Source organism: Ziziphus jujuba, chromosome 2 (assembly GCF_031755915.1).
Source record: "Ziziphus jujuba cultivar Dongzao chromosome 2, ASM3175591v1".
NCBI lineage: Eukaryota > Viridiplantae > Streptophyta > Magnoliopsida > Rosales > Rhamnaceae > Ziziphus > Ziziphus jujuba.
The window spans coordinates 16,753,529-16,825,617 of record NC_083380.1 but is presented as its reverse complement, the minus strand read 5'-3'; the positions used below and the strand labels follow the sequence as shown (position 1 = coordinate 16,825,617).

The 72,089-nt window shown below is 30.3% G+C and overlaps 3 protein-coding genes across 9 annotated transcripts; 2 read left to right on the top strand and 1 right to left on the bottom strand.

The window, feature by feature from the left end:
- The first annotated feature begins 37,888 nt into the window (after nucleotides 1–37,888).
- On the top strand, nucleotides 37,889–40,358 carry LOC107418844 (ethylene-responsive transcription factor CRF1). Its single transcript, XM_016027528.3, has 3 exons — nucleotides 37,889–38,079; nucleotides 38,278–38,494; nucleotides 38,718–40,358. The coding sequence occupies exon 3, from the start codon at nucleotides 38,938–38,940 to the stop codon at nucleotides 40,021–40,023; it is 1,086 nt and encodes a 361-aa protein (XP_015883014.1). The 5' UTR covers nucleotides 37,889–38,079; nucleotides 38,278–38,494; nucleotides 38,718–38,937; the 3' UTR covers nucleotides 40,024–40,358.
- Nucleotides 40,359–42,033: 1,675 nt separating this feature from the next.
- On the bottom strand, nucleotides 42,034–49,400 carry LOC107418847 (carbon catabolite repressor protein 4 homolog 5). 7 transcript variants are annotated; one of them, XM_025074039.3, is made up of 15 exons: nucleotides 48,845–49,400; nucleotides 48,246–48,409; nucleotides 47,624–47,689; nucleotides 47,465–47,517; nucleotides 47,199–47,280; nucleotides 46,556–46,602; nucleotides 45,675–45,762; nucleotides 45,311–45,403; nucleotides 45,166–45,198; nucleotides 44,959–45,056; nucleotides 44,404–44,536; nucleotides 44,068–44,153; nucleotides 43,901–43,985; nucleotides 43,374–43,479; nucleotides 42,034–42,845 (listed from the first exon to the last, which is right to left on the bottom strand). In XM_025074039.3, exons 1-14 carry the CDS (start codon nucleotides 49,167–49,169, stop codon nucleotides 43,411–43,413), a joined length of 1,422 nt encoding a protein of 473 aa, XP_024929807.2. In that variant the 5' UTR covers nucleotides 49,170–49,400; the 3' UTR covers nucleotides 42,034–42,845; nucleotides 43,374–43,410. The 7 variants fall into 7 exon arrangements, with proteins under 7 accessions (XP_024929807.2, XP_015883018.2, XP_060670706.1 ...); XM_016027532.4 differs by lacking the exon at nucleotides 42,034–42,845 and adding an exon at nucleotides 43,096–43,273; XM_060814723.1 differs by lacking the exon at nucleotides 42,034–42,845 and having other exon boundaries at nucleotides 43,096–43,479; nucleotides 48,845–49,399.
- Nucleotides 49,401–51,492: 2,092 nt separating this feature from the next.
- On the top strand, nucleotides 51,493–59,698 carry LOC107418845 (lysM domain-containing GPI-anchored protein 1). Its single transcript, XM_016027530.4, has 5 exons — nucleotides 51,493–52,459; nucleotides 56,491–56,608; nucleotides 57,536–57,700; nucleotides 58,269–58,303; nucleotides 59,338–59,698. Exons 1-5 carry the CDS (start codon nucleotides 51,811–51,813, stop codon nucleotides 59,589–59,591), a joined length of 1,221 nt encoding a protein of 406 aa, XP_015883016.2. The 5' UTR covers nucleotides 51,493–51,810; the 3' UTR covers nucleotides 59,592–59,698.
- The last annotated feature ends 12,391 nt before the right edge of the window (nucleotides 59,699–72,089 follow it).

Sequence of the window (72,089 nt, the reverse complement as noted above, 5' to 3'; positions counted from 1 at the left end):
CCTATTTCTTTATTTTATCAATTTTTTTTGGTTTTCTATATGGGGGAACAAAACAACTTTTTTTATTTTTCAAATTTTGAAAAGAAGGTTGCAATCTTTTAAAAAATTAATTCTTTAAAATAAAGAGAATCATACATTTAAAAAGTTCATTTGAATGCTTTTAGCCCGTGCTTGTTCATGAGTTTTAAATTGTTGCCCTTGGTATTTAAAATTTTAAAGCAATATTAGAAAGAATTTGAATTTTTTTATTTTTGAAATAAATTTCATAAAAGATTAATTCAGCAAAATGCAACTTGTTGGAAAGCTATTCCCAAAAAAGAGAAAATTTCATCTATACCTCCAAGATTTGATAGAAACTTTAATGATATCCTTGAGGTTAGAAAACTCATTAGTTACCCTCTAAGGTTTAAATAATTATAAGTTATTACTATGGAGTTGATTTTCAATAAAATTGATTTATAAAAATCTATTTCATGTATCATAATAAATATTGGGTTAATTTCATCCACCTTTCATAAAATCTGACTTAAATACAATTTGATGTCTTTAGTTTCGAAAATATCATCAATCTTCCCTTATGTTTCCAATAATTATTTTTTCATTTTTATTATTTCTTTTATACCCCTCAAAGTAATATTATTCACACTTCTTGTAAAAGTGTTATTTGTAATTTTTTAAAACTTAAGATTAAATTGAAATTAGTGCAAATGCCAAAAGGTTCGAATGGAATATTTCAATAAATATTACATTATAATCTATCATATATTTACTTTATAGTAATGTATATTAAAAAAATCATTTAGTATAAATTTTTATTTCTATAATAATAATTAGTATAATTAAAAGTGATAAATATATTACAATTTTTAATATATACTGTAGTATATAAAAATATTATAAAATAAAGTTTACATATTTATTTTAAAATTAAGGGTAAAATATAGTTTCCATAAATTAGTTTACTCGAAAATAAATTTTAAAGGTGATAAATGATGATTATTCTAAATTTTAAAGACGTAAGTGATGATTTTTTCAAACTATTGAGTTATTAAAGAATTTTCATCAAAACTTGGTGGTGTAAATTAAAGGCAAAAATAAATAATTCCAACATTTAAACCAGTAACTGGTCAAATGTGTAAATTAAGGAGTCAAAGTTCTTTATTAACTTTTTCTAGAATATAATCGTATAAATATATTTTAAATATTAGGTATCACTATTTGATTTGCTCTTATAAACAAAGTGAACAACAAACTAATTCTTTTTATATATCGGGGGCACACTAAAATCTTTCAAGGATTTCTTTCTCTTTTTTCTTTGGTTTTTCATGTTTGTCAAAGTATATATGGAAGATTTGTTTTTCTTTTTTCTTTTTTCTTTTGGATACTGTCAAAAGAGCTGAATGTATAGCAATTTGGCCAATATTGACCAGCCAATTACTTGGGTCAAATATGAAGAATCTTAAAGTAAGTATACTTTGAGTCTTTATATAGTATATACATTAATTTTATTTTCTTTTGCTGTTAAAAATTGTAAAGTCCCAGCTTTTACCTGAGATGAAACAACATAGGAAAAGAAAAAAAGGTGACGTATCAATTGAATTAATGTTTTTCATTTTGCTTTGTCCTTTTTTTTTTTTTTTTTTTTTAACACTTCTAGGTATTTCATAGTGAAAACCATGTATTTTATTTTATTGGGAATATTTCATTTTCGTTCTTTGAAGTTTAAAATAAATACAAAAACATCTGTTAGATTTTTAACAATATTATTTATATCTTTCAAAGGAGTTTAAATTATCTTTATATCATTATTAATGTTAAATTACTTTCAAAATTATTTTTATTTTTTTTTGTAATAATTTTTTTTGAAGAATTAAAAGCATTTTTTTATATAATTCTTATTTAAACTATGTGATAATTTTGCATTTTGAAAAAAAAAAAATGTATGGTAATTTTAATCAGATAATTTTTCTTAACTAAGTGATAATTTATCAAATTTATTTACTAAATGCATTAACATACATTATAATTTGTCAAATATATTCAACTAAATATATTATATTTTTTCAAGTATATTTAAGTATATGTATTTATCAAATATACAACTAATTTAAAAAGCTCATGTAATTAAAATTATCATATAGTTTTAAAAATTATTATATAGTTTAAACAGAAAATAATTAAAATATACAAAAAAAATCTGAAATTTTCAAATTAATTATTGCCAAAAAAAAAAGGAATTTTGAAACTAATTTAACTTTAACAAAAGTATAAAGGTAATTTAAACTTCTCCAGATGATGTAGATGATATGCCTAAAATTTTTTTTGGATATTATCCCGTACTTTAGAGATGTAAATGAAATATTTCCTTATTTTATATACATAAGCTGCTTTTCACCTTAAAGATCTTTTGTCATATTGAGAATAACACCAAATAATAATAATAATAATAATAATAATAATAATTTGAAAAGAAATCAGATAAATAGGAAACAAAATAAAATACAAATTTACATATAATGAATTGCACATTTTGGAGGATTAATTATATGTGTGTATATATATATATATGTGTATACACAGAATATTGGGATTTAGGGGGTCTGAATACAAATCATTGCCAGGAATGTGCAAGAGAAACTTAATCCAGTTCATATGGTTGAATAGAACATGATTTGTGTTTCTTTGGAACGCGGAGTAGTAATTATGCTTTCAGCTTGTGCTCGAATTTGGGAAGGAAAGTGCCTTCGAATTGGAAAATTAGGTAAACAGTTTCTTTGATAAAGATTGGGTAAACCAAAGGCTCAATTGTAAAATTGCTAGAGTACATCTCCAAATCCATGATTCATATATCAACCCAATCCCCCTCCCCAAAATTATAAGGAAAAAAAAAAGAAAAAAAAAAGCTAGTAATGATGTTGATGGTTTTTTTTTTTTTTTAAATTGTTTTTTATATTGGAATATATAGGGATTCAAATTGGGATCATTACACAAAGTTTTTTACATTCTCTTAAAACTTCATAAATTGCTAACTTCTTATTTAAATTCAATTTTGGCCAAATAGCAACCGTATCATAATGTATTTCTTATGCCAGAGTTATAAATAACTAATGCAAGCATTGTTAGAAATATATAAATATTGTATTGAAAGTGACATAATCAATTACTCACTTATAAACTCATTTGTGTCATTAATAAGACTGATTTATTTATTAAATCATGTAATAGAGCTCTTGGGTACATACTTTTTGTAATATTCTAGTTGACCAATTGGACTGAAGGATTAGCTCTCTCTATAAACTCATTTGGCTTATCCATATTTTTATTATTATTATATTTATTATTAAATTATTATTTTCATGTGAGTTAAAATAATGGGTAAGTCATTTTACTTGCACGTGACTTCAATTTTTAAAATGTTGAGGTTTTATTGATAGAGTAAGGAAGAGAAGATACACACCTTATTTTCATTGGAGTTTTGAAAGATCACTCAGATCAATAAAAAAGAGGTTAGAGAGCAGTATGTCTATTATAGAAACTGCTATTACGTGTTTCTGTTTTGCAAGATTGCACATTAATTTTCAATGTTTGCATTTAAAGGTTAGTAATTTTACAATTAATTATTAATCTTAAATGAAATTTATTATATGTGTTTTCAATCTGTATTTATTTACTTCAACAATTGGTATTGGAGCCGTATACATAATAAATTCGAATTCCATGATCTGTTATTATGTTGACTATGTGTATATATGCATCGGCTATTGATATGTGTATATATATGTTTTTATTTTTATTTTTCCTTCTCTGAAATTATATATATTATATTGAAAATTATGCTAGATTGTGTATCTGGTGAAATTATATATATATATATATATATATATTTGTGTAATAATTCATTTTATGATTTCTATTAAAATTTATTTTTGATAAAATCATGATCTATGTATTGTTAAATGACAGTTTTTGGTGCAGAATGGAATACCTTTTTAAGCCTGAAACAAAGTAAAATTGTGAAACCCATCAAAAAACATGTGGTATATTCAGGTTGATTGTTCATTGTTTTTAGTTGAAATTGATCCAAATTGGACCTGAATTTCTCTTGCCCATCACCGGATGAATGGACACCACCAAAATGGCCAGAAATGGTAGTCGGAAAGGCATTTTCCAGTTTGGTTGAAATACAGTCGCGAGACCCGTTTTCCAATAATCGGGTCAACCCGCTGACCCAGTTGGGTTTGGAAGATAGAATAAACAACATGTCATTTCTGCCTCACTGATGTCATCATGCTAATCTTAACATGATATCAGATGACATGTGGAAGGTGCTGATGTTAGCATGGCACTATGATGTGTCCTGTTGACATTAGCATGTCGTCAGATGACACGTTGCAGGCATTTGTTGATGTTAGTCTAATGATTTCAGCTTAGTGTGTGTGACCCCTTTGATGATTTATTTGCAACCCTATTTAAAAAAATTATTTATTGTTAATTATTTATTTACTTATTGATTTATCAAAAAAAAAATTCATTTCAAATTTTGATTTAAAATACCTATAGTCAGAATTAAATATTGTTGGCTTTCTCAAATGATGTTTTGTACTTAGTTAGTATAGTAGTATAAGATTTTAGGTACTCACCTGTCGTGAGACTTATTTTGCCTACATTATTCATACCAGTATAATATGTGTTGACATAGTAAATGGAATTTTAGTCTCTTACCTATCGTAAGACCTAATTTTATGCAGCTAATGGGTGTTAATACAATATTGGTATAATGGATAGGATGTTTTAGTATTTACCTATTTTATAAAATTGCTAATGTATTAATTATCTCCCACTAGTTAACCAAGGTCTATACGGGTAATTAGGCTATTCTATTGGTGGTTTTAATTTTTCTGTAAGATGCTTGGAATGGCAGGTTCTGAGTTTTCCTGTTAGTGATCAGTTTATTGCATTAGATTGTGGTGATTTGATTGACTATTTTTGGTTCGTGTAAGGGTATCATAAGTGCTGCAAAGAACCTAGCGATATTTATATTTGTGTTTTATGTTGAGGGGCTGAAAAATAGTAATTGCATTATTTTATGTTTTGAATGTTTTGTTATATTTGCTGTTCACAACTAGAAGCACCCCAAATGTTCTGCCAATAACTGTTATGATAAAGTTGGATGGGGCAAACTAACAAAAGTGGAAGAAAACTATAGTTATAGATTTAATATTTATGAAGTTGGATATGCCTTTAGAGACGGATCCACTAAAGATGCCAACCAATGAGATTAATGCTGTAGCTAAGAAACTGTATGAGGATTGGTAGCATTCTAACAAACATTGTATGATGATGATGGAGAGTTATATTGATGAATCCATGTATGCAAGTATTCCAAAGATGGATACTGCAAAGAAACTTCTTGAGGAAATAGGAAAGAAGTTTATTAAGTTTGATATGAATGAGAAATATAATTACTTAGATCTTTTGAACAATACCAAGTATGATATACTTAGAGCAGTGAGGGAGCACATTTGTTACTGTCTTCTTATTATAACAAGTTTAAAGACTTTAAGATGGACATTAGAGAGGAGTTCTTAACTTATTCTATAATGAGGAGCCTTCCATCTCAATTTGTAGTATAAGGTCAAGTCTAAATACTAAGAAGAACGGATGTAACTGGGAAGAGTTGACTGCCATTCTTGTAAAGGACGAGGATGATACCAAGTTAAACAAGTCGAGGTTCATCGCTATAGTATTGGATCAAGTGGACATGCCTTTTTCTAGAAGAAAGGACAAGGATTTAAGCCTAACAAGAAGGAGTTTTCTGGTATGAAGTTCAAAGGACATAAGGATGGTGCTTATCTCTTAGGAGAGAAGAAAGAATACTTTAGTGGTAAGTGTAACTACTACAACAAGATTGGACACAAGAAGGCAAACTGTTGGAAACTGAAAGGATTATAAAAGAAGAAAGGTAACATCTTGATGATTGAGACCAATAATATTGATGTGCCTATGAATACTTGGTGGTTGGATACTAAAGCAACAATTTATGTTATTAATTTATGGCAGGGGATGATAAGTCAAAGGGGACTAACCATTCTTGAGCAGCATGTTTACATGGGAAATAGCTTAAGAGTGAAGGTAGATATCACAGGAACAATCAAGTTGAAGCTTGCGACAAGATATGTTTTAGAGTTACAAGAAATTTATTATATACCTTCCATAATAAGAAATTTGTTATCAGTTTCTCTTTTGGATAGTTAGGATTATAGTTTTTTGTTTGGTAATAACAGAACTGAACTGTATAATGATGATAAACTTAGGGTTTTTTTGAAAAGTAGCCACTGTACAACTTAAAACTTGAAAAATAGCAAAAAAAAATTTCTTTTTTTTTAAACTAACCAATATTTTACGCATTCGGACAAAGTACCCTTATTTATGTTTTTTTTTTTTTTTAATAGTTCTTTTCTCTATCAAAACACCTTTTGTCTTTTTTTTCTTTTCTTGTTTTTGCTTTTCATTTTCTCTACTTTCCCTTTTGAAAATGCAGCTAGGGCTTTTCGAAAAAGACCATCTCAGTCGCCATTTTCATTGAAATTCTCCTCCCATTCACCAGCATCTTCCTCGCCCATCGTTGTCTCGGCAAAAGTCACTCGATTGAGAGCCACCTAGAGACAAAGGAAAGACACGAAAGGCAAAGCCTTCTCATATTGTTCGCCGCTATCCTCGTCATCCTCACACCACCGTCGTCGTCCTCCCACCAGGAGCTAGTCGTCGCCACAGTTACAGGGTAAAATAGCTAGCCCAATGGTCATGATAGCAGTCCTTTGGGCATTTTCATTTTATTTTATTTTTTAAATCCTACTTCTTTGTACCTTTGGGCATTCAACTTAATTTTAGCTTTTAATTACAGAGAAGAAGTGAGAAGAAATGGCAGGCTAAACTTATTGTATAGTCGAGAAAGCTCTCTTTGAACGCACCGATGCGGTCTCTTCCTCCTCCTTCTCTCATGATCAGTAAAATTATAATATTTTTTTTTTGTTTGTTTGTTATATGATTTGGGGCTTCTTGAAAATATGGGATTCATTTGGAATGGGATTTGATATTATAATGGAAAATGCTGGAGTGGGTGTTAATATGATGCTTAACCACATTCGCAGATAGATTATAGTATGAGCAGGTCTTAATCTCCTATTGGCGTTACTTATGCATTTGAAGCAAACATTTTGGCGGTCATTCACACCATTGAAATTGCTAGGTTTTTCAATTAGAATAATCTTTGGTTTGAATGTGACTCTGTGTATGTAATCAATTCAATCTTTGATAGATGTTTGGTTGTCCCCTATTCTACGGTTGGATGGTCTAATTACATGCATTCACAGATGTAATTATACATGGGCTAAGGTGTGCTCAAGCCCATACCCCAAAGTGTAAAAATTTTTGTGGTCTCTATATATATATATATAAATTATAACAATATAGGTTTGGGAAAAGCTTGTTCTGCAGCGCCGTTGCATTATTTGTCTTTTATAAACTTCAAAGTTTCTCATATCTTCCTGGAAGGAAATGATTGTTGCAGATTTTCTTTCTAAGGCCGCTATCTAAGTTAATTATTTTAGTTGGTTGCCTCATTTTGCTTTGTGTTGTGCTAGATGACATTAGTTGGATATTCTAGAATGGTTTCACCATCGTTTTTGTTAGTGATTGTCTTTTGCTCGTGTTGGTTTTTTCCCTCCTTTGTGTACTCTTTTAATTTGTTCTCTTAATAATATTTTGTTTTTTCTTATGTGGTTTGCTTGTTTAGGTGCCGACCTAGTTGTGATTCTTCAAGGTTAGTATTCTAAAATCACTTGTTTACATTTCCTTTAAAGCAAATACGCATTCTCAATTCAATTTATTGTTTTTTTTTTCTATTGAAATGTTTCTTTTGCATATTTAATTAAATGGGTTTAATATCTTTAATTTATTTACTTTTTTTTGTGGCTAATCTCTACATAGAGTTAGCATTTTTTATAATCAAATTAGCATAGTAATAATAATCTGCATATATAATTTGAGCTAGTATTGTCTTTTATGCAGTATCTTATTATTATTATTACCCATATGAATTTTGGCTTATTTTATCTTGTCATTAACTTTTTGTATCATCCAATAAAAATTGCTTCCATGTTTTCAGTATGGATATACATCAGTTCCAATGGAAATCCAATGGATTTAGACAATATTCATGCTAATCTAATATAATTTGGTTTTGAATTGTTTAATCTAATTGAATCCAAATGTAAGAAAAAATTTTAATCCACCCTTGATCAATCTGGATTAATTATTTGTATTGATTTAGAATAGATCCAAACTGTACTTGATCCAATTTTCAATGTCTAAATTTGAACAAATTTTATGCCAAAACTTGATTAGCTAAAATATGTATTCTAATATATATATAAATCATTAAACCAAAAAAATTATTAAGTAATTAATGTCAATGATAACACGCACATTGATTAAAAAAAATGATAATATGCATAAAAAAATATTACATAACTTTTTGACTAATTGTATCAACAGCAAACACATACTACAATACCGAAGCTAAATTACTTGTAAGTAATTGATTTCATATAACATAAACTAATGTTGTCATTAAACAAGAAAACCACCTGAGGATCAATCAAAAAAATAGGCCATGAATGAGGAAGTAGTGGGCCTTTCACCCTTTTTCTAGTGACTTGGGGTGCTGATCTGACAAATGCACTTCAAAGGGAAGGAAGCTCGGTTTCCTATGTTTGAATTAAGTATTTATTGTCATTTTGAAATGGGGAATGAATTCCTCCTATTTGCTCCCTATTTGTCCATTATATTATTGGTGTAACTTTTTTTAGGCTTATAAGTACACTGATTATTATGGGACTCTTTTTGTTAAATGATTTGAATGCGGTATGATGGTTATAATACTGTTTTTTTTGTTAGCATAAACTATGCTACTCTAACTGGATTTATTTGGTTTATTTATTATTATTATTATTATCATTTTTTTTTCTATTCATTCTTTGTTCATTTTGGAAACCTGAGTGATTTTGTACTATTATTTAAGCATTTTGTGCTTTTTATTCTTTCCTAGAAGCTAGAATCTATAAATTTTTGGGGCATGTATCAACTAACGTTATAATTTCATTAATAAAAATTGTCGAAGTTGTATGGTGATATTATAGTGGGGATTAATAAATGTTTTATTGTAAAATTTATTTCAGTTTAGTTGACTCTTCTTAGTTAAACTAAGAAATATATAAATAATTAAGTTTCGTTACTAATATTGATTTTCTATTTCTTTCGGCATTGGAGAAGCAAGTGATGGATCAAGCAGAAATTTGAAGCACAAAACTTGCGATCATAGAGTTACAAGTGCGTGTTGAGAAAATTGCACACACACACACATAGAAAGAGAGAGAGAGAGAGAGAGAGAGAGAGAGAGAGAGAGAGAGAGAGAAGCATTGGTGGCGATTTGTCCCCATTAATGTAAGTTGCTTCTTTGAACAAAATAGAAAATATCATGCAAACCTATTTTGCGTTAATGTAATGAAATTATCGTTGAACCTTTGTTTTCAGTATGGATTATTTTAGAGATGAAATTGATCAATTTTGAACCTTTGTCGTTATGATATTGTGATATTGTGTTATTCGATGTGACGACAATGTTTATGTTGCATGGTTAGAATGTGAAATTTATATGAAGTTGTGTTTTTGTTGAATTTAATGGGATATTTGAATGTAAAACCATAATGTTTGAGATTTGTTGTAACCATAATATGTGGTTGGTCTGTTGCCTAATGTATAATGGACAATAATTTATAAAAGTGATTGTAGCTTTTACATGCTAGATTATCATTGAGTTTCACACAAGAAGACATATTGTCCTTCAGGAGGAAGTATGCTCATGAGACTTACAACAACGAACTAAACATATAAGTTTGGGAAGTAAACTAAAGATGCATCGCTTTTCCTATATTAGCATTTAAATGTAAATATAATGATGAATTATTTTGATATTTATTTATCGAAGATAATGATGGATTTTGATGTAAAGATAACTAATTTACTGTCTACAAAATGTGGCATATTTATTAGAATTCTATTTTACACAAACCCTTTATATGCAGCTCAATTCAAGCTTCTGGATAATTTTCCGCCAATCCAAATTATTTTCCTCCAAGCGGAAATCATTTTCCTCATGTCAGAAAACATTTCCTCCTGTTGGAAAATGTCAGAAAATATTTACTCCTGTCAGAAACTAATTTCCTCCACTTGGAAAATCAATTTTTAATAGATGAATAAATTAATATTGGGGTAAAAATAGATGAACCCTAACACCATCAACTCCTTCATTGTTCATTTTAGGATGCATATCATTATTATTATCCGGCAACTCATGTTCAAAATCTACATCATTATGATCAACATCATCCGATTGTATACTAACATCATCCCTTGCTATATTGTAATTCTCGTAATGATCAATATTATGCAATTGCTCATACTCCTCATTGTTAGGAAACCGTTCAGCATAGTCACCTTCAACATAAACTTTTTTGTGGATGTTAAATGATGTCTAGGCTCCACGAACATCAACTCAATCTCTAAACTAAGTTTCATGAACCATAATTTCCTGAGATGTAGCCTGAATAGATTCAGTATCGGAAACTTGTGGTAGACGAACGCCAATTGGAGGACAAGCATAAGAATGAAGATTACTCCCACTATCCGAAGCAAAAGTTGTTTGATGAACATTTCTAGATATATGTTCAACTTTCGAAATCACCTTAACATACAATGAAGGCCGTATCATTGTCATCCCTCCATTCCTCACTTCATTTCACATCCTTATCACTGCATATTTCTGTAGGATCCAACTTTTCTGCACATCATCCATATATCCATTTTAACTTTAGCAAATATTTATTTCAATATACCTCAATAGAATTGAAAATCTCGTCCTCTAACTCTGATTTTGCGCATATTTTTCCGATGAAAACCATTATATTTTTACCATTTCGATACTCCTAATTACCACCATTATTTTGTACCAATGTTCCATTGTATAAAACCGCAATTACAATATCATCATCTTCCATTTTGCTACAAAGTTAAATGAATAATGTTAAACTAAATCAATAAATATATAAAAATATGAATAATACTAAACAAACATATTAAATGTCTTAAAAAATTCGATTCTGTTTTTTTTTCCTCCAAATATAGCGTTTTCCTACTGGTGGAAAATTAGCGAAAAACTAGTGGAAAATTAGCAGAAAACTTACGAAAACTAACAAACTGGAGGAAAATGGCAGAAGTTAATCTTTTTCCCCTATTTCCACGCTATTATCACCTAAGTATCTTTAAACTCAAGTATAACAGCTCATAAACTAATTTATTACATACCCATGTTAAAAAAAAACTTAAAAATTACAAAAGTGAGAAAATATGGGAATAAGAGAAAAAGAGAAAAAAATTTACCTGGCTTTAGCTTCAAAGGTGAGAAAATACTAGAAAAAGAGAGTAAGAGCAGATGAAATGCCAAGGAGAACAAGCTCACGAGTAGATGAGATGCACGGATGAGAGCAGATGAAATGCACGGATTATTTGAGAAAGGAGGAAAAAAGAAAGGGTAAGAGAAAAGGAATTTTGTAATTTTCAATTTAGCCAAGGGTATTTTTGTCCATAGTTGGCTAGTTTTTTTTAAAAAAAATTGTTATTTTTCAAGAATGGATTTACGGGATGACTATTTTTCTAAAAAACCCATAAACTTATTGGTTTTGGAACTTTATGTGGTAATTTATATCAACTTGATTTATTTAGTAATAATCTCAATTCTTTTGTTAATTCTGCTGTTACTTTTGTTGTTGCTTCCAAACATCCAAGAGTTAATGATAATTCTTCGATGTTATGGTATAAGTGTTTGAGACATATTTTTAGGCATAAAATAAAAATGTTGGTGAAGGATGGAATACTTTCTATTCTGAACTTTTTCGACCTGTTAACTTGTGTAGAATGTGTGAAAGGGAAACTAACTTTCAAAGTTACGAATGATAAGATAGCTCGGTGTGGAGATGTTTTGGAGTTAATTCATACTGATATATGTAGACCTCTCACAACAACTACTTTGGGTAGTAAAAAGTATTTTATTATCTTCATTGATGACTTTTCTCGTTATATACATTTTGAGCTTATTCGTGAGAGTTGGATACCTTGATTGCCTTTAAGGAGTTTAAGATAAAGATGGAGCTTCAAAAGAATAAAAAGCTAAGGGATGTAAAGTCTGATTGAGATGGTGAATTTTACGACAGATATGTCCAGACTGGATAGAACTTAGGACCATTCGCAATTTATTTGTGCGAGTGCAATATTGATGCGCAGTATATAATGCCTGGTACTCCTCAGCAAAATGACATAACTGAGAGGAGAAAACGCACCTTGTTGGATATGATATGATGCATGTAGGCAAATTCTAGTTTGCCAGATTACTTGTGGATAGAATTTTTGAGGACAACTACTTATATTCTGAATCAAGTGCCGAGCAAATTTGTTCCTAAAACCCCTTTTGAGTTGTGGTCAGGAAGAAAGCCTAACCTGTACCATTTTCGAGTATAGGGTTGTAAAATTGAAATTCGAGTTTATAATTCCCAAATTAAAAAGTTGGATCATAAAACCATCAGTGATTATTTGTTGGCTATTGTATAGGATTTAGAGATTCTAGATTCTTTGCTCTTCTCATACCACCAAAATCGTTGAGTTAAACATGCCTATTTACTTTAAAGATGATTTTGGATTTGATGATAGCAAGGATCCAAGAGAGCTCCAATATAGAGAAGAAAGTGTTTTCATTCCTAGCGTTGTTGTTTCTGACAAACATATTATTGATCTAGTCATTGATGAAGTAATAGTCGATCAGGGTGAACTTGTTATTGAATAGTAAGATATTTCAGCTACTACTGATGTTGATGTGCTTTTAAGAAGGTCATAAAGGACTAAGAGATCGGCTATTCCTGATGGCGGTGAGGTTTATCTACAGGAGCATGAGTTTGACTTAGGTGATGAGTCAAATTCAGTTATTTATGAGGAGGCCATAAGCAGTTCCACTCAAATTTTTGGTTGGATGCAATGGAAGATGAAATGAAATTCATGATCGAATGGTGTATGGGACTTGGTTGAGTTATCGGAGAGCAGCAAACCTATTAAATGCAAAATGGATCTTTAAGATTAAAAGAGACTCAAATGATCAAGTGGAGAGGTATAAGGCTAAACTTGTTGCCAAAAAATTAAGTTAGAAGGAAGGAATTGATTACACAGAGACATTTTTCCCTGTATCCATAAAGGATTCTTTTAGAATTATTATGACAATTGTGGCTCATTATGACCTAGAATTGCATTAGATGATTGTCAGAACTGTTTTTCTAAATGGTGATTTATATGAGGATGTGTATATGGTTCAACCAGTTGGCTTCCAATAAACAAGGAATGATAATTTAGGTTGCAAGCTTAAGAAGTTTATTTATGGTCTTAAATATGCTTTAAGGCAGTAGTATCTCAAGTTTGATGAAATTGTCACCAAAAATGATTTTAAGGAGAATGTTGTTGATAGGTACATATATATGAAGGTTAGTGAGAGCAGCTTTATATTCCTGGTATTGTATTTTGATAACATACTCTTGGGTACCAATGATGCTGACTTATTGTTTAAAATAAAGTAAATTTCGTGCAACCATTTTGATATGAAAGATCTTGGTGAGGTTTTTTTTTTTGTTTTGGGCATCAAGATTGTTCGAGATAGAATAAATATATGATGTTATTGTCTTAGAGAGCTTATATTGATAGGATCTTTAAAAGGATTGATAGCACACTTGTTCTCCTAGAGGTAAACTGGCCATAAGGGTGAAATGCTTTCTAAGAACCAGTATCCCAAAAATGATAAAGAAACGATGGTAATGAAAAATGTTCATTGTGCCTCTGTAGTTGGTAAATTGATGTATGCTCAAGTTTGTATACAGCCTGACATAGCTTTTGCTGTGGGTATATTTGGTAGATTTATGAGCAATCTTAGTATTAATTATTCCCAGGCAATTAAGAACGTTTTATTGTATTTTTAAAGTACTAAGGAACATATGTTGACATATCACCAACTCTCTTGATTTAGTTAGCTATAATGATGCAAATTATAAAGGTTGTGTAGATGATAAGTATCTTGGTAGAGTGCTAAGTAATTTATGGTAGCATTCTTGACTATGGAGGCAGAGTATGTGGTGTGTTATGAGATGACTCGTCATGCAGTTTGGTTAAAAATTTTATTTGTGATTTGGGAATAATTGACTTCATTGAGAGGCCTATTATGATGTACTATGATAATACTGCAACAGTTTCTTTTTCTAATAATTTTTAACGTACTTCTAATGCAAGGTACATCGATGTAAAGTATTTTATAGTAAAGGAGAAAGTTGAAGAGGGCGTCATTACTGTTATTCACATGTTGAGTTACAATATGGTGGTAGATTCAGTGACCAAGGCTTTACCAGTAGGCATATTTGAGGAGCATCTATCCGTATGGGATTGTTGGGCAGTTAATACCACTATGGGACAGTGGGAGTTTATTATGTATTCTACAATAATGTTCATGCTGTGTATTGTTTATTTTCTTTGAGTGTTGTATTAATATATTGATATATGTAAATCATTATTTATTTATGAGATATTTATTATACATAGTGTTGCTCCTTATATTCAGAAGTTTGTTTAAGATTTTTAATCTATATATATGTGTATAATGATTCACAGGTGCCATGGTGACTCTTTACTACCTAGCTTGGGTATATTATTGTATCCTATTGGTACACAATGTGCTTATATGAAATAGTATCATGTGTTGGAGGATTGTACATGGTAAGGTAAATTTCTACTAGCTAGACTAAATTTATGGCGTGCAAAGTACTCAGTTGAAATGATATTTAGTTTTGGGAGATTTTCTAAGAGAATCTACTATCTTGTCTAGTACATTGTTGTTCCCTGTCAGCATGTTATTTTGTTTTAGGAGATTCTGTAGTAAATGAGTTTAAACGATATATATGTGATGATGAATATGAAGTTCAAGTAGAAGAATGTTATGTATATATATATATATATATAAATTTTGTGTGCACTTGACATAATCAATAACTTATTTACAGGGTTCATTTATGTTATTAAAAGGACTGATTTATTTACTGAATCATGTAGTAGAGCCCTTAAACACACATTTTCTGTAATACTCCAATTGGTCCATTGAACTGGAGGACCAGTTCTTTATAGAGTCCTATTTGTTTTATCCACATTTTTATTATTAAATTATTATTTTGATGTGAGTTAAAATAATGGATAAGTCATTTTATTTGCATGTGACTTCAATCCTTGAAAGACTGATGTTTTATTGATAGGTCAAAGCAGAGAAGATACACATTATATTTTTATTAGGGTTTTGAGAGATCACTCAGATCAATAAAAGAGAGCTTATAGGGTAGTATGTCCATTATAGACACTACTATTACGTGTTTTTGTTTTGCAACATTGCAGATTAAATTTATCAATGACTATGTTTGAAGGTTAGTAATTTTACAATTAATTGGTAATATTAAATGGAATTGATTATATGTGTTTTCAATCCATAATTATTTACTCCAACAAGCGTAATATTGCCCCAAAAAAAAAAAAACAAAAAGAGAGAGAGAAAGAAACTAATGCAAGTATAACTAAAGACCACATTGCTTGTCAATATATGAAATTAGATTGTTACAATTAGGATTAAACAATAATGTGTAAAAACAAAGTTTAAAGTGATTTTAATTAGCCCATTAACATATGAAAGTACACATGTTTAAGATGAGGATGCTAAATCTGACTGCGTGGAAGATGGTGGTGTAATAAATGTTGAGGTTGGTTAAAGCCTTGTTAACTTCTTAGAAACCTCCAAAAGTGCCCTAAGCCATAACATATGAAAAATCAAAATTGTCAAACAAGTAAATGAAGTAGTAAAAAAAATAGAAATGTAAAAAGACTATATTTTATCTTTGTAGCCTTTTTTATCTTCTTGTTTCCAAAAATATGTGGGCATGACCTTCTATTATGACCAAAAGCCTTGCATAAACCACATTTTAAAGTAAATGACCTCTTTAAGTGGCTCAGTAAGTTCCCTCCTTCTTAGAACCTTTGGTTTTCTTGGTTTCCTTCCATTATTTAATGGCATCATAATATACACATCAATTTTTTGCCATGTTTTTTCATCATATATACGATGAATCATGACTGTGTATGTCTGTGTATAGGCCACCTTGGTCAAGCTTTGATCTACATATGAAGTGGGATCATATATCATGGTCATGATGCATACCATGGCATGTTTATAAGGTATATGCAAATCCACACTCAAAACAACCAGTGTTTAACTTCACAATAACACCTTTTCCTTCCTCCATCATCTCAAATTCATTCCCACCAGCCCATATCACTTTTATATGTCTTCCTTTTCCTTTAAGCTTTATCAACTTCGGATTGCACTCCTGGTGAACAAAAGTGGACCAAGTAAGATCCTTTGCTATCTTTTTTGAAAAGCCTTCATAACCTTCTTTTTAGTCCTATCAAGTAAAGTCAAAATAGGTTTTGAACTATGCAAATCAATTTGATTGTTAAAAGACTCAGTCATATTTTTTTGTGACATGGCTAACCTTAGCATTTTGATTAAATTCGTGCCTATTCTAATGACAATATGGAATTGCAGCCAACCATTCATATGCTTCCAAACCAACACTTTTAATCTCATTTATCAATATATTAAACTCAATGGTATTGGAGGCTCTAGCTATTGCCTAAAACAAGTTTTTAAGTTTTGCTTCAAGAAATTTAGTTTCAAGGTTTGCAAAAATGTGTCTTGCACAAATATATTTTTATCAATTGGAAATATATCACATATAGCTCTTAGAACTTTTTTCTATGTCAGTAATAAAATTAATAGTCCTCCTTTCTTCAATACTAATATACTCATGCAAAAAACTTAAGAACCAACTCCAACTATCAAGATTTTAACTCTCACATAGGCTCACTACAATCAAGAATAAACTACTATTTGCATCCGAAGCAACAACACTCAATAGAACACTATCAAATTGTCCTCTTAGATGACATCCATCTAGACCAATGAAAGATCTACATCCATTTAAATATCCTAATTTTTGAGCAAGGAAGCACATAAATAACCTCTTAAATGTTGGATTTTTAGATAAAGCAGTCTTCTAGCACTTGATTTGGACCATTGTACCAAGGTTCCTTTGCTTCAAAACTTGACCATATTTGTGTAGTTTCCTATAAGATTGAGAATGGTCACCATCTAATCTTTCCATTGCTTTCTTATTAGCCTTGTCCAACTTCTGCTTATCAACCTTCACTCCATATTTCTTTCTCAACTCAGCAGCCATCTCACCTATCTCTGTGTTTGGATTTGACCTAATCCAATCCTCTAACTTATATGAAATCCAGTTAGTAGACACCAAAGGACTTTTCCTTTCCTTTTACAGTTATATTTCTCCTGGTAGGTCTTAATTTTAAATTTCTTTCCATCAGGAAGAAGAGATGAATGAATCCACCATTTATATCATTCAATACTACACTCGGTCGTCACTTTTACCTTCTCATTTCTTATAAATTGGTAAGAAAATCCTTCGCTCACTGCATAATCATTAAGAAATGTCCTAAATCGATTAATTGAAGCAAATATAAGTCCATAAAACAACAAATTTCCCCATTAGCACTAAGCTTATCACAATACCTTTCATATGTCTAGCCATCTTAGCAACTGGATCCTCAACCACAGATTCACCTAAAGGTCCATTATCGTCAATACATTGGTATCTTTTAAAATCAGTTTCATTTTCATCTCCAATGTCAGTCTCATCAATTTCATCCACCATAATTTTGTTAGCAACTTCCTCTTCATTGTCAGCGTCACTCCATTCAAAATGTTCACTTTGGTCAAATTCCTCATCTATATTCTCATTGTCATTTTGAGGTATGAATTAGGATGGAATTGGTTCATGTGAACTTTCAAGTTGTGTGGGGTTTAGGTGAAAGTTGGATTAAGTTGTGATTGAGTTTGGGAGGGCATCAATTTACTTCTAGTTTGGGTTAAAATTAGATAACTTTAAGCTTTAGGTTGGGAAGAGAAAGTTTCAGATTAAGGTCGGGGTTGAAGGATAATTAGTTCATTTTGGGATTGAAATTGATAATCTTTAAAGTCAACGGCTGACTGTAGTTAAGGAATCTGTTCAGAATACTCAATAGCTTATGGTATCAATTCTAAATTGAAATGAATTCTCCCTACACCTTTTTCTTTAAACAACTTGAACAAATTTGTCATTTCAATGTCAGTTTCTAAATTGAATGCTTCTCCAACACTCCATGGCAACCTAGCTCTAACTGACATTCTCTTCCCTTAGCCCCTTACCAAATGCTACTATCTTAGAATCATGTAATAAATATATCAATCTATACTCTTCCTCATCCACCCAAGAAGGCTTATGTTGTTTCTGCATAAATGGACAATAATTTCAAACAACATGCTAAAATAATAAACAAAATCAAATACACAATTATACAAATCTAATATGTACATTAAACCAAATAATTATATAAAGGGTCCTTCTAGAATAAGGACCGACCGCATGCTTTATTTGAGGACAAAAAACGTGATGAAATAGGAAGCCATTGGATTATCATACCTGGCATGAACGGCCCTGATTGAATAGAAACTCACGTGTGGAATTTTGCCCAAATCCCTCCTTCCCATTCGCACATTTCTCTTCATTTCTCCTTTTCTCCTTTGATTCCAATCTTCCAGAAGCTGCTTTCTCACCTACCTTCAAATTCAACTTGTAGAAACCCTTATTTTCTTCTTCATCTCCATTGGAACTAGAAACCCATCTCGATACATTTTCCAAACACTAATTACTATTACATCTCCATCAACGAAGGAACACTACTCCAATCCTAAAAACCAATGTGCAAGAAATCGAAGTGGGTAGTGATCTTTTGAACAATCTCACTGGTGGGGTTGGAAATTTTAAATCAAAAGGAAGAGATTGTCTGAATAGAAAGTTAAACAGGATTAATATTTGGAATTGGGTAGTGGGAGAGGAGGGGATCTTGGGGGTTTAGAAGAGGCAGAAAGGTGGTAAAAAATTGAAGGTATCTCTAAGAGAGACAGAAAGAGAGAAAGAGATATGCATGGTTGAGTAATTTGGTTTTAGTGGGGCACTAGATTCGTAGAAATCATCCCAATTTTGATAAATGATGGCTTATTTTCTAATTGATCTGGTTCACATGAGTTTCTTCTTTTGGGTTTTTTGTTCATGTTATGAAGTTATTCATCGTTTAAAAATCCAAACCCATTTGCCAAAAATATGAAAAAATGAGAGGAAAAAAAACCATAAAGATTTTTTTTTAAAATCTTTATATGAATCCCAATAACAGCAAGGATCGGAAAAATGGGATTTGTGTTCGGGAAGAATCTGAAGGGTGACAATGGTGGTGCTGGTGTGATTGGGGAATTTTTGTAACACCCCGTCCCGAAGTACACCGGAAATTTTCCAACTTTGACGGAGGTTGATTGTTGATCGTTGACTTTGACCGTTGACCGAAGGGGTCAAAACTTGACTTTTTGTTTCGGTTGGAATTCTAGGTTGACTGAGGTACCATTACGAAGCACACGTTGGCACGAGTTCGTAGACTAGTAGCACGTTGAAAACGGAGCTACTGTTTGAAAGTTATGAGCAAAACAAGTTGAGCTCCAAACTGTCCAAAAGGTGCTGGGAGTTGACTTTTTATCGTTGTATAATTTTTCTTTGACTTTTGTATGGTTGTAAAGTACTCGTCGATACGAGTTCATAGACTAGCGGCACGCTTAAATCGGATATCTGGTTAAAAAGTTATAGACGTATGAAGTTTACTGGATACCGTAATATTTTATTATATCTGGCTTAAGTGCACAGTAATGCCACGTGTCGACACCTGATTGGTCCATGTGAATGAACAGTGTCACCCACAGTGGCTTTTATTTGGCAAAAACGACGGGGAAGAGAGAGAAAGAGAGAGAGGGAGAGAGAGAAACGACCGGCCACCGGAATTGACAAATTTTTCTGCCGACCCTTGATACACGCGCTGGCCAGACGGGAGCGCCTCCCCATTTCCAGCCAAACCCCAAAATTTCACTGCCACGGGACCTCCGACGCGCCGGGATCAGAGCATTTTCAATCGAGGCGCCGAAAACCTTCAAATCCCAATTTCTTCGCCGTCCGGCCTCCATTTGCCTCACCGCCGGTCCCGTTGGAACCCTCTCCCCTTGAACTACAAAACCCTCAAAAATCTCAGCCATCGGCCACCGCACGCGCCGCCGCCGGCGACGGTTGCCGATGACCGCGGCTGCTCGCCGGAAATCACTGTTCCGGCGAGTACCCAGTTGCACCGCCGGTCCCTCTCCACTGATTCCGACCCCCTGAATCCAAATCCGGGGTCCTTTTCCGCCAATTCGCGACGGATTGAGAGAATCGAAGAGTTGAATCCCGAAAGCTTTCCGGCGAGATTCCGACCACCACCGGTCCGATCTCTGGGAAGTAAGACCGGATTTGTAATTCTCGTCTCTCAAGCTTCGATTCGGTATATTACTTGTCAATTTTAGTTAACGTTTGTGTTTTACCCCCCGAGTACCGGGTATTATTTACCTGAATAAAATATTAATTTATTTGACTGTATGTGTGAACTGTGTTCTAGGAGCACGGGTGAATCGTGGAATTGATCCCATGGTGGATCATGGTTTAATTGCGTGCTCCAGGTGAGTGACCCACCTTCAAATTAATTGCGGGAATTAAATTTGTGAATATTTTGTGTGAATTGAATATGTGAAATTTATATTCTATGTGTCAAATATTTAGTGGATTTATATGTGGAAATTTTGATGCCCATATTTGAGAAAATTAAATCATATTTTGATTTTTGACAAATTAGGGAAATTTGGATTTTTATGGAAATTTGATATATACAGGCATTGTGATTTTGATATTAATTGATTTATTGTGGAAATTATTGGTGGATTTATTTTGATTAAAGAAAATATGCATTATATAAATTTATGCAATGTGGAAATTATTTTATGGCATTGAAGATTGTGGAATTCAATTATATATGAAATTCTTGTGGTTTTAATATTATTTATTTTGGGCATAATTTGATTTTTAAATATTTCAAGGAAAATATTTATTTAAGTTGGTGGTTTTAATTTTTATAATTATGCCCATGAAATATTATGTGATTTAATTTATTATATTTCAGAAATATTTATGCCATTGGAAAAAATTGAATATTTAAATTGGTGGAATTGAAAGCTGGTGAATTTGAAAATTACGGTATTTATGCGATGAATTTATGACAATGATTAAAATGGAATTGTGGAAAATTTACGGGTTTAATTGGATGGGATAAACCCGGTATATTTATGGAAAATTTGAAATTTTGAGATGTATTGATCTATGATTTTTTTAGATACACCATACACGTACTGGTGTTCTGTTTATATGTGATATGGTTAGTGTGCACACGGATGTGATTAGCGCGTGGGTGGGTGTGAGTAGCGCGCAGGTGATTTTTTAGGGTTGTCCTGTGTTTGCCATCGGATGAGGGTAGGCCGCCCCTCCATGGCCGGGACACCTGTTTGCAGCGGCGCGTACAGCTAGCCCAATTGTCCTGTGTTTGCCATCGGATGAGGGTAGGACGCCACGCGACCGTATGCCGGTTTCTCTCTATAACCTCCTGTCTGGCGGTACCTTGGGACACTGCGTACTGTTGGCGCCACTGGTATATAGTGGGTGCATCAAGTGATTTTCAGAACTGAGATTTTAAAATAAATATTTTGAAATTGTATTGGAATTAAGAATATAATTAATGCTGTTTTTATTATTTGTTTGAATGGGGATTTTAAATTGATTTAATTTTTCCTTTACTTAATTATTCAATAAATTAAATTCTTTTAATTATAAATTTTGGATGCTTGACTTATTATATTTTATTTGATATTTATTTGAATGAATTGATGTCTTGGTTTTCGGGGAATACGAGTAAAGGCTTTTGTGAAAATGTTTTAAAAGGGGAACTTTTCCAACCGAGAGAATTGTAAGGGTTTTGAGAGAAAATATTATTTCTAATTAATTATTATTTATCGACTTAATTATCATGGTATTATAATTGTGTAGTAGATAGGGTCACTCACTGAGATGATTAGCATCTCATATTTTTAAATTTGGTTCCTCTAGGTACCAGGTTTTGTCGGTATTCATCCGGAGCGAACTTGATCTTCATCACTGCCGTAAATTGAGAAGTCCTCCTCGTCTCCATTTATTTTATTGTAATATTCCTTTCATCCTTGTTGTGTAATTTCTATACTTATTATTATTTCATGAAGCTCTGTATACTGTCTCAGACATAAATGTATTAATTATGCACAGAGTTACTGTTATTTATTTTGAAGTGCTGAAATTTGTGGAATTACATTGTAGTAATGTGGGAGGAATAAGGGGATGAATATAGAAGTGTGTTTTCGGTGCAAAAAATTTTTGGTTAGTCCTATCCTTAAGGGAGATGCTGCCGGATTTTCCGTTGGAAGGTTCGGTGGTATTTCTCTGGGATCAGGGCTTATCTAGGGTTCCGGTGAGGAATTTTGGACGGGTCCTGACAATTTTGGCAAAGGTGGTTCGAGCTGGAATGGTAGATTTGGGCAAAATTTCACACGTGAGAAGCTATTCAATCTTGGCCGTTCATGCCAGATATGATAATCCAATGGCTTCCCATTTCATCACGTTTTTGGTCCACAAATGAAGCATGCGGTCGGTCCTTATTGTAGAACTTTAAAGAAGCATAACTTAAGGAATGCTAAGATTGCATTTACAAGTTTACAACTGAAGATTGAAGATTCTATCCACAAAATAAATATATAAACTACATGTAAAATATTGAAGCTTCTAAATAATAAAAAAATAAACATCTAAAAATCTTGAAGTTATCAAAACCCAAAATAGAAGTTATAGCATGATCATAATGTTGGCAAAGAATATATGTTTGAATGTATATAGGATATTTTTCTGTTTTTGATATTAGCATGATCAATACCAAAGAGAAAATCATAATTAATCATGCAACTTCACACACACACGTTAATAATCTCATATATATATATATATGGTTCTAAATATATATGCCAAATAATTAATTTTCCAACAGCACCAAACTAAGGATGAGTACTTATAGTTTTAATTATTGTTTGTTAAAGTATTTTCCAATTCTTCTCTCTGGTTTATAATAACGAAAAGACGAATACTAGAATTGACAAACATAAAGAAGAAGAAAACTAAAAATAAATAAAAAAAAGGTGGGAAGAAAATGAAAAAAAACAAAAACAAAAACAAAATCAAACAAGCACATAGCAAACTGAGGTTCAAGCTTATGACACCAACACTAAAATCCAGCACCAAGAAAACTGAAATAAAGGAAAATCAACACTAAAATCCAATTTATTTTAACCTGGACAATTCAAAATTATGTCCTAGTTCAGTAAACCAACCACACAACTCCTTATTAAAAAATCAAATCTAAGAGCCATTGTTTCTAAATCTAAATTGTGAAAAACCTTCGATTAATTTTACAAAACAAAACCTTATATGCATGTTTCCCCTAAGATCTAATATTTCTAAATTAAAAAAAAAAAAAACCCTAAAAAACCCAAATCAACAAAATCTAGTTTCAATAATGCATGTTTTAGATGACACAAACCCAAATTTCTTTTACCCAACAAATGAAACCCTAAAATAAAACCCAAAAATTGTGCAAATTAGGTCATTTTATACTGTGAGCTAACGTGGACTTTATAGTATCTCTCATGTATAGCGTATTCAACAAATGTTCTTCTTCAACTAGCTTTCTTTCTTGTGATCTCACGTTGAAAACCCCTTTGATCGCCTTAGATAGCTTCACACACAGCCATTTGGTTGCCCATGATTTATCTGTCTCTACCTTGTTCTATTACTATGTGACAGATCTTGCAGTGGAGGGAAACAGGGGCCAAAATCATGGTAATATACGATGGATTTAGGAATTTATGTTGTTACATGAGGGATTTAGAGGTATGCATACTATGGAAAAGGTGGGAAATATGTGTGAAATTGGTTTGCACACTGTCCAAAGCAATATTCATTCTTTTCTCAATTAAAAGCCGCTCCAAGAACATCCATTTGCTAATATACCACTCTTTTGTTAAATATAACAAGAAAATGTTAACGGTAGGGGGTATTTGACTTTGATGAAACCTGAAGGACCTGCTTGATATATTATCTAACCTCAGGGGCATATATGATGGTAACCCTTTTTATTTTTTTTTTAAGAAAAGAATCTTAAGAAAAATCTATTAAAAAAACAAAACTTTGTTTCGAAACTACTCATGGGCCTACGTACCATTAACGACAATCAACTTGGGGAAGACGCATAATATGAGCCCAATTATATTGGGCCTCAACTTGCTTGATGCGACTATGAGGCCTGCCTTGTGGGAGTTTTATTTATTTTTTTTCCCAATTATTATTTATTTTTTATTTTATATATATATAAATATTATTTTCAAGAAATCCTAGTTACATTTTTTATCGTTACTAAACGAATTATTAGTTTCATTTTTTTTTTCTTAGTTCTGTTACTGCTGTATTATTATAAGTTTATTTAAATTTAGAATATCGTTATAAATTCTTTATAAACTTACATATCCTACCTCCCCACTTCCAATATTATTATTATTATAATTCAATCTTTGGTCAAATAACTGTTTTTTTTTTTTATAAATTCAAAAATATTATTAACTTAAGAAGTTAAAAAAAAAAAAAAGATAATAAAAATACAAAATTTCTTATTATAAAAGGTTAATTATGCAATGCCCACATTGAAATAAAACTACAATTAAGGAACTCAATTAAAAAAACTGAAAATGGAGTACCTATGCTAAAACACAACTAAAATTAAGGTATCAATTGAAAAAAAATTAAAACTGAGAATCCAAATTGAAATTTAGGACAAACTAGAGTGCACAACAGTATAGTTAATCCAAAAAAAAAATTGTAATAATAAAAATCTTGGGTTACCAAACAACTTTTTTTTCCCCCACTTTAGCTCAAAGGTTACCAAACAAACTTATGGTAACAAACTTATCAATAAGATGTGGAGAACATTTACCTCGCAAAAAAGATGTAGAAATCATTTGATTCTTAAAGCATCACAGAAGCAGGTAGAAAACATTTGATTCTTAAAGGCTTAAAGCATCATGGAAATAGGTCAAGTTGGGCCTAAACTTTTTCATGAGCAATGAACACTAACCGAGTTCAACTTTAAAGTGGATTAAAGAGCAACTAAACCTCACTTCAACCTAACCCAAATAAATAAAGATCAACGAAATAGATACAAGGTGGGTGGGTTGCGCAACATTTACCCAAAAAAAAAAAAAAGTTGGGTTGTGGGATCCTGGGTGGCTATTAAAAAGTTTCATTAATTATCAGAAAAATAGAAAAAGCGTTTTCAAGTTAGTAGAATATGCACATTTGGGAGGGAAAAGAACAAAAAGAAACAAAAAAAAAAAAAAGATAAAGTAAAAACAATATATGCTCATTTTATACTTTCAAATAAGGTTAGCCTGATTGTATAGTTCTAAACTACCATTGAGGAGAAAAAAATACATTGCAATTCGAATACGTGCCCACCTTTCTAATAAAGGGGTGGAGCGTCCAGGGGTACTGAAAATATTTCCCTCCTCATGGGGCCTTTGCCAAATGATTAAAACTGACATTGATAGTTATTACCTAATAGGTAGTATTATTATAGTAATATTTTAAAATTTTCTTATTACTATATATGATATGATTAATTAAATTTTTTATTTAACACAATAATAGTTTGTTCACAACAACTATATTCAATTAGAAAAAATATCCTTATGCTGCTTCTAAAAATAAGGTTCTAGAAAACCTCTTTCTTGGAGAATTAGAATTTTTTATTTTTTAATTTTATCAAATACATAAGCTAGTAACAATCAATAAAAGCTTTGTTGAAATAACAACAATTTTTTATCAGTCTGCTAAATATTTGATAAATTATTATTTTAAAATTGTTAAAAATTATACAATTAAAATTCAAATGTTTGATAAATAACCTGTTTACTTGTTGTCAATGTGTGTAATGATCGAAATAGATATGAATTATTAATCAATTTAGCTATAATAATATTACTAATAATATAGGATAATGTTATAAATATATGTTATATTTTTTTATAATATAATTAAAATTAATCTAGCATATGTTCATTTTTTATCTTCACACCAACTATATCAACATAAAGGAAGTATGAAAATATTTTATTTGGAGGTTATATTAGTAATTTTATTTTCTTATTCTCGAATCACAATTATGCTAAAAGTTGCAGAGTCAAGAAGCTATTTTTGATAGCTTTTCAAATTTCAGCTTTTGCGCAAGGTGATTATTGGAGAATTTGAATTTTATTGTTTACCAAACTCTAAAGCTTATAAAAAAAACAAAAATTCTCCGATAATCCATTTTCGAGGGTCTAAAAGCAACCTCAAAAATAATCTTTGATTGTTTTATAATCGATTTTGGGACTCTACGAGGAATCCCGAATGGGGGCCTTAATTTTGGTAAAGTTGGATATACTACATCAAAGGCATATTTGGTACATAGAATTACTATTTCTGAAAAAATAGGAATAATTATTTGTGGAATAAAAAAAAAAAGTGTAATTATTCCTGTTTTTATGTTTAGTAAAAATATTAAATTAGAATCAAAGTTTAGTTTTTAGAAATATATATATATATATATATATTCAAATTTGGTAAAATTTAATTACATGTTAAATTGTAATTATTCCTGTTTTTATGTTTAGTAAAAATATTAAATTAGAATCAAAGTTTAGTTTTTAGAAAAATATATATATATATATTCAAATTTGGTAAAATTTAATTACATGTTAAATTTTATATTTATTTATATATTTTTATTATATGATAATCAATCTAAATATAAATTTATCAAAATATGATAAGAATATTTTAAAATTTATTTAGATTAAAATATAGGATTATGAATTTTAAGATTTTAAAAATGAATTGTTATTCTTTTAAATAGAAACATAGATGCGTTCACGGTCGAGTTAAATAAGTTTAATAAGCCTACCCAAACCAACATTGGTTTTGAAATTTTCAGAACTTGTGGCCAACCAAACCTATAAAATAGAAACAAACTCACCAAATAAAAGTTGAGTGGTTTAGCCAGATAGTCAGTTTCAATTCCTGTGAACATAAGATTCAAATCCAAAAGCAAAAAGAAAAATAAAAAAAGGAAACAGTCGCATATGCCTACTATGTTAGGTATTTTATTTGGATTAGTTATAATCATATAACTCACTTACAAGATTTGTTTATGCCAATAATGTGACTGCTTTATTTACTAACTATTGTAGTAGAGCCTTTCGACACATATTCTTTATAATATTTCAGTTGATTCATTGAACCGAAAAATATGTTCTCTCTAAAAGCCCAATTGGCTTATTCCCAATTTTATTATTATTATATTATTATCATTATTATTATTTATTTAATTATTTTTGTATATATATATATTAGAGAATAAGTCATCAATAAAATTTAACATGATATATAATATAAATTAGGACTTGAGGTATCTATGTGTGTCTATTTGGTGAAAACTTAAGGGTGGAATGTTAGAAATGAGTGTGTTCATTAGGCACTACTTTTTGAGTTTTATTTTATTTATTTCAGTTTTATAGGATTAATATTCATAAAAAATTCAATGGCAGTGAGTAAGATTAGTGAACCTCATTTATTATATATTAAAATATAGTTTATATATGTATGTAGATCTTTAGTTCATTGTACTTTAAATTATCTTTCTGTTAATTTATTTATTGTTTTAGCACTAATAATTTGTATCAGAGCCACACACAAATTCATTATAATGTATTTTATGCATTTTATGTTATGGATGTATTCAAATTCTATTACTGCATATATCGATAGTGATTTGATCTAAATTAAATTTTGAGTTTTATGAATCGATTTCTTTTCAATCTTTTTTTTTTTTTGGAGCCCCTTAATTGTATAAATATATACATATTATATTTTATGAGTGTAGAATTAGGTTCCAATTATACAGTATATCTTATTTTTAGAAAATTTTGAAAAAATTGTTTTTTGCACGAATTGAGACCTAGGCATTGTGGATAATTGATTTTCATTTTGAATGGAGAGTTTTTGCACCTCTAATTTGGTCTGAAACCATGTAAAATTCGGTGAACCATGGAACCCATGTCGAACACTCTCAAGCTTGGATGTTTGTTTTTCAAGCATGATTTAGAAAAATTAATCAGATTGCTTTTCATTTTGAATGGAGAGTTTTTACACTTAATTTGGTCTAAAAACATGTAAAATTCGGCCAATCACAAAACCCATGACTGAACACTCTTGGGCTTATATGTTTGTTTTTCAAGCATAATTTAGGAAAATTGATTAGATGGATCAATTGCCCAAGTTGAGATGAAGAGAATGCCGATGTACACCGGAAATGGAGGTCAGAATGATGAATTTTAACTGGGTTAAAGTCTGGATCGTGTGAACTGCTTACAGTGAAATCAAGTCAAACCCAACATCATTGGCAAAGGAAGGCAGGCAAAATGACCTATCGTTTGAGGCATTGCGTTGTGTCGTATGCTGATGTCATTATGCTGACTCAATATGACATTGTTGTATGCTAACACCAATGACAGCTTTTTCCCCAAAAAATTTAAAATTTATTTATTTTATATATAAGGTTTTATTTTATTTAAAAAACTTTTTTTATTATTAATTTTATATATGGTTATATATGTTATTAAAAACAAATTATCTCCATTTCCAATTTATTTAATTAAAAAGGTCCAAGATTCAAGTTGAATATTTTTGGTTAAATTTCCATTGAAAGACTTTATACTATGTTTGATATAGTAGTGAGGATTGCCTAATTACTTGCCTATTGTAAGACTTGGTATGTCCAAACCATGAATTATCATGAGGCCTAGTGGCTAGTTAATATAATGGTGTGGTATTTTAAGTACTTACCTATCGTGAAACTTAATTTGTCCATATCATAAAATTGTCAATGTAATAACAGTTGACATAGTAAATGGAATTTTATGTACTTATCTATTGTGAAATTTAATTTATGCAATATATGAGTGTTAACTTGGAGTTAGTATACTGGATAAAATGCTAAGTATTTACTTGTCGTAAAAGCTTGCCTACTTCATGAAATTGTCAATGTAACATATTCTCTGCCATTTATGAGCCAAGGTCTATACAGATTATTAGGTTACCCAGTCGGTGGTATAATTACTTAGTAGGATGCTTGAAATGGTAGTGAAAGTTGATTGAATACCATAAATCGCAGCTTCAATATTACCCTATCGATGAATTAGTACAATGCATTTGATTGTGACGATTTGGTTGATTATCGCTAACCCATGTATGGGTATCCTTTATGTTACGAGGACCCTAACAATATTATATTTTTCATATGCATAGAGGGGGTTAGGAAGATAGTATTTGCATAGTCTTGTGATGTAATGTATTACTGTTTTTTGTTATTTCCACAACTAGAAGCATCGCTAATAATCTGTCTATGAATGCCATGATAAAATTGAATAGACTAATTATCAGAAGCAACCAAAGATTCTGAAAAAAAAAAAAAAATGTTTGACTTTCACAAAGCTAGATTTAGCTTTAAAAATTGATCCATTGGAGATATCAAATAATTATAACACTATCAAAGCTAAATATTGTGTAAGGACTTGAAGCACTTGTATAAATGTTGTATGATGGTCATGCAAAGTCATATGCATGACTTTGAATTTTTCAAGTATTCTAAATATGGACATTGTGAACAGGCTCATGAGTTGGTTAGTTAAAAATTATCAATTTTGATAAAATTGGAAAATACCACTATTTGAATTTATTTAATTCTATTATGTATGATGGAGTTAGTGATGTAAATGGGCTTATTTTGAAAATTTTCTTTTATTATGTCAAGCTTATTGACCTTGATAAGGACAATGGTGAGGAGTATTTTTCACTATAATGAAGAGCCTTCTGCCTCTTTTACCAATATTACTTCAAGTTTCAACACATTAGGAATTTGCACACACTTTGCAGGACTTAACTGTTATTCTCTTCAAAAAGGAGGATAACATCAAACTAAATAGGTCTAAGTCTTTTGCTATGGTGACCACCAAGAGAACAAATTCAAGTAAATTTTTTCAAAGAATGACAAAGTTCAAAGCATACTAGAAAAGAAAAAAAAGGACTGTAATGCCAAGTTTTATTGGCACAAAAGGTGATGTGTCTTCAACAAGTCGAAAGAAATGATTAAAGGATTCTTTTTATGAATAGTGATATTTTTGCAACAATTTTTTCAACTTTTGAAAGTTGATGAATGACTTAACAGGAGATGACAATGAATTTTAAGCCAATTGAGACTAGCTATTGTGAGACTTTAGGTGGCGTTTTGTGGTAATTTGGTTTATATGTTGTTGCTTATATTAATTCTTTATATTGTTATTGTTACTTCTATAGTTGCATAAGTATGTACCATAATTCATAATATTTCTTTATATTATGGCATTATATCTATGTTTTTTTCTTTCCTTTTTTTTCCGTACACCACCTGCTTTGAAAGGCTATAGGTATTTTATTACCCATATTGATTACTTATCTTATTATGGATATGTTGAAATTATCAATGAGAAGTTATACTGCTTAGTTGCCTTTGAAGAATTCGAGATGAAGATGAAGCTTCAGAAGATTAAGAAGTTGAAGGCTGTAAAGTCTGATAGGATGATAAATATTATGCTATATATGATGAGATTGGACAGAATTCAGTGTCGTTTGTAACTTATTTGTTTGAATGTGGAAATGATGCGCAGTTTGCAATACTTGGCCTTGCTTAGTAAATGGCATTGTCAAGAGGAAGGAGTTGCACACTGTGAATATAGTGCGACTTGTGGTGGTAAGGTTTAATTTACCAATTTTCTTGTGGGTGACAAGTTATACCTAATTTACATTTTTTGTTATGTATGAGGATGTTTTGGCATTGGTGAAGTAAGATTCCGAAAGAAGCTTGAATTCAGAGACAAAACCATGTTCATTCCCACTATTGATGTTCCTACCAAAGATATTATTGATCCAATAGTTGTGGAACCAATAGTCAATTTGAAATGAACCCATTGAGATAGAATGAAATGTTCTAGTTGTAGCCATTGCTGATGTGGCTTTTAAGAAGGTATCAAAGGGGTTTGAAGTTTTATTATGCATGAAGACTATGTAGTTTATTTGCAAGAACTTAAGTTGGATATAAGTGATAGTTGGATTCAGTCACTTATGAAGAAGTCATAATTAGTTTAGTGGCTAACTTTTGGTCGGATGCAATAGAAAATGATATGACATCCATGATATCAAATGATATGTAGGTTTTGGTTGAGTTTTCTAAAAGTAGTGAACTTTTTGGGTCCAAATGGATCTTTAAAAACAAAAGACTCTAGTAATCAAATAAACAAGTATAAAACTAGATTTTATTATCTAAAGGTGTAGTCAGAAGGAGGAAATAGACAATAAAGAGACATTCTCTCATATATCTACAAAAGATTCTTTTATCATCACTGTTACAATTGTGGTTCACCTTGACTTGGAGTTGCGTAAGATGTATGTCACAATTGCATCTCTGAATTAAGATTTGTATTCGAATGTGTGTGTGTATATATATATATATGTATATGGCCCAACCATTTGACTTCCAAACAGTAGGGAATGAGAATTCATTTCATAAACTTAAGAAGTCTATTTATGATTTTAAGTAAGCCCTATACAGTAATATCTCAATTTTTGATGAAGTTATCACCTGCAATGGTTTTAAGGAGAATGTTATTTATTTGTACATATGTTTGAAGGTCAATCGGAGCAATTTAATATTTATAGTATTTTATGTTGAAGACATACTACTGACTTCCATTGATATTGACCTATTGACTAAGAAAAAAAAAAAACTATTATTGTGTATCCATTTTGATATGAAGGATCTTAAAGAGGTTTTATTTGTACTTGAAATATAAATTCTTTAAGATAAGGCCAATTGTATATTGTAATTGTCTTAGTTAAAGTCTATGTTGATAGGATTGTGAAAAGTTATAATACGTACAATATTCTCCTAATATGGTATTAATGGTAAAGGTGATAAGCTCTCTAGTGATCTATGTCCCAAAAATAAAAAAATGATAAAAAAGGACAACTAAGAATAGTCTAGAATTCTTTTGCATTTAGCAATTTGATACTCACTCAAGATTGCACACAATCGAATATTATTTATGTTGTGAATATATCAAGTAAATACTTAAGTTGTCTCAGTGATGTGTAATATGAAACAGCTTTGGTTATTTTAAGATCAACGCTGAATTGATTATAGTGGCTATATGGCCATGTTTATTTTAAGATCAACACATCATTACTCTAATGTGAAGGTTTTGTGAGTTGATTATAATGGTTGTATTGATGATTAAAAGTTTAACACTTAGAATGCTATTTATCATAGCAGTAGAAGCTGTTTTATGAATTAGCGTTGGACAAGTACTTACTACTTCATTGATTTTAAAGCCAGAGTATGTGGTGTGTTTTGAGACTATGACACGTGCTTTTAGGTGTACTTTTGTTATATACCCAATATTGTTATTTTGTGGTAATTTCATAGCTATATTATTTTGTTGATAGTCTCATTTTGTTATGTAATTGCATATTAGAACATAATGGCAGATGTACTAACAAAAGCTTGCCTATAGACTTGCTTGGGAGCATGTATTCCTGTAAAGGATTGGGAAGCAGTTTAGACTGTTATAACTCAGTGACAATTTTGTAATCTACAATATGTCCATGTTGTATGTTGTGAGTATTACATTGTGAGAAATACATGTATATATTTAGATCATTATTTATATATATGAAATCCCTATTGCACGTTGTGCTTGCAGGCCTTTTTGAAACTTTAATATCTTTTATATGTGTATATTGATTCACAAATACTATGGTGAGTCTCTACTATTTAGTTTGAGTATATTTTTGTATCTTATCGGTATGCAATGTGCTTAAATGAAATGGTATCATGTGTTGAAGGATTGCTTGTGGTAAGATAAACCTTTATTACCTAAACTAGCTTATTGCTTATAAAATCTCGATTGAAATGGTGTTTAGTTTTAAGAGATTTATTGGAAGAATCTTTACTATCTAATCTAGTATATTGTTGTGTCTTGCCGGCATACTATATACTTAGATGAAATGGTACTTTAATTTAGGAGATTATATAGTAAATAAGTTTGTTATTGTTTGTGATGATTATGCAATTTAAGTGAAAGATTGTTATATATTTTGTATGAACTAACTATAATCATGTGACTCATTTACAGGATTTGTTTGTGCCGATAATGGAACTGTCTTGTTTAGTAATTTTGCAGTAGAGCATTTGGACACACATTCTCTATAATAGTTTAATATTTTTATTATTATTATATTAATTTTATATTATTATCATTATTATTATTTACTTAATTATTTTTTGTGTATATATATATATATATATTAGAGAATACGTAATCAATAAAATTTAACATAGAGAAATTTAAGCATGAGGTATCTATGGGTGTCTTTTTAGTAAAAATCTAAAAGAAAAAAAAACTAAAGATAAGTGTATCCATTACGCACAATTCATAGATTCTTAATTTTTGTTATGCAAGAGTAATATTTATAAAAAAAATTCAATGATTGTGAGTAAGATTAGTAAATCTGATTTATTATATTTTGAAATATAATATATGTATGCTTGTAGATCTTAAATTTACAATGCTTTAAATTATCATTCTGAAAATAATTTATTGTTTTAGCACTAACATGCTATTCTTCTTCTTAATCATCATCTCCTCCATTGAATTATATTGAACTTTTAAGAAGCAATTACAAATATACACGAAAGCGAGAGACATGCCGATGCAGAAGGATGTGATGCCAACAGATCTGGAAAAAAAAAAAAAAAAAAAAAAAAAAAGAAAATAAGATGCATATTAATTTTTATAGAATAATTATTTTCAAATTAAAAAAATAAATCAAACAAAGTTAAATATATATATATATATATATATATATATATATATATGAAATAGCTTCTTTTTTTCTTTTTTCTTTTTTCTTTTTTGATAAATGATCTGTCAATAGTCAACTATATAAATGAATATATGTTTATGATGAGCACAACACACACTAAGCTACCAAATATACCCATTTACAAAATTTGTTTATTTATATATATATATATTATATTCTTTTTTTATTCAAATAATATTACATATATTCTTACAACTTATACTTTGTAAACGAATGGGTAGGTAAAGAAATTGGTTGACCGAAAAATATCATTGTATTTACTATTATGATTATTATTATTATCATTGCCAGATGATTTATACATAAAGGACCCCTGTTAAAAGATAAAAGTTTTAACGGGGGGAAAAAAAAAAAGAAAAGAAAAAGGGAAAAAAGGGTCCCATTTTCTCCATAAGGTTCTGGTTCTGGTTCTGGTTCTTGTTTGGAAAGAATCAGATAATCTGAAGGAATCCGCTCCTTCCAAAGGTACTAAAGTCTTTTCGGCAGTATGACAATGGAAAGTCACTACCTAATCTCGAGTGTTTTTTTTTTTTTTATGGCTGTGCAATGCCATTTCCATGCAAGTTATAGATCATCTAAGCAGCTTAATTTATTTCTTATTTATTTATTTTTTAAAAAGAACAAAGAAGAAATATGTGGAAGAAGAATAATTCATGATGTAGTAGATATATTGACTTATGGAAAGCCTTTTTGAGAGCTTTCAACAGCTGAAAAAAAAAAAAAAAATTTGTTTGAAACAGCACGGGGTCTGGTGTAATTTCCAGGCTTCTTCCATGCCAATTTAAAATATAGTAGAGAATATTGATCCTAATATTGACTAGTGGCATTTTTTTTTTTCTTCCTTTCAAGTGCTTGTTCCAGATGGAGATCATTTGAGACCATCCAAGTCAAGATGTATTTATATTAGGCATTTAATATTTTGGATATGTACCTAAATTGATTGTGGGGCTTTTTTTTTTTTTTTGGGAAATAGTTTCTAGTAATTTTGGGGTGAAAAGCTTGTAAATAAAATGAAATAAATAGTAGTGAAAAGTTATTATAATCAACAATATGTTACTATGATTTTTTCTTTCAACAAATAAATTTTTTCCAATGCATCCGATAGCTAAAAGGTTTCCACATAAGTATTTCATTATTTGACTAACGATGCTCTTATCATATTCATTGCTTATAAATTTTAAGAAATAGCCTTTTGTCTTTTGCAATGAACTATCAAATTGCTGTGCCTTCCAGAGGATTTAGTATTTTATGAGAACAAGTAAATCTAATTACACACCGTTTGCCAAGTACAATCTACAAACATTTTCAATATTGCCGTGGATTGCCAAAAATTGATCTGCCAAGACGAAAACATAGAGATACATTGTCAATAGTTCCTTTAGATGCAATTATTCAAAATGCCTGTCCAATTGGTGTGAGTAAAAAATAAATAAATAAAATTAAAAATAGGCATGAGTGAGTAAAAAATAAATAAAAAAAAATGAAAACTAGGCATTATTAAAGTAAATATTTAGTTTTAAAAAGTCTGTTGAAGAATATAATTTATCATAATATTTAAAAGAACCATTATCTAAAAAAGTATTTTTTTAAAAAAAGAACGCTGTTTTTTACTCCAAAAAAGATTAATTTTTGGATAAATATTAATATAATCTTTTATATTTTGTTATTTTTTCAATACTACATTTTTATTAAAAAAAAAAAACAACATAACTTCATTACATTTCACTTTCCTTTCAATATAGCATCATCTTTTTTTAAAAAAAAATTAATAATAATGTTAAAATTTGATCTATTTTTCCTTCATCTAATCAAATTCTTTTACATAATTTTTAAAAATAAAGACTAATAAAAATTAATAAATAAAAATAATATGATAAAATTTATTATTAACTTTTTTCTTTAAGAAAAAAAATGAAATAATTTCAAATATACTAAGTTTAAATCTTGAATTCGTGCTTTAGATAATCATGTTTGAATAGAAACAGGAATAACTCTAATAAATTGTAATAATAATTAAAAAAAAACTCTAATAAATTGGGAGAGGAAATATACTTAATATTGGGGTGGATCAATATTTTTTTACCAAAAAAACTGTTGTTCAACAGGCACACTATAAAAATAATCTTATTATAGTAAACAAATTAATTGAGATTGCAAATTCATTCACGTTTATGAACATAAAATTTATTATTTTGTGTAAAATCATAAAAAATAAGACCGTATTGTGATGATTTTATAAATTTAAAAAATATAGAATTGGACTTAAAAATTAAAGTTCAAGAAACAAAAAAAAAAAAAACAAAAAAACAAAAAAAAAGTAAACAATTTACCAACAAAATCCAACAAAAAAAATATTGTTTCCACTAATTGGAACTACTAATAATTAAGTCGAAATTCATTGTGAGGGCAACATGGTGAGGCACTCAATAGTGAGACACTCAATGTGATAATTTGACCTTTAATTTTCTTGCCATATTTGAAAACAGTAAACAGGTTGTATTTATTTGTAACCTCCGATTTTTCTCAAATATGAAACGTTTTATTTTTTTTTTTCCTCGTCAGAAAACAGCTCATCCTGTATTCAAAGATTGATCATTTTTATTTTTTAAATTGTCTTTTTAAGGTGACATACATCATATTCAAAATAATAACTCTGATTATTTCCTTATATATATATATATATATATATTAAAATAACTATTAAAATTTTTACAGAAGTTTCAATTTGGAGGATTTGATTTTTAATTTATAAATTAACCCCTTGTTTTGTTTTTCAATTTTTTAATAATAACTACATAGTGTTCTCGAAAATTCTCCAAATCATTGATAAAAATGCTGTTTTCTTTCATATAATGATTTTTAGTTCCTATCCCAACATCCCTATTTATCAAAAAAAAAAAAAAAAAATCCAACCACAATACATGAAAATTCAAGATAATAAGTAGAGGAAGGTCATTAAATTGTAAAATTTAGTTCTTCATCCTACTGGGTATCAGAACATAGGACAGAGAAAATGAAAAAAAAAAATAAAATAAAATAAAATAATAGCAATGAAAATTCATATTGCCATAATAATCGACTCCAAAAAAAAAAAAATTTATTATTATTATATTTGTCTTAGGTGAAACAGGCAATGTACAGCAAAATTACAGATGAGGTTTTACACAGACAACCAATAAGAAAACGACGCGTCAAAGTACCGCACCTAGTGGCCCCCACCCAAATATGTCAAACTGTAAAAACTTTAATGTCCAAAAACACCCAACCATTGTTGCTAAAATTACAAAAAACAAAAAAAAAAATCCATTTTTGAAAAGATTTTACGTGGACCCCACGAGGTGGGGCCCTTGCGGAGAGAGGAAAAGTCTGGTGCTGCGGTGTAAGGTAACGTAACCCATGCTGGATCTTTGATTGGGTGGACCAGAGGCTCCGGTTTGGTTGCATGCGGGTTTTAAAATTGGCCCACCCGAATTTCCTCCATTTTTAGTCCCTTTTGGAGGACTAGAAGAGAGAGAGCAGAGAGAGACTGTGAGAGAGAGTGAGAGTCAGAGACGAATTCTAGAGAGAGAGAAAGAGAGAGAAAATCAAAAGGAAATAAAAAAAAAGCACAGCAAAGAGCGAGAGAGAGAGAGAGAGAGAGAGAGAGAGAGAGAGAAACGGAAAGTTCAACGTTTTGGAAACTGTAAGAATCTATATCTTTGTTTTCCTTTCTTTGCTATATTTGTTTGTATATTTTCCTTTCTGGGTTCTTTAAAATTCCGAAATTTTTAGTAGCCATTGACTTCTAATCTTTTATTTATGCGTGATTTTGTTTTTTGTTTTTTTTTTTTTTTGTTCTGATTTTATTTTATTTTTTTCCTCTCTTTATTGCTATACCCAGAAGAAGATTTTCTCGAGAAAAACAGCGGATATATGTCGTCTGGGTTTGATCTGTTAACTGGAGCTCCGAAGCAGCTCTGGGTTTCTTATCGTTCTCTGTTCTCTTTAGCCTTTGACACTCTCTTTCTGCTCTCTACCTTTTGCATGCAATCTTGGTCTGATAGTCAGACTCATAAACAGACTTGTCAAGCTCTTTCCATGCCATTAAAATCAAAACGGTATGTGGGTTTTCTTTTATTTTCTTTTATTTCGTTGAATTTCAGTTCTATTTGTTCGATCTTTGTCATTCATTGTGTGACTGACTCATGGGAATATGGGTTTTTAATGGGTTTAAGGTATTTGTTTAAAAAGAATATTTATATATATATATATCCTTTTTTTTTTCCCCCCCCCCCCTATGTTGTCATAATTTTATTTATGGTTTTAATTTTTTATACGCAGGTTTTGTTCTGCTGTGGAGTGTTTTGGTTATTATCTAAGGAAACAATTTTCCTTTTCAGTTTTGGGACTTAGATGCTATAGGGTTTTGGGGTTTTCTTGATAGTCAAGCTTATCAAAGATTTTGTTTTCCTTTTTTCAAAAAAATTTAACTTACTTTTTTCCTATTTAAAATTTTTCAAAAATTTTCCTTTGGGAGAGGTTTAGGGGGTTTAAAGTCAAAATGCCAGGCCTCAAAAACCAACTCTCAATTCAAGATATGTATTGTAACAAAGGGAACTCAAAGAAACCAATCAAAGCTGCTCATTCAAATTCGATGAAGAGGATTCGGATCATTTACAATGATCCCTATGCCACTGATTCTTCTAGTGAAGATGATGAGAAACAAGATGTTAGCAGATATCGGTTTGTGAGGTCTAAACGGTTTGTTTCAGAGATTTTAATTCCTGGTTCCCCATTTGAATCATGTCCAGCAAGTGTTCCGCATATAAACAATAGTGATGGGGTTAAGATTGGTACCAATACCAAGTTCGATGAGAGTAAGAAACTTCGAAAGTCATCCTCTATGTACAAAGGAGTTCGGCGTAGGAAATGGGGAAAATATGCAGCAGAGATTCGAGATCCGATCCGAGGAGTTCGACTATGGCTTGGAACTTATAACACTGCAGAGGAGGCTGCTTTTGCTTACCAGAAGAAGAAGAGTGAATTTGATGCTGTACAATTATTTGAGAAGGAGAAGAGTGGGTTTGAAATATTGAAAACTGCAGAGAAGGCTAAGAGTGAGTCTGATCAAGTAATGGAGGTCATTGACAGTGACTGTGAAAGCATGCATTTACAAGAGCAGAGCAAATGTTCATCTGAGGATTCAGCTGGTGCAACTGTTTCCTTGAAGGAAACCGAAAATGTGTTTTCTCTTCCATCACCATCATCGGTTCTGGATATATCGAGTGCAGCTCCGCATGGTAGTAAACGTGAAATGTCAATTAAAAAAGAGTGCAATGTTGAATTTGATCCTGCAGAAGGTGGTTATATGGAACCTTTTAATGGAGAAGAGCAATCAATTCCGGATTTACTTGAAGAGCCAGTAGCATTGACATTATCAAGCCACGAGTTAAATTTCGGATTCGGAGAAAATGCACTGTTTGAGATCAATTTTGACAAAATTTTTGATGATATTGACACCATTGCTGATTATCCTTTGTGCAATGAAGAAAATGTTGAGGCTGTGAATCTTCCCTCTTTGGATTTCGATTTTGGTAAGCAGAGCCTCGCTTGGCTTGATGAATCCTTGAATGTGACATTGCCATGAAGTTTTGTAGCTAGGAATTTTGGTAGTAATATATTTATGATATATTTAGGATTATTGGAAGAAAAAAATAAATAAATAAAAACCCCTAAACATTTTGAAGAGGATTTCATCTTTGTTAAGGAGAAAAAGAGAGTTGTTTGGGATTTTCTCTGTGCTTTTCAGAGCCTTCCAAGAAATTTTCAACTCTCTGGTAATGTTTCACATGTGATGTGAGTGAACTTTGTATATGGTTTTTGAGTGAATTTTGTCTATGGTTTTTGTTTATTCTGTGCCCTTCTACATGATACACTATAGAAGTAATATTTTTTAGTGATTCAAGTCCAATTTTGTTGTTATCTGGTTTCTTTTATGTCAATTGGGTTAATGGATAATTGTGAGAATTTTATCTTTTTGAAGTTGGTTTTTCAATCCCACCTAACACAATCCAGTTTATTTGTTTTTTGCATCTTTTTAGTTGGTACTTGAAATTAGACAGATGGTGTAAAAAATAAAATAAAATAAAATAAAAAGGGCATTTGATGAAAATCTGAGCTTGATATGATTCATTATTTTTGCAACCCCACCTTGTCAGTGTTTTATGGTTACTAATTTCATAAGCAAGAAAACATAAAATAATTATAGCATGCCTACCATCTCACTTTTTTGCTTTTGCTGCATTGGGACGTTTACTGTTTGGCAACCTTTCCTAGCAGCCTCCCCACACACACACTCACACATCACACACATTTCTGCGCTGGAAATCAATAGATTCTTCAACTGGAAGTAAAATTGTAGTCTTGCAGAGTAGAGTGAAAATAACAAAAGGAACGCCTTTATCATATAAAATAATCATGATCAGATTAGATTTGTATACTTTTTAATATAATATTGTAATACCAATCGTCATCTGAAATGTTATTGCCAATAAATAAATAAATAATATTTTTCAATCACTCATAATGGAATATGATTGATATACCCATTAAATTGATGTTGAATCTCACTTCAAAAGTAGACAATTTTAACAAAGCTAAAATCTTCATGAACCACCCTATTTTATTTCTTTCTTTTTTGCCCATCAAATGTTGAATGTTAGATGATATAACAATACAAAACTGATTTGATAAATTATATAACTTAAAATATATAGACGTTTTTTGGGGACATTCTAGTATTATTATTTTATTTTTGTTTCACAAAGTGATATTCAAGACTAGAGCATGTTGGGAAACTGTATTACAAAAATGCATAGACTTTATTCAGCAACTACGATTGAGTGTCACAGGGAAAACAAGAACATAACACATCCTGGTTGAATGAACCCAAGATTTGAAAAAAACTCTAAAAAACAAATAAATAAATACAAGTCACCATTAATTTCCTCACTTCACTAATTGCAATTCATAATTTTATAATTCATAATAGTACTAAAAGAACTCACTTTCATTCTACGCAAAAGGGCGGACTTCCTTCTCTATCTTTAATATAATATTCCTACCTAAAACCACGTGTGTTTTTTCTATTTAAATATTTATTTTTCTTAATATACTAATAGAATTTTATTATTCAGACTGCAATTTCTCTCTCATAAAAATAAAAAAATAAAAAAAATAAAAGTGGAATAAGTACCGAATTGAAGCCGCCATGGCCAAACAAAGAAACCTTAGGAATCTAGACTACATGGTTCATATCAAAATTACCAACTGAAAAGGAAAGATTTTCATTGGCATTTCCAAATAAAATTATTGCCTTAAACAACACGGCTTCTGGAAGCAAAACCGAACAAGCCCGGATTTTACGGTCTCTTTTTTGGCTCCACATCAATATTTGTCTCCTACTTTCAATGAACTTTCCCCATCCACAATTGACTCCATATTTCCATCTTAGTTATCAACATTAATAAGCATAAATAATTCATAATTGAGAATAATAATTGGTTTGTACCTTAGAATTTGCCGATTATAGATTCTAAACTAGAAAACATCATAGCAAAATCTATATGCGGAGAAATTTATATATAATCCATGTGTGGTGCAATAAATAATTCATAATCCTATTTTCAAAAATTATCCACATATTTTATTTTATTGTTATACCATGTTATCTAAGTTATTTCATTTATGTTACATGTGATTATAAGCTGTCATTATAATTTATGTACATAACTCCCATTAGGGAAGGGGGAAAAACCAAAAAGCCGATGATTGAGATACTAACAAGGAGAATTGAAATGGATCTTTGAATTAACATGTTAATCATGACTTTCTTTTTTTTCTTTTTTCTTTTTTCTCTTTTTTTATTTTTTATTTTTTATTTTTTATAATATTTCTCCCTTATCCTATCTTGATACAAATGGCTTTCCAACTGAGTTTACCAATTTTTTCTTTTTTGAGTGCTCTTATAAAATCAATTTCTAGTTGTATTTGCACCGACCCACTTTAGCAAGGAACAGCTTTATGCCACTTTTATCACAGCCACAATCTCTTCCATTCCCTCCAATATCACATTCCATTTCATCTTAGTTTCCTCTGACCCAAACATTCCAAGTTGAATTTTCCTCCATTATCTCCACCAACTCAATTATCATTTCTCACTATTCAGCACAAATTATCAAAAAAAACAAAAAAAAAAAAAAAGGAAAAGAAAAATCATTTGTCACCTTTTTCCAACTAAACAGCTACATGATTTTTGGATCTTCCCTTTCTCCCAAAGCAAAGACATTTCAATTGTAACACATACACACACTCTCTCTCTCTAGAACTTTTCTTCGTCGAAGCTGGTTGGACCATTAATGCCGAATTCTTTGAATGCTGTCTATTAATTATTAGAAGGTAGTTGCAAGGCTATCCTCAGCACAAATAAACAAATAAATAAGGGATACAAAAGTCAGCGCACCAAAACCAAACTCCATAGGGCACATATCATGTCAAGACTTGATTCTATCATGGGATACAGTTGTTGTTGTTGTTCCCTTTTTTTTTTTTTTTTTTTTTTTAATATTATTGTGACGTGGGGGGTTAAGAACAGTAAGGTTGACATGCATACATGATAAAATGATAAGAAATGGGTTTTTATCCCGAATAAAGAATCATGTAGAATCAGATCTGAATGAGGTTACTTTTAGAATCTTTGATTAAATTTCTAGTTATTTTTAGGATCTTTGATAAATTTGTACAACAGCAAAAAATTGCCATAAGTGCATCAAAATTTAATTTCTTGTTACAAAAATTATCCACACCAGTTTGATAGCTACTGAAGTATAATTCTTTCTCTGCATGAAGATATGGATTAAAAATTGGAGTATCTGACCTTGAATTTCACCCAAAAACAACCCCAGGAAAAATGACTATCTCATAACTGTTAAATGGTACCTGATAAAGGGCCTGAATGAAAGCAACAGCATAACAGTCAGGTCCTATCACAATCATCTATGAAAGCCAGTTCGCATACAAGAGCGAGATGGTCGCTGCCCCATTTCTGTCAAAGAAAAATGTTAAAGACTTGATAAAGAGACAGAAACCTAAAAACTTGATTAACACATCGTATGTTTCTGGAAAACACTTTTAGAAAACGGAGGCTCGCTGGTAGCCAGTTTATGGAAAAAGTCACAAGCTTTTATGGCCCCCATTAACACTAAGCATAATTCACATTTTTTTTTTTTTTTAATCAAACTTGATTAGCAGTCAGAAACACAGTGATTAGTGATTTCTCCAAGTTAAAGATTAAGGTTTTGAGTGTGTAATTGCTGATTGTTACCATAAGTAGTCTAGTTGACATGCTAAACTTACTACTTCTATGCACCAACATAGCATCTTCACAGTATCTTGATTTAATAGTTTTCGTTTAATTTATACACAGTGACTGACCAAGAAATTGAATGATTGAAAAGGAAAGGTACCTCATTAGGCAGTCCTCCAATTCTTTTCAAGATATTGACCGGCAAGGTTTCAAGAACTCTCACTGGAACAAGTTCCTCTGTATGCCTGTGTCACTCATTGATATCATTAACCAAACTTTTCAAATGCAAACAACCAAAAACCTGCTCTTGAAAAGACAGTGAACTACCAAATATAATCAACAGTTCCCTTAAACTTGGAGTGATATGATGTTGCAAGGGGTTCTCCATGATCATCTCTTGTTCTACAACTTCCCTGCAGAATTTAATTACGGATCATAAGGAAGGAAAAAGGGAAAAATAAACATTGATACAACAGAAAACAACAAATGATGAAAAGATAAAAAGGAAAAAAAACCAATGGGTACACCAAAAGTAACCTCCATCCTCCCAAATGCATTAAAATTTATTTGATTGGAAGCAGCAAATTTAATATAAGTAAGAAGTCTTCAGTTTTACTCTAAAAATTCCCAGAGCTAAGGGATACGGTAGTAGTGCTGACTTACAGGAACTCCAAGATATGCACTGCAAAGCTTTAAATGGTGCTGAAGATAAGTGACTCCTTCACTCCCAGTTGCAAGCTGTAATTCTTCTTCACTCCATCTATATAGCATTGGTCTTGATATAGATGTCCAAAAACTGCAACCATTATACATCAAGCACAACCAAAACAATCTCATATTTGTGCCATTGTGTGTCTTACTTCTGAGTAATCATTTAGTGATGAAATAGCCATATGAAATCATGCTTCCAGCCCCCTTGTTTTCATACAAGCTGTAAATTATTTTGTTTACTTTATAATATCATATTAATTTTCAAGGACATCTTGACTAGTCCCCAAAAAAACGAGGAACATGGTAAAATGAGAGAATCTTCTATTTTACTGTGGAACATAATGCTAAACCTAGTACGAAATAGACTTCCAATATTGAGTTAAATTCTTCAGCTACAAAGAGATGTGTAGCAATTATTTACCACCAAAAGATAGTTTGCAATCCAGGCACATTACAAAGTACAAAAGATAAGAAAGAGAAAGGAAATGCAGAGTCTTTTGGAACAACCTGCTTGCTTTCTCATTCTGAGATCTGAAGGATCCACATTGTGATGGATGTTGAACCTGTTCCGAAATTCTTCTGCGGTCATAATGTCGAACGTCTAACTGCAAAAGTTCCAATGAAAACTTCAATTAAACCAAGCTACAAAACTAAATAGATAAAAAGAAAAATATACAAGGACTTGGTGCAGTACCAGAGCTGAAGCTCACTCACCTTGGATGAAGCCATGAACTGGTACATTGGACTCTGACCATTTAAAAAAAGGAAATACTTAGTTATAAAGCAACCGTGAAGTATTGATACCATAACGTATCCAATCTGAAACTTCTGAATCAGTAAACTCATTGCAAGATCTTACCTGTGGAATGCTATTTAGATCTCCACCAATAATAACAGGGATGCAGCCCCATTCTCGTGATAGCTTGTATGCTTTTTCTAGAAAGAGTCGTACCTACATTTTTTTTTTTTTTTTTTTTTTTAAATTTCTGCTAGATGCTCTGGTGCAATATCGCCACAACCAATGACATAGAAAAACACCATCTATTTGATTTTCCTTTTTTTTTTTTTATTTTTTTTTAATTTTTTGGTTTTAAGCGAAGGGACCCACTTACAAAACAAAAGGAACAAATGCACATGGTATGCAAGGTGCATACTTACACCCCCCACTGACATACATCATTGCAAGAACTTCAAATGTCAAAGGATGATTAGAGTATATATACCTGCCCTAGCTTGACATCTCCACGGTTTGGATTGAACAATACATGTATATTTCCAATCACTAAGCTTCGACTTTTGGTGGTTGGAGTTCTATATAAATACATCTAAGTCAGCATATGAATTACTACTATGTATTTCAAAACTATAAAGACCAAACAAGCTACAATTTCTAACAAGAACATAATAATCTTATGAGCAACATGCACACATTAGAAATACATATTTAAAAAGTTCTTTAGTTTGTCTTTGTATGTTTTTTCATTTCATTTTCTGGCTTCAGAATTCTACTTAAACTCTTGGTAAACAAAAAGAGTCAACCTAAAATAAGAGAACGAAGACCATAATTCTGGTCATGAGATGAGCAAGTTTCAAATATTTCTAAATTTCAAGCATGGAGCTAAAAAATTTACTTTCAATATTAATACCTCAAAGACATTATAACATGTACATATGGTTTAAGAATAACATAAAAATCATATAGCTAATCTTTTTAAGTTTATTTCATATCTGAATATTGGAAAATACTTCTAAATTTCAAGCATGGAGCTCAAATATTTACTTTCAATATTAAGACCTAAAACACATTATGACATGTATTGGAAAATAATATGGTTTAAGAATAATATAAAAATAATATAGCTAACCTTTTTAAGTTTATTTCATATCCGAATATTGGAAAATACTTCTAAATTTCAATCATAGAGCTATATTTATACCACAAACACATATACAACATATCTATGTGGTGTGAATTTACCATAAAAATGCATATATGGTGTGAGGATAAAATAAAAATCATAAAGCTAATCTTTTAAGTTTATTGGAAAATTTAAACCCATATCCAAACTAAACGATATATAAAACACAATAAAATATTACTTACAATGATGTTTGGCTATCTACATCCAACTCTGACAGATCTTGGTTCATCTGTATTTGAAACAAATGAGAAACATTAAGGTATGGACAATAAAAAATAAAAAAATAAAAAGGTATGCAAAGATTATGAAAGAAATAAAGCCACTCCAAATTAAGAAAGAACCATCAACATGAAGCACAAATTGTTTTCCATAACCAGGAGATATATAGACTAAAGGGATCATAAACACCAGCAACATCAATTATCTTAACTAAGAATCCAATCAGCCATAATACAATCTCTTAATTTCTCTTGACATAAAACTATAACTACAAGTTACAAATTATAGGAGATTATAGTAGAGATAAATCACTAAAATACAACTTTACGGATTGAGGAAGAGAAGTTCCAAATGCAATGGTTTTACATGATAGAACCAAATTAACCAACACAAGTACATACATGATACATGCTTTTACAACTTCCGAGGGGAAAAAAAAAAAAAAAAAAATTTGCATGCTTTGACAACCTATGCTGCTTGAAAAGAATCCTACATAGGAGGACACATTAAGCCACTTTCTTAGTCCATGTGCATTTAAACAATGTTCATTAACACCTTCAAAATGAAAGGGAACGTTAGTCATATTGCAAACAATATCCTAAATACCTTCAAAACACAAAGTTGAGCAACATTGTTACGCAGACCAAAATTCTGAAACTCTATATTTTCTTGATGCAAAAGGGTGAACCTGCACTCAAATATGAATATGCTATAAGCTGACTATGAAGATGAACAAATTTATAATTATACCAATAAATAATCACAGGATATGCTCAAAGTAATCAACAAAGTACTTTCAAAGCGAACAAAGGTAGGAAATTCATATTAAATAGAGGGAACTTGCAAGTTGCAAGGGAGCTGAGAGACCTTACAGTTCTTCTTTCCAAAATATGGCACATCCATCATCTGCTTCACCAGTGCGAACCTGGAGATATTGGGTAATCAATACTATATGTCAATTAAGAATCTACTTGATAAACAAAGAAATGAGAAGGAAAATCACTAATTAGATATATAATATTTCAATATACCTTGTACACACCCTTAAACCCGTCTTTTTGGAAAAGATTGTCCAAATCATCAAAGCGGTCAACCTCCTACAGCCATAGAGTGGAATATAAGATATAGTGCCATTAAAAATCCTTAAGAGGTAAAAGATTTCATGAAATCCCTATAAACTTTGTTAAAATAGACAAGAGAAAAGAAAGCTTAGACTTGTTCCCTAACAAAACAAACAAAAATTTCTAAGCATTGACACTTGTTCAACTTATGGCTTGAGGAAAATTTCATATAAGTGACAAACTCTGGTGATTAAAACCTGTGTACGTCATCTCTGCATAATTAACATTGCAGCCTTTCTTAAGTTAAACTAAAATACACCCGACTTAATGACTTATGTTCTCCAGGATATGAGTTAGAACCTAAGTGTTTGTTCAACTGAACTTTTATGCTTGCACATGTAGTTTAGAACTAATGTCAAAAAAATAAAAAGAGTTCAAAAATAATGTCATACAGTGATCATCATATATGCTTTCATGCCACCTATTTTTCTAATCTAGCCTAAATTTCTCACAAACATATTTATCTACATGGCTCAACACATCATGTAAAGTTATATTAAATAGATAACATCAACAGGAGCTCCATATTTACTTGAAGGCAAAGGATGCTTGCGTCATAACGATTGATCTCCTCATGTATAAGCGTCTTCCGCCTGTCCCACTCCAAGAATCTTCGTGGGACTTTACAATACAAATCTGGATGTTTCGATGCGTTTTCGACTCCTAATATATTATATGAAACAAACACAATCTTATCTGCGAAAGACAGAACGGGTTTAGACAGCTAGAGATATATTAAAGTTTCCATCAATTGAAACAACCCACTTAAACACTAACTAAAAACTTTGAATTTCAAGTCCCAAAGTAGCTGAAACAAAAACAATCATGCACTCTTTCAATGATTCTTATAAGCATCTAGCCTAAAACTTTTTTCCTTTAGAAAACATTAAATTTTAAAACTTTAAAGTCCTCAAGATAAAATCTCACTCAAATACCAAGCCTGAGTACTAACAAAGTAATGTTCTCAGACATTACCAATATAAACTTGCTTAATGCATATTGAAAAAAGAAAAACACCCAAAAAAAAAAAAATAACGAAATGGGTTTGAATAAGACAGACAAATACAGCAAAAAATAATAATAATAATAATAATAAAAAGAGTCTTTTGGCAAAAAAGTTACTACTACTACCTCTGTAGGTCGAAAAATCATGGGAAGAGGAAACCCAATTTCTAGAGCTCTCCGAGCTACTACGATTACTACTGGGCTCTCTTCTCCTACTGCGCTCCTTTCTACGAGTCCGAGATGATGATGAACCAAATTCGAAGAACCTATTCGATAAGGTAGGGCTTCGGGTCGGGTCGGGTTTTACCATTTCTGATTCGGATTTTCTGGTTTTCCGCCTCTTTTTCTTGTGTCTCTGGGATCGTTCTGCGATAGACGAATGCTTGCGTTTGTTCGAAGCGGAGGCGCGTGTGTCTTCCGAAGACGTCCTTCGTTGTTTTTCCGGTTCCATGTGGCCGGAGGTTCGAGAAGCGGTGGCGCGTGGACGCAAAAACGCGGCAAGTGTGGTGGTCTGAGTGGCAGTTGTTCCGGGCGGTGTTGGGTGCTATCGGCGGAAGAAATATGACGTTTACATTTTACATGCTTGGTAAAAACCCAAAATAAAATAAAATAACATTTTGTCTTTTCTTTTTTCTCTTTTTTTTTTTTTTGTGGGACTGTGAATATGTTTTGTCTCCTTGGAAAATGTAAAAAAAAAAATAATAATAATAATATTTTCAATAGTTGTAGCAATAATTAGGTACATATTCTCAATGCTATGAAAAAAACAAAAAAAGAAGAAAAACTATAATACCATCTACCCAAAAAAATCATTATGATCTATCAATGTTAATTTAAAAATAAACGTAATTAATCATTTAATAACATATCATACATTTTCAAATTTTTGGCCCAAAAAAAATTTCAAAATTGATCTTTTTGTAACATGGATTTACAGGTGAATATAATCAAGGAAAATATTTAAAATTTTTAAAGTCTTCCATATATAAGACAATTTTTTGGTGTAAAAAAAAAAAAAAGAGATAGAATATATATATATATATATATGTATGTATACATATGTGGATAAAATTGTTGCATAAAGGATCATGAGATTTCGAGAAAAATTGAATTTTAAGTAGTAAAAAGATCAGTGGCAACAATAATTGGGTAGGGATAAAACCAAGATTGAAGTCGAATTGATAATATTTTTTTTTAAATAATGTTATGGATATTAAAATATTTATTAAATTTATTTATCAATTAATATGTGTTAAGATATTTATAATATATATATTAATACAATTAAAATATACATAAATAATTTCATAAATTGAAGTTGAGTCATGGTGTACCTTATTATTGCCTTGGCTGTTCCTTGTTGTAATGGGGCAAAACCATTGTCCAAAGTTTATAATGTTATTAGGAGATCTTTCCTTTATTTACCTAATATATATATATATATATAAATCATGAATAAATTAATAAAATAAATCAATTAAATATTATTACTAAGCTAATAAATTAACCAAATTATGGGTAATTTTGCATTATTGTTTTCTGTTTTATTTATTTTGTTGAATTTTATTTTAGGAATGAATAGTTTTCACTAAAAATATACACGGTGGCTTTTAGTTGATGCAATAATACATACATTCCTATTTATTGAAAATAAAAATAAAAATTAAGCAAAGCTTTCTGTTAATTTCATCTCCATTAATTATTGAATATATTAATTCCACCTTTATTATTGGCTATGGAATCGAAATAATATTTATTTCCGGCCTACAAAATTCTTCTTTCCAATATGTTTGTTATTTTTACCATCTTAAGTTGTAAACTCCAATAACTTGCGGGTTGACTATTATGTTGTCCATATGTAGAGACAATTAAATTGAAGATTCAAACACAAGAATTTAGAGATTATAAAATATGAGTAATATATTTTGGTTTTAGAGAATTGAGAGTTAATGTTTATAATATACATTTATATTATCAAATAATTTCATAAACGTCCCCTTCACGCATTTCTAAAGGAAAAACATTGTTAGTTTTTGGTCCAATTCTACTAAACCACATTTGGTTTATATGTTTATGGTCAATTACCATTTCTATCGACTGAAACAAACTTCTCTTCCCAATGTTATCTTTCTTTATTTTAAGGTCATTTTCGCTCAAAAACCGAGATATACCAAATATATGTCCAAAATTTTCACTTATTTATTGAAAACTCCATATATATATATTTGAGGCAAATGATAGATACGCACATTTCATTTAATTATTTCTTAATTCAAATTCGAAATGACAATTGATAATGCATTCGATAGGTAATCAATTACCACAATCATGAACATTTCACACCAAAACCATTGACTTGATAGTGAATTATTGAGACTTTCTTTTATCAATTTTTAATAATCTCCATGTGGTTTATTTTACCATTTTAATATTTTAATATTAATTAACTAGGTTTATTATATTTTAGTATGTTGCCAATATTTTTAGTCTGAGCTTATGAAGCAATTCAAAAAAAATTCTGAATTTATCTGTTGTAACATTCATCTTGGCTACCATTGCATTTATTGTTCTGGTAGATTTCCATGCGTTTCCACATGCATAAGACTATCCAAACACACTCCAACCCATGAGCCATGACTGGTTGGTTCCTGGCCTAACAACCACAATTTTTCTTTTTTACTTTTTTTCCTCTAACAACCAACTTTTTTAAAAAAAAAAAAGAAAAAAAAACTATTTTATTTTTTTTTTTTGTGAGAGAATGGGAACTATTTGACTCACATACATAACATAGGTTTATACATCGTCTCTTCAAAGTTCAATATCCGAATCTTTCGCAGAAACAACCCAGTTCCTCTCTTCACACTCTGTACTTACGCAATCACCCTCATAAATTCTGAGTCAGACTTTTCAACCAACTCTCCATCCAAAATAATTCAAACACACACACACACACACACACACACACATTTCCATATTTATTATATTCAAGATCTCCTTCCTCACTAAAAAAATACTGGTCCCTGAAAAGAAAAAAAACAGAGCAAAATTTTTTCTACTAAATCATATTGTACTATCATTGTCCAAAAGAGCATATGAGAAATCTTATGCAACTTGTTGTTCTTCTTCTTCTATTCTCCATTTTCACATCTCCAACACATGCAAAATCCGTAATCGAACCCTGTAACTCTTCTGACTCATGCGCATCCCTCCTCTCCTATCGCCTACCTTGGGATTCAAAGCTCTCCGAGATCTCTTTCCGATTCAAACTCAACATCACCGATCTCTTAGCCGCAAACTCCATCAATATCCTCACAACCCCATCTCAGGGAAACCAAATATTAGCTGCGAAAACGCTCCTGAAAGTTCCTATTTCGTGTCCATGCGTGGACGGGATCAGGAGGTCGGTATCGACGACGTATACGGTCCGTCCGGCGGACAGTTTGGAGTCGATATCGGAAGGGTTCGGAAGGTTGGTGAGTGCGGAGCAGATCAAGATGGTGAATAATATTGAAGGGAGTTTGACAAGTGGGGAGACCATTTTGATACCTTTGCCATGTACGTGCTTTGGGAACAGTAACAATGGAGCCAGCACGGTTTTCATGTCGTATGTGGTGCAGAGTGGAGAGAGCTTGATGAGTATAGGGATGGAGTTTGGGATGACGGTCATGGAGTTGGTGAGTATCAATGGGCTTGGTCACCCAGTTGTCGATCCTGGTGACATTTTGGCTATTCCAATTCCAGGTTGGTTTATTTATTTATTATTTTTTGATTGGTCATATATATATATATATATATACACACACTTTTTATTTATTATTTTTTGATTAGTCATATGTATATATATATATATACACACTTTTTTGCATACCATATAATTTAATTTATACATGTGTTGGTTGATTTTGTTTTATATATTTATTGTAATATTTGATATTTCTTCCAATTTTTCATTTATGGTTTTAGCTGATGTAATCGTTGAAAAGGAAAGAATTATATATATATATATATATATATGAATAATTATATTTTAGCTGAATTACAATTTAAATTTTTAGTTTTAAAATCCGTCAAATTGAGTTCTCTATTTTCAGTCTAGTGCACATCGAACCTTTTATATATAAATTTAATAGTTATGTTTTTGAACTTTTAAATGCGATTATGAAGTATGAGTTGAGACGTTTTCATACTCATACTAAATTGAATGTTTTCACTTTGTTGTATTATGTGGATTATTGTAAATATAAACTTTTGTGGTTGGTATCAAAGAATTTGGTCATAATTGAATCAACCGGCATAAAATAGAAAATAGAAGGCTTTAATGTGGTGAATTTTAAAACCACATGCCTAAATTGCAACATTTCACAAAATTAAGGTATAACAAAGTGCAATTGACTATTTTGTTTAACACATAGTATTTATATTGAGTTATGTTTCTTTTTCTGGAAATATTGAGTTATGTTTTGTAAGGTGGGAATTGATGAATAATGTATGCAAAATGTGACACCTTAATTAATAATTCTTATCTAAAAATATAATTTGATAAGTAAATGTAATAACTAAATGTATGTATTATGATAAGTTCAATCTCTTTATAAAAAAAAAAAATAAATAAGAAAGAAAGAAAGAAAGAAAAACCTTAGTTTTTTTATACATATATTTTTTAGAATTGGATTCCAAAATTGGTCAATTATTATTATTATTTTAAAAAAGTGCTATAACACTTACTAATATAACAATTGACAATTTTTTTGGGGATGAACAACAATTGGAAAATTAATAAAGCCTAATTCAATATAAAAGAAAACCATTTCATAAACAATACCATATAATAACTGTTACTAATTTTAATTCTATATTGTTACATATTTAAAAAATTGATTTTTTTTATTTATTATTTTTATATAAAAATATGGGATTCCATTTACTCAAAGTCATACTAGTTAGCATTGATGATTCATTATTAGTTAAAAGGTAAATAACCGGTTGATTACCTATGTCATTTTGGAATTACTATTGCTCCGAATTAAAGCAAAGAGATTTGATGAATAATACTAGCTAGCTTAAGTACTACTTTTCTCTTCCTTTTTTTGTTTTTTCTTTATTTTTTTGGTAATTGCTAGCTAAGTACCAGTTGCTAAAAAATATGAAGAAAGAAAGAAAATACTTCATAGGTACTTACTTGGTAGGAATTTAATCTCTTTGAGTGGTCCTACAAGGTCCATCTACTAGAAAACAAAATAAAATTATTTTAGGCACTGTTATTGCTATTGACACTTCCATGTGCATATATATATAAGTGGTCCAGCCAATTTAATTTTGAGTATCAAATTGGCTTAATTTACTTCAATAAAATATTGGGCTCTCAATGCGTTTGGGGCCAAAGTAAAAATTAGATATTAGTTTTCGCCATGCACAAATAGTTACTGATCATCATGTCATCACATGTCTATGATAGTCAATAGTTATAATTAATTTATTATTTTTTGCATTTCTTGTGATTTAAAATATCAATACCTTTTTTTAAAATTTTTTTTCTCTTGGCTAATTTGTTATTATGATTTATTAGAAGAACCATTATTATTGTTATTATTATTATTATTATCATCATTATTATCACCATCATATAATTAATCATTATTACTGCATTTTATAATATTATAAAGTTGACTTGTATATAAAAACAATAATTAGTTATTATTATTGGTCCATATACTTTAATCAAGATCTGGCCCATTAGGAAAACAAAATTATATAATAATAATAATAATAATAGTAATAAATAATAATTAGTTATTGGAAGGAGCATGTGATTGATCCAAACACTTTATGCATGCATATATATTGGAACTAAATAGTTTATCATTGTTATTATTATTATTATTGTTATTAAATAATCAGTAATTATGATTGCATTTTATAATAATATAAAGTTGACTTGTATATAAAAAATAATAATGAGTTATTATTATTGGTCCATATAATTTAATCAATATCTAGCCTTTAGGAAAACAAAATAATAATAATAATTAGGCCTTTGGCATCACGTGAAGAAAGGGGAAAGCCAATTGTAGCCAATTATACAATGTTATTTCTGTACTTTTTAGTTCGGTTTGGTTCTTTTTAACGTCAACAAGATTTCTGATTTTCGTAGTAACTTAAAACTTTCATACACAAATCTTTTTTTTTTTTTTGTTATTATTATTATTATTATTTTTAAAATTTTTCCTCTTACTTTACCAATGGATAAATTATCATTGTAATGTCTTAGATTAATTACACTTTAATATTTTTATTTATATAATTTTATAATTTAGGTCATTAATTTTTAAAAATAGCAATTTAGGTTTTTAATTTTTTAGATTTGTTACAAATTGGTCCTATCTTCAATTTTGACTAAATAAATTAGTAACTATTATGCTTTATTCTCTTTGATCAATATCCCAATATTCTTCTTCAAGACTTGCTGTAAATTTTTGGAAAAAATCATTACCAATTTATTTGATCAAAATGGAAGAATTGACTAATATATAATAAATTTAAAATTTGAGAGCCTAAATCATTGTTCTTTTTTATTTAAATGGAGAATTTTATATTTTTTAGAGAACAAAAATGAAGATATGATATTAAAAATCCATGCGTTAAATTCTCCATTCCATTTTCTCTATCAAAAATTCAAACAAATGGAGTCATCAATCTTTGAATTTTTGATAGAGAAAATGGTAGAATCTTCTACTAAGCTATCTGCATCGGGATATGTGATCTTATTCTTAATTTTAAAGGGTAAATTTCATTTAAACTCATTTGATTTTATCTTAATTACATATAAACTTATGCTGTTGAAGAATCATTATTAATCTTCTTTTAATTTTTTTATATCTATCAAAACAAACTCATCAATTATTTTTTACTCGTTAATTTTAATGGAAAGACCAAAATTGTGTTTTTATAAAATTATTTAATCATAAAATGTTGATTTTTCTGAAAAACACAAAAAGCTTCTGTCGCTAAAGGGTTAGGTCTGTTTTTATAGATATTGAAAAATAAAGGAATGTTTGTGATGATTTTTCAAAAGCTTGGAGTCAAAGTGTAATTAAGATAAAATCGACGGATATAAATAAAATTTATACTAATTTAAATATTATCATCCTCATAGTTTGGGATAATTTCATCAGTATAATTTGAGGTTACATAAATACAATTTGATTGTTTTGATTTCAAAAATATCATAAATCTTTTATCAGATTTCAAATTATCATATTCTCCCTTATTATTCTATTCATACACTCCCTATAAGGAAGTTAATTAAGATTTTCAAATCTAAAGAATAAAATTATAGTTAGTGCAAACTTCAAATTTAGATGAAATATACCTTATAATTTTAGACATTTAATTATTTCTTTTTCGTATATTTCATTAATTGTTTATACTTTGATGAGATTTTGGACGAACCTTCTTTTGTAACTATCTGTTCGCGGGATTTTGTTATAGCACCAAAAATTTAAATCATATATGATTTCACAATATATATATATATATATATATATATATATATATATATATATTAATTCCCTGTAACAAAGTATATGCACTTTTAAAGCTGAGGAGTGACTTTTAAATGCATCCACTAATTTTATTTTTTTTTTCCAGAAAAAAAGATCTTTAATTGATGAGATATACTAACTGAGTTGGCTCTTCATATATAGCTTGAATACATGTACACAAATATCAGCTGTAGTTAATATAATCTATTTGTAGTTTTACCATGTATGCAGCTTGTTCATCGGCAAATCTTAACTGGTACAACGAGAGCTTAATAGTTCCAAATGGTTCATATGCTCTTACGGCCAATAACTGCATCAAATGCACCTGCAGATCATCCATTAATCTCAAGTAAGCTATTTGCTTACAATTATTATTGTTATTTTCATTGAAGAAATATATATATATATATATATATATATTCGAAATTTGGATCTTTACCATAAAAACTAGCAGTATTACCACAGTGCTATATATATAATTTTTTTTTCCTATTTTGGCATCATCCTATCCGATGGACCGCATTGAAGTGCTTATAGGTGCTTGTTATAGATGCTTGTATGCCACCAGTCGGGGCACCATAATATATTTTTGTAAGTAATATACTATATATATATATATATATATATCTATATATTTACATACACATACAATCAATCTTAAATAAGATTTATTTTATTTTATTAAATTAAAATTTATTTCTGATAACTATCCTATCATATCAAAGTTAAGATTTAAAATTTAAAATATAGTTAAATATAGATTTAATAATATATGAAAATTCTATTTAGAAAAAATAAATTCTGTTAAATCCGATGATTAATAAATACGATTTTAAATCTTAATTTTTGATACGATTGAAGAGTTAAAAAAAAAAAAAAAACTCATGTTTGTTCTCATATTAAAAATCTTATTTGAATCTGATTATATATAATTTTGATATGATAAAAAATTTATATATGAAAATGGATTATGAGGAATAACACTCGTGAAAATCATATCTATATAATTTTCAGATCAATAACTATTCTTTAGTCCCTCTTCATAAGTCCCTTATCATATATACATATATATATATATATATATATGCAAAGTTTATCTACAAGTATATATGGTATACATAATCATTGTATTGGCTCAAGTTATTAGCTTGGGTTTTTGGAATCACTCCCTAGAAAATATAAGAACACTTATAACAAATTAATAACAATTTTTTTAATTTTAAATAAATTGTAGTATATGTGATAAAAGTGGCATGTATTGTCTTATATGGACCAGCTTGCAGTGTTCCACGTCTGGCTTGGACATCTCCTGCTCTCACCTGCAGTGCAAAGGAACAAATCTTTTTATTGGGGATTTTTATACAAACCAAACCATGAATGGATATTGCAATGTCACCAAATGCATATATCGTGGGCACAGTGGCCGTAAAATCTTTCGCAGGTATATATGATATATATAACTTTAAATTTAGCTAGAAACAGGATCTGTTTATTTACTAGTGTGGGCACCCAATCATAAATTTTATGTTTTTATGTAATTTTCTAAATTTTGATGTATGCATTTGAATAGCATTTGAAAATTATATGAAAGAAAGAAAAGAATTTCGTAGTTGGGCATTTACACTATAAAGTGGACAAATACTCTCTGTAGCAAACTTGTATTAACTTTTTTCAGTTCAATGTCTTCGCTGATGGATAAGATATCCTACAAATTACAGCACCAGTATGATGAGCTACCATGTCCAACAAAAACGTTCTGATATATAATATAATGTTAATGCAACTTATTTGCCATATATGAGTGATTAAACTATCCACAACATATAATTATATTTTAGGGAACTAACACGTCAAATTAAAGCTCTGCACACCCTTTAAATTTTAGAATTTTTAAATGAGATTCTTATGCAAAATATTTCTTCTCTCTCTCTCTCTCTCTCTCTCTCGCTAATAATTGAGATTGGTTTTATATATTAATTAATACTTGTCCCTTCTTCATTTGATTGCAGCATAGTAAATACTTCGGCTCATGTCCGGTGCTCAGGTAAAAATATACACCAGCTATAAATGCACATGATATTTTATCAAATATCTATTCATAATCTTCTAAACTTTTTGTCTTTGACTATAAAACCAAGATTATTGTTTTTATGACTTCAATTCATTAAACTTGAAATATCGGCTACGAGTTACGTGTAAGATGAAGAAGGCTATAAAAATTGTTTTTGTTGTTGTTTTATTTTTTATTTTTTATTTTTCTTACTCTATTTTAGCCCAAATAGATTTTTGGTAGAGTAGTTACAGGCTCTAATGACCAATATTAAAATGCAATTTGATCCAATTTTCTACAATTTGCACTATTTTCTCTTCTTTTTTGGTTAAGGATATACATCTTTAATTAGTTTTAGTTTGTCGAAATTTTAGCTATAGTTTTAGAGATTTGCATTACAATATTCTTAGTCTTAGATCCTATATAGGATAACTTTTGAAAAACTACTTCTAGCTTTTAAAACTCAAAAATTAGTTTTAAAAATGTTTGGATAATTTTATGAAAATGATTTAGGCCTCTAAAAGGGCTAAGAATCAAAACCAGTAAACCATAGCTTTTTACTTTTGAAACTTGTTTGTTCAATTGGAATAGATTGAATTGGATTTGACTTTTTCATATATAATTTAATTTGATTGGAAGAGACTTAAAATAGTCAACTTCAATTTAGTTTAATCCTGTTCAATAAACATGTCCTTAGAAAGTAATTTTGGAGAAACAGAAGTACAAACAAAAATTATACCAAACAGGGAAAAATCTAATTTGAGTATAATACAACAATTTAAGACTTAAAAGGTTTATATTATAAGGTTTTAAATTTAAAGGATGAAAGTACAACTTTTCCACACTGGAATATACTACATTAAAATTAATCTTTTCCCCTTTTTTGTTTTTATCAAATGTCTTGATACATAAAACATTTCCTTTTATATATTTTAATGGTTCAAAACTAGTATTTAGCAATGATATACATATATAGCACTTAATTAATTTAATCATTAATTAAATAGTTTTGATGCATGATGAAGCAGGCATGAAGGATTTCGGCTCATTGCCACCAGCCTTAGCTCCATATCCTTCTTCAGTCCCATCTACACAACTTTCTCCATCCTGTTCGCCATATCCAGGAGCTTTTAGACCAAGTCCAGAAATTGGAGCCCTAAGTCCTACAGCTACGCCTCCTATGATTTCTAGTTATGCCCGATTATCACCTACTGATTATTTCTTCCTGTTACACTACTTTGTTGCTATAGGAACTTTTCCTCTTTATCTTTTTTTCTTTTAGTTAATTTATTTAGCTGCAAATCTCTATATTTTTCCATTTGCGAATCCATATTTGGATTTTGTGAAGAAAAAGGAAACAATTATATATCCCCATCTCCTCTCTTTTCATCCTTATTTTTTTATTATTTCTTTTTTGAATACATTTGTCAAAAATTAACCTAATATTGTGTGAGCTAAAATAATCAAATTATGAGAGCATTTATTATTAATTTATATTATCCTAGATATGGATCAAGTGACTCCAAAAAGTACTTACTACGTGATTAGTAATTATAATTATATTAGTTTGTAATTAGCAGGTGAGAATTAAACTTACATTAAATTGACCTAATGATTTTAACATCGTGACTTTTGTTACTTTTGTTACTTGCTTTTGAATTGATTTGATAGCTGAGATTTAAAAATGAATTAATGATTTAAATAATATAATTAACAGTAGGCATCAATTGGTTTTGGTTTGTTCTGATCAATGAACAAATCCAATTGGTTAGTTGATTATATATAACTGATGATCATTTTTTAGGTTTTAAAGGCCAACTGAAACCAACCGAATACTAACCGGTCGATTTTCGATTGATTGTGTTTTATGTGCGCAATATGAAAAGCATACTCAAAACTAAAGCTTCCCAATGTGAATTCACATTAAAGCTTATATCTGAATCAACATTGAAGCTACCCATTGAGAAAGCAATCCAATTGTGATAAGTTTGCTACTTCGAAGCTTAGACAAGAATCAAATCCAATAGTGTTCAACCATGGCAAACGACATGCACCAAGCAATCGAATAGAAGTAACTTTCCAAATTTATCAATCTTTCATCCAAAGTTTAAAAGAGAATGCAAGAAAAGGAAATAGTTGAATCCAAATGTTCAAAGAGCATTATTATGGGTGGCTTTTTAAAGAGAAACATTCAAAGAAGATTAAGCCCATTCAAATAAGGCGACAAATCATCACCTTATCCCCTACTTGAAAGCCAAAATCAATGTCCGTTTGGAGGCTTCATGGAGTTGTTGCCGCACATGCCATTCCAATTTAGGAAAGTTATGTTTTCCAACATGTTTGGCAACTAGCAAGTATCAAAATCCCTTTTAGCTATTTTTAGAATGTGAATCTCAGTCTTTAAAGGGAAAGATTAATGGATTATTTAGTTTGTATGAATTCCATGCGTAATGTAAGGAATTAGTTGGATGATTCCCTTAATTTTACGGGAAGGATGCTTTTGAGTACAACAAATTAAGGTCGTGATTTGGTGGTTTCTTCTGAGATAAGTGAAACCTTAAATTTGGGATGGGTGTCCACACCCAACAAGGTGAGGGCCGAGGATAATGAAGAAAGATGTTTTTTTTGTTAAAGGAATCAATTGATTTGATTGAAGCATGAAAAAAGGAAAATTTAAGGAAGGAAAGGAAAAAAAAAGGAAAAAATTAACTCTAAAAAAATCAAGCAGATAAAATCCATAAAAGGAAGGAAAAAAGATTGAGGAAAAGGAGATTTCTAATGTGATTAGAAATATCTTTGGCATTTATCCTATTTCTGAAAATGTGAGGAGGTGGCCCATAACATGTCCCCATAGTCCTAATGAATTTACTCTATCGGAATTATTAGGGGTTGGGGAAACCCCTAACAATTCAAGCCCTACTGGATAGCAATATCCAATATTTCCCTCTATGGTGTGCCTTTTAGAAACAAAAAATCAGAAGGTAACTATCACAGATTAGATAGAAGACTTAATATGAATAATCATGTTGTGGTGGATGCAGTAGGCTTACTTGGACATATTCTAGTACTTTTGAAAGATGATTGGATTACCTCTCATGAGCTCATAGAAACTATGTGGATATTATTGGTTCCTTTAGTAATTTATAGTATCAAGTAACCTTTGTCTATGGTAATAGAGATTATATGGGACATCGCAACTTGGGAAAAAAAATGATAAACATAAGTAGTCACAACATTCTTCCTTAGGTTGTCATAGGTGGCTTTAATGATATCTTCACAGAAAATGAGAAGTTTAGTTAATGCCCCGGTATTTTGAGTAGAATGTGTTCCTTTAAACAATTGTTAAATGATTTGCAAACAAGTGTTTTCTTTAGATGCGCAAATCAGCTGTAAGATAAAGCTTTGATTTTAAAAGAACTTGAGCGAACCATGGTCAATGATAAATTTATAACAACTTTCCCTCAATCTCGTACCCATATCTCCTTTTCCATCAGGTCAGATCATTGCCCTCTCATATTACTTTCTAACACATTGGTTCAGCAAGGTAGAAGGTCTTTAGTATTGAAGAAGGGAGTATTGGCGGATGATTACAAGCAAGTTATTGAAGGTATCAGAACAACAAATGTTATGGGTCCTCATGCTTGGGCTTTCTTAAGAAAGCTTAATTTGTGTGGTGAGCATTTTAAGATGGATATGGTTAAACATTTGAAGGAAAAAGCTTGCTGCTATTGACAACTATGATGATCAAACTGTTTACATGGAGGAAAAAAAAAAAAAAATAGGCTTTCAAATAAGTTGGCAAAAATATGGCCATTGGGGTCAGCATTTTAGGATTAATTAGTTGAGTTATGGGGACAAATTTTCATCTTTGTTCTATGCTTTGACTATGTAGAGGAGGAACTACAATTGGATCATAAAATTCAAGGATATGGATGATGTTTAAGCAGAAGATACGAGTCAACTTAACTCAGTAATCAATGAATATTACCTTTCTTTCTTTCGATCATTAGACCATTGAGATTTTGACTAGTATGTAGAGCTAGGTAATGTCAAAAATCTGAAGCTATTGAAGTATAAGGAGGTTTGCAAGGTCTCTTTTTCTTTGAGAGGGTAAAAACTCCATGCTCAGATAGATTTTCAAAAGTGATTTATAAGTCTTAATGGAGCCTTTTTGAAGATGTTTTCAAGATGGTTCATGGTTTTCAATTGGTTACTTGTTAAGACAGTTTATTTGTGTTACATTAATTCTGAAGGTAGCATAGCCTCAAGAAATAGTTTATTATCTTCCAATAAGTTTGTTAATTTTGCTATAAGGCTAGAGCTTTTATGGGTATCAGATGAATTCAATATAATATATTTGTCGCCCAAATTCTTTTTCACTTTTTGAAGTGAAAAGGATAGGGAAAGTCTGGGGATATAGTGCTGACAACTAATACTTCCAAAGCGTATGATCATATTGATACAAATGAGTTTTGACTTTCATTGGGTTGTTTTGATTGTGCAATGTGAACAACTATCTTATAAAGTGGTAATCAATTGGCAACCCTTAACCCTTTTCCATTTCGAGCCAGCTTTAAACAAGGGGATCCTTATTCTTTTATCTTTTTATTTTGGTTGCTGAGTGCTTAAGTAGTGTTTTAGGTGGTCTAATCCAAACTTCCACTCTTATATCTCATCTATTTTTGCAGATGATAGTTTGTTCTTTTTTAATGAAACTTATTAGGAGCAACTCCCTCAAATTTTTTTCAAAAGTGTATTATAGTGCATAAATTATTAAAAGTCTAGTGTCTTTTTTAACATCAATACAAACAATGTCACTAAAAGAGATATCAGTAAGAGTTTGAAAGTCATGGTAATGAGTGGTTTAGACAAATATCTGGATCTTCCATATTAGTGGTAGCGTTTAAAGTGAAGATTGCTAGTGGATCTTACTTAGCGAGTTAGAAACAAGATTGATGTTCAAAGCTGCTATCCCAATGCGTGAAGGAAATTTCGATCAAGGCAATAATGCATGTAACACTCACTTACACTATTTCTGTGATTCGCCTTCCAAAATGTGTTTGCGAAGAACTAATAGAAACAACTCATCAGTTCTATTAGAGTAATGGGAAAGGGGAACTGTGGTGTCTATTGCATGAAGAAAAAAGATATTGTAAAGTCCAAAGGAAAAAAGGGGTCTAGGTCTTCAAGACTTAGGTCCTTTTAACTTTGGCATTCTTTTCAAGCTAGCTTTACATTTCTAAAATAACCAAAACTCACTATAGGTGAATGTTCTCTTCTATATGAAGTTTAGTTAACCAATTCTTCCATTTTTTAAGGTAAAACATAAAACAAATTTTTTTTTTTCTTGGAAGAGTCTTCTCCATAGGAAGGACATTTTTATATGTAATGTAACATTGAAAATGTGAAACGGAAGGTAGATGAACCTTTAGAAGGATTAGTGGGGACTGGAAAATATTGAGTGGAAAGAGTTTGAAGATATTACTGTCAGGACCCATCTAAAATTCTTCATCGGAACCCTAGACAAGTCCTGATCCCAAGGAAATCCTACCGGACCCTGCAATGGAAAATCCGACAGAACCTCCCCTAAGGGTTGGACTTACCACAATTTTCCTGTACTGAAAATACACTTCTATAAACACCACCTTATTCCTCCCATCTTACTACAATTTGATTCCACAAATTTATAGCATTCCAAAATAATAACAAGGAATTAATGCAGTATTTAATAAAACATGTCCAATACAGTATACAGAGCATTACACAAATAAATATGAAATTAATACAATGTCAGATAAAGAAGCAATACAAGATGAAGAGGAAAAAGGGAGAAAATGCTTCTTGGACTTTCGGCAATGAACTGAGACGTCAGGCTCGCGGACGATCAACGTCTCCCAATCCTTGTACCTAGGGGAACAGAATTTAGAAATATGAGATGCTAATCATCTCAGTGAGTGACCCTATCTACTGTACAATTATAAAGCAACGATAATTATAATACATTTGGTCAATTAAGAATAAATAAGTAAATAAATAATAATTAATTGAAAATAATATTTTCTCTCAAAACTCTCACCATTCACTCCGTTGGAAAGGTTCCCCCTTTAAAACATTTGCGTTATTTCATGCCCAAAAAATCAAGGAATAATTAATTTAATATATAATTAAATAATCCAAATACGAATAAAATGTAATGAAATATAATAAAATAAATTTAGAATACTTGCATGAAAGAAATATAACATAAAGGTGAAATTCAATATATAATTCATAAAATTTGATTTAATAAACTAAAATAAACAATGTCAAAAATATAATTTAAATAATTATAAACAGTCCTATAATTAAATGGTAAAAATATTATAAAAATTCATTTTAAAATGTTCAACCAATCTATATAATAAAAATACGGCAAGATGCAGTTTTAAAAATATTAATTTAAAATAAATGACATAAAATATGAATAAATACATTTTAGAATAAATACATTTAATTCAAATATGACTTTAAAACTTTAGGATTTGAAATTTATATCAGAAAAATAATACTTGACGCACCACACTATATACTAGTGATGCCCTATGATGCCCAGCGTCCCGAGCACCATCTGGTGGGAGGTTAAAGAGAGAAACTTGCATACGGTCGCTTCGGCGTCCCGACAGCGCCGCTGCTTAAATCATCAACCCGGCCATGGAGAGGGGGGGGGGGGGGGGCTTATGGCCAATATCAAACTTGCCTGCCTTCGGTTCAATGGCAACTCACGAGAGACATTATAACTTGTGCGCTCATCCACATATACAGTACAGAACACCAGTACTGTATGAGTGCGTCTAAAACAAAAAACCAATTTTATTATTAAAATACATAATTTTTTCCAAAATTCACCGTGAAAATTATACCATTTTTTCAAATTCACATCCCACATTTTTCCTTTAATATCACCAGCATGAATACTTCGATAATATATATAATTTTTTTCATATCACAAAATCCATCGATACAATTATACAATTTTCAAATCCATCAACTTTCATTTCCATCAACTCAAATATACAATTTTCCAATGGCATAAATATTTTTGAAACATAATTCTTTAAAACAATATTTTTCTCCAATCCTCAAAATCCATTTAAATCAACATATCCTTAAAACCACATAAATTTCATATATAATTTAATTCCACAAATCCTCAATACCATAAAATAATTTCCACAATGCATAAATTTATATAAATGCATTTTTTATTAATCAAAATAAATTCACAAATAAATTCCCTAATAAATCAAATAATATTACTTTTACAATTACTTTAAATATCAAATTGTCATAAAATCCAGATTTCCATAATTTGTCAAAAATCATATATTTCAATTTATTCAAATATGGGCATCAAAATTTAATTCACAATTTATCTAACAATTAACATAAAATAAAAACATTCAAATATTAAAATATCACAATATAATTAATTTGACTCTCAAAATTAATTTCGAAGGTGGGTCACTCACCTTGAGCACGCAATCCAAACAAGATCCTCCATAGGATCAATTCCATGATACACACATGCTCCTAGAACAACAATATTACACAATTCAAATAAATTAATATTTTATTCAGATAAATAATACTCGATACCCGGGGGGTTTAACACAAACATTAACCAAAATTTATGAATAATATACTGAATCGAAGCTTATGGAACGAGGATTACGAACCTGGTCTTACTTCCCAGAGATCGGACCCAATGTGGTTGGAATTTCGCCGGAAAGCTCTCGGAATTCAAGTCCTCGATTCTCTCAATCCGTCGTGAATTGAGGAAAGTGGACATCGGATTTGGGTTCAGAGGGTCAGAATTAGTGGGAAAGGATGGGCGGTGCAACTGGAAACTCGCCGAAAAGTCAATTTCCCGATGAGCCCCGTGGTCACCAGAATCTGCAACTGCCGGCGGCGTGTCCGGTGGCCACCAACAATATTTTTGGTGGGAAGATAGATCGGGGAATGGGTGACTCAACGGGACCGGCGGTGAGGCAAACAGAGGTCGGAATAGGGAGAAATCTGGGTTTGAAGCAATCGGCGCCGCAGTAAAAAAAAGTCTCGATCCGAGCGCGTCGGCAGTCAGTTGGTCGTGATTTTTGGCTGGCCAGCCTGTTTTTAGGTGGGTTTCAAGCTAGGATGGTGCATGTACTGTTCTGGTGGCCGAAAATGGGTGAACGGCGGTGGCTGGTTGGTTTCTCTCTTTAGCTCTCTCTTTCTCTCTCTCCTCCCCTCTTTCTCTCTCCTCTCCCCGGCTCCCGTGTTTTGCTAAAATAAAAGCCACCCGTGGGTGATACTGTTCACTCACGGGATTGGCTGAAAATGCGACACATGGCACACACTGTTCACTTAAATCAAAATATATTAAAATATTACCGTATTCGGAAAACTTTGCATGTCCATAACTTTTTAACCAGATATCCAATTTAAGCGTGCTGCTAGTATATGAACTCGTATCGATGAGTACTTCACAACCATGCATGAGTCAAAACTCAACTTTGTATGAACAAAAAGTCAACTCCGGCACCCCTTTAACAGTTTAGACCTCAACTTGTTTTGATCATAACTTTCAAACCATAGCTCTGTTTTACGTGCTACTAGTCTATGGACTCGTGACAACGTGTACTTCGTAACGGTATCTCGGTCAATGTGAAATTTCATCAGGAGCAAAAAGTCAACATTTGATCTCTTCTCGATCACGACGGTCAAACCCGATCAACCTTTGTCAAATTTTAGAAATTTCCGGTGTACTTCGGGACTGGGTGTTACAATTGCAGTTGAAAAGCTATCGTACTTAAATGATCGAAGGTTAAGGTAGAAAGGATTTGATCAAATTACATAATCTAATTTGAGTTGGGTTGTGAAAAAAGTTATGGTTATCCTGTATTTAGGTACAAGTGAACAAGATAAAATTTTGTGGTCTTACCCTAAGAATGAATCTCTTACAATTAAGTTATGTTACCAACGTTTATTGGATGATGAAATGGGGTCCTTAATCGGATGAGGCATCATCATTTCATCACTCTAGTTTTGCCTTTTAGAAGAAGTTATAGACCTTTATAGTGGCTTCAAAAATTTGTTATTTCATGTGGATGCTTTTATATGATTTGCTTCCTACAAATTTAAACTTGTAGAGAAGACACATAGGAAATGAAGCATTATTCCCAAGATGTAAAAATGAAATAGAAATAGTAGGTCATTTATTTTCATAGGGTGCCATTGGATGAAGGCGGTATATCGTTTGGCTTGGGTTTTGATTTTACAATTGACAGTAACATACGTCTTTATTTCCTCCAATGGAAAAAAGATACAATTTACATGTTTCTAGATGGCAAGGAAATTGGTAACTCCAAAGTTGGTTACTTTTGTTATTTAGATCAGCATATCTAGAAAGCAAGAAATAAATTCATACATAAAGCCATGGAAAAGAATACTAACATGACTTTGACGATGGCTTCTACAGTGCATTTGGAATTTTGCGAGAATCAAATTTATCAAGCTTAAATGGGTTATATATGAAGGAGATTACAACAAAAGGTCAATCATATTACTAAATGGGCAGCTCTTCCTTATGGCCATATTAAAGTAAATTGTGATGGGGCTTTTAATACAACATCTATGCAAGATTCAGCTAGGATGCTGTTCTATGGATGATCTATTATTTTAAATGGTGAATAGACTCTATCAATAAAAAGGCTCAGTTTGCATTATACTTGCCTACCTTTAGTTCTATGGCTCTCATAGGATGACTATACATATTTGCGCGCTAATCCGCGATACAACAGAATACCTGTACTGGATGCTGCATCTAAAAACTATAAAATTTTACAATATCATAAATATTGAAATTCAATAAAATACCATCAGATTTGATACACTTTTGTAAAACTCATAAAATTCCATATTTACTTTAAACATTCACTTAAATCCAACAATTTTAAAAAATTAATTATTACCAAAATAATTTCAATTTCACAATTATTCAAATACACACACACACACACACACATATATTTTTTTATACACTAAAAATTATTATCTTTCTTAAATTCTTAAAATTTATTTATGAAAATCATATTAATTCACATGAAATTTTAAACAAAAATAACGCACATAAATATATTTTATTTTGTATAATAAATTTAGTAATAAGATATAACAATAAATCTCACCATAATTTAGCATATTAATTTCTCTAAAACTATAAATATAATTTTATACAACAAATACATTTAAATCACGTAAGTTCTACACAAGAAACTTAAATAACAATTTTCTTAAATTTTAAAATATATATAATAATTTTTCAGAATTTCCAATAACACAAATATATATACATATCTATATATGTACACAGGAATATATATTCATCTACATACATTCATACATATTCACACACGTATATATATATACATATAAACACAATCTTTTAGCAAGCATATACATGCTGATATACATATTTATACAAATATATATATATATATATATACATATATGTAAATAATGCATATTCATATACACTCAGATATATATTGAAATATATATATATATATATATATATATGCATTTATACACATGCCAAATGAGTATCCACATATACTATACATGTATATATATGCAAGAATATACATTTGAAACATACATATACATATCTATACATAAACATGTATATTTATACAATTTAACACAATTATGACATTAAATACAACATCTACTCAAAAATGGCAACTTTTCAATTACACAATCAAAATTCACAAACAAAGTATCAATCAAAAGTTAAAGAGATGAAATTAACCTCTATTGGGCTCAATATCATCGGCGTTGGCCGAAAAACGGCCGAAAAGTTTTGGCCAATTCCCCTCCAATGTATCTCACAACGGTTTGGAATTTGGATGAATGGATGCCATTTTTGAGGTTAGGAGGTTGAAAACTAAGGGGTAAGACCAAACTTACTGTCGAAGATTATTGGAAAACTAGCAAATAGGAGGTCACCGATTGTTGACGAAGGAGCACCGATCCAAGTGCGTCCTGATGCAAACCTAGATCTACTTGCTTCTAAACTCGTATTATATTAGCTAAGATTTTTATTAAGTTCAAGTTTTAATGATCATCTTGACCTCTAATCAACTTGATAATAGAAACCTTAATATATATCGAAGACATTACAATAAATTATGGAACGTCCTATTGATAAGTCAAGTTAAAACACTAATTCTCTAATTAGAGTTCTATATGTTCTAAGAAAATAAAAAGAAATCTTTCTCACAAGTAATTTTCTATATGAATAATTATATGAATATTATTGAGAAAATAATGCCTGTTTGGCCACATGTTTTTAAAACAGTTTTCTATTTTACAAAAACAATTTTATGTTCTGTAAAACAAAAAACTGTTTTCAAACTAAAAGATTATCTGTTTGATCATCAGTTTTCAAAAACAGTTCTAGAAAACAAATAAAAAATAAATAAAATTTGGAAAACGATAAAATAATGTTTTCACCTGTTTTGAAAATAATAAAATACATATTATTTTATTTTTTTTTCTTCAACGTTTTTCTTTAGTCTACGTTTCTCTATTTTATAGAGAGAAAGTTGTAGAGAGAAAACATTACTTCAATTCTTTGGAATATTTTAGAGAGATAAGGATAGAATAATATGCCTTAATAAATGTATCCAATTAAATTTTTTTATTATAGAATATTATGCCTTGATAAATGTATCCAATTAAAATTTTTTATTATCTTATTTTATCTTCCTCTTATTTTTAAATTTTTTTTAGAACAACTTAAAAAAATAGCTATTCCTCTTTTTTTTTTTTAATCCTTTATAAGTTATATCGATTATTTTTTTATTGTTATTTTTTATTTTCCTTTCCTTCCTTATATACCTACTAGTTTTTTATTTTTTTTATCTTGCTTCTTTTATCATTTTTTTGGGGTAAATATTTCTTATATCAATTATTTATTTTGCTATTTTTTTCTTTTTCCCTATTTTTCTTTTTTTCTTATCCAATACTCTCTCTCTCTCTCTCTCTTCTATTTTGTTCCTTTTCCTAATTTTCCATTTTCCTTTATTCCATTATGTTTTTTGTTATTTTCCATTTCTATCAGTTTTTTTTTTAATTTTTCAATTTTGCTTTTTCTTTTTCATTGTTTTTCTGTTTTTCTATAAGTTAATCTTTTTTTTTTTTTCCTTATCTCCATTTTTTATTTCCCCTTATCTCCCATTGTATTTATTTATTTTCTTTTTCTTGTTTATTTTTGTTTTTACCTTTTCTTTGCAACAGTGTCAAGAAGGTCTAAACATGTGACTTGACTATATTGATAGCACATAAAAGTTAGTAATTTTATTATTATGCTAATATGAGATTTTATGAATGTTTATAGCTATATATATATGTATTATATATTAGGTTCCTTGTATGTTAAAAAAAAAAAGTAGGAAAAATGAAAACTTTTTAAAAAAAATTTAAAAATTGTTTAGCCAAATAGTTTTTTGTTTTTTAGTTTTGAAAATTATTTTCAAATATTAATGACCAAACGCTCCTTGTTCTCATTAAATAACAGAAAATAGTTTTCTATTCTCTATTTTGAAAACAATATTTCGAAAACAGAAAATAGAAAACATGGCCAAACAGGCCCTAAGCCTTTAAATAGGTTTGAGTTACAAAACAAAACCCTAAAATCACTAGTTAAAAACCGGCCATTAGGGTTTAGAATATTGATGTGGCCGAAATTCACTTAGCTTTCCTAATCTAATTTGTATTAATTAATTTACAATCAAAATATTAAAATTTCAACCTTCCTAAATAAATTTATCCAGCAATAATTAAATAAAAATCAAAATAAAAGACTATTTCCTAATTTAAAAGTCAAATTTCAAATTTGAAAAGTAGTTGACTAGTTTTCCAAATAAGCTGTGTTTGTCCAATCACCAGCTAGTATAGGCTCCAAATTAGTTCCAATATGCCATATAAGATGTCTTGTAGGATTAGAACTGGTTCCCACACACTGCCATGGATTGGAATGATCAAATTTTGCTTGGACAACAAGATAACTCCTTCCCAACGCCAGAATAGTGCGATTTGGCTATATTGGAAGGTTGGGTACAAATGATGTGCTTGGACACCCTTGCTTCTACCTTGACATGATTCCACACCCTCTTGATAAGCTTAATCATGTTCATAAGCTAACAAACCATTCCTTGCTGCCTAAAGTTCTCAAATGCACCAAAACAGCTTCCCGGGTTTATTTCTGCCTTCGTAACTTGGATGCTTAGTAGAGGCTTTAATTCTTCTAATATTAATACGCCTTCTTGAGATTAGATTACTTTTGAATGAAGCTAACCAAATTATCCTTAAACCTCTTAGCTTGTGCCCAAGTAATTGGTCTGATCTTTAGTTGTACAGGGTCAACACCCAAGCGAGTTGTTGTTTGTAAGGATACATTTGGATTCTCATCACATTCACAGGCCAAATGACCTACGACTTGATTGTTAGCATCTCCTGGTCATGGGCTCCCACACCGAACCGGGATTTAGCCAAGGAGTTGATAAACACACAGAGAGAGAGAGAGAGAGAAAGTAAAAGAAGAAGAGAGAGAAAGAGAGAGTAAAGGTTGTTCTCATGGGGAGAAGAGAGAGAAAGAAGGGGAGAGGGAAAAAGAAAAAGAAAAGAAAAGAAAACAATAATAATAATAATTATTATTATTTCTATGGTGACATGTGGCACCATTGGTTGGTAATGATGA

Coding starts and splice junctions, on each gene's coding strand:
- LOC107418844 (XM_016027528.3), top strand. CDS start 38,938: ATGCCAGGCCTCAAAAACCAACTCTCAATTCAAGATATGTATTGTAAC.
- LOC107418847 (XM_025074039.3), bottom strand. CDS start 49,169: ATGGAACCGGAAAAACAACGAAGGACGTCTTCGGAAGACACACGCGCC. Junction 45,199..45,310: donor ATCTAAATAGCATTCCACAG/GTAAGATCTTGC, acceptor TTAAATGGTCAG/AGTCCAATGTACCAGTTCAT. Junction 43,480..43,900: donor TTGGAGGACTGCCTAATGAG/GTACCTTTCCTT, acceptor TTTCTTTGACAG/AAATGGGGCAGCGACCATCT.
- LOC107418845 (XM_016027530.4), top strand. CDS start 51,811: ATGAGAAATCTTATGCAACTTGTTGTTCTTCTTCTTCTATTCTCCATT. Junction 56,609..57,535: donor AGATCATCCATTAATCTCAA/GTAAGCTATTTG, acceptor TATATGGACCAG/CTTGCAGTGTTCCACGTCTG. Junction 58,304..59,337: donor GGCTCATGTCCGGTGCTCAG/GTAAAAATATAC, acceptor ATGATGAAGCAG/GCATGAAGGATTTCGGCTCA.